At 30.3% G+C, this 61334-nt stretch overlaps 3 protein-coding genes and 1 pseudogene across 3 annotated transcripts; 3 read left to right on the top strand and 1 right to left on the bottom strand.

The window, feature by feature from the left end:
• The first annotated feature begins 9361 nt into the window (after positions 1-9361).
• On the top strand, positions 9362-11375 carry LOC137833077 (probable amino acid permease 7; annotated as a pseudogene).
• A 7616-nt stretch (positions 11376-18991) lies between these two features.
• Positions 18992-23081, top strand: LOC137831404 (probable amino acid permease 7). Its single transcript, XM_068639073.1, has 7 exons — positions 18992-19309; positions 19673-19909; positions 21157-21250; positions 21442-21656; positions 21767-21900; positions 22002-22229; positions 22356-23081. Exons 1-7 carry the CDS (start codon positions 19225-19227, stop codon positions 22755-22757), a joined length of 1395 nt encoding a protein of 464 aa, XP_068495174.1. The 5' UTR covers positions 18992-19224; the 3' UTR covers positions 22758-23081.
• Positions 23082-23796: 715 nt separating this feature from the next.
• On the top strand, positions 23797-25371 carry LOC137831406 (transcription factor MYB80). The gene is made up of 3 exons (XM_068639075.1): positions 23797-24335; positions 24425-24554; positions 24657-25371. Exons 1-3 carry the CDS (start codon positions 23921-23923, stop codon positions 25369-25371), a joined length of 1260 nt encoding a protein of 419 aa, XP_068495176.1. The 5' UTR covers positions 23797-23920.
• Positions 25372-25395: 24 nt separating this feature from the next.
• LOC137831405 (proteasome activator subunit 4) lies at positions 25396-42667 on the bottom strand. The gene is made up of 35 exons (XM_068639074.1): positions 42276-42667; positions 41198-41300; positions 40991-41103; positions 40506-40628; positions 40155-40256; positions 39904-40069; positions 38432-38548; positions 38263-38330; positions 38057-38158; positions 37773-37989; positions 37259-37495; positions 37049-37176; positions 36814-36931; positions 36508-36726; positions 36273-36428; positions 36062-36138; positions 35748-35953; positions 35274-35487; positions 35108-35187; positions 34895-35012; positions 34634-34804; positions 32564-32732; positions 32439-32482; positions 32304-32346; positions 32074-32225; positions 31777-31871; positions 30739-31637; positions 29049-29318; positions 28876-28971; positions 28046-28224; positions 27701-27782; positions 27196-27320; positions 26516-26611; positions 25722-25875; positions 25396-25621 (listed from the first exon to the last, which is right to left on the bottom strand). The coding sequence occupies exons 1-35, from the start codon at positions 42434-42436 to the stop codon at positions 25580-25582; spliced, it is 5442 nt and encodes a 1813-aa protein (XP_068495175.1). The 5' UTR covers positions 42437-42667; the 3' UTR covers positions 25396-25579.
• Between the last annotated feature and the right edge of the window lie 18667 nt (positions 42668-61334).

A 61334-nucleotide genomic window follows, 5' to 3' on the forward strand; every position in this document is an offset into this window, starting at 1 on the left:
AGGACTCTTTTGATAACATCTTTGCAATCAAGGCCATACTCCGGCGTTTTGAACTTGCCTCAGGTTTGAAAGTCAACTTTCATAAATCAAAGTTGGCAGGAATTAGTGTGGATAGTTATGCCATGAGTATTTATGCGAAGACATTAAATTTAATATCATGAGCCTTCCCTTCCAATATCTGGGGGTACAAGTGGGAGGAAACCCGAGGAAGAAATAGTTTTGGGAGCCGGTAATAAGGAAAATTGAAGCTAGACTTAGTTCATGGAAAGGGAGATTCCTCTCCATGACGGGTCAGATTTGTCTGCTAAAATCAGTGTTCACTGCCATACCCTTGTTCTACCTTTCTATCTTCAAAGCCCCTGTAACAGTGTGCAACAGAATTAGGAGTATTCAAAGAAAATTTCTTTGGGAGTGGGGAAGACAAAATAAATCGATTTCTTGGGTTAGTTGGGACAAAGTGTGTAAGCCCCTACAGGAAGGAGGTTTGGGAGTAAAGGAGATTATGAGTTTTAACTAAGCTCTTTTGGTTAAATGGAAATGGCGGCTTATGAATGGAGAGGGAGGAAAATGGAAAGAAGTTATTGTATCTAAATATGGTATAACACTAGACACAAGTCGGGTTAAGTTGAAGTACTAATCATGGTGGTGGAGGGATCTAGCTAAGATATGTGGCGATGGGAATGAAGAAGGATGGTTCCAAAAGGCTTTTGAGTGGAAAGTAGGCAACGAGATCATAGTGCGGTTCTGGGAGGACGTGTGGTTACAAACCATTACTCTAAAAACATTGTACCCCAGACTCTACTCTTTGTCTTGCGATAAAGGTAAGACGGTGGGGGAGGTAGGAAGATGGGAAGAGGATAGATGGCGGTGGGGTTTGAATTGGAGAAGGGATATGTTTGAATGGGAGTCTAATTTGGAGTCAGAGCTGCTACCAATACTGAGTATGACTATGTGCAAGGAAGCCCAGGACCATCTTATTTGGAGAGGGGACCCAAAAGGTATGTTTACGGTTAAATCAACATATTCTATTATGACCAACCATGTTGATACAAGGGGATGTGTGTTTAGTAGTTTATGGCAAGCAAAAGCCAAGCCTAAAGTACTTACCACCGCTTGGAGAATCCTTCTGGACAAAGTTTCAACTAGAGCTAATATCATAAGAAGGGGAGTGATTGTGAATTCAACTATGTGTCAGTTATGTAATCTAGCTGAAGAAACTTCTCTACATCTCTTCATTGATTGTGTATTCGCACAACGTGTCTGGTCAAGATGCTACCGTTGGATTGGTGTTTTGGGGGCCCAAAACAAGGGTATTCAGAATCACATGATGAACTTCTCACTACAAGGAAATCTTAATTTAGCTGCAAACAAATGTTGAAGGCCATAAGTGGACACTAAATAGTGTCCATTAAACCTTCATTATTAAAATAAATTAAATAAGGTGTGAGGAAAGCGTGAGTTATTCTCACGTAAACTTTAAAAAATAATAATAATAATAATAATAATGGTTGCGTTGCTGAAATGACAGCTACTAAAATTATAAAAATAATTAAAATTTAAATATTTGAAGGTTAAGCCCACACTAAAAGTTTTAAAATTAAATTTAAATAATATGAAGGTTAAGCCCAAGCAAATTACACACAAATAATTAATTTTTATTTTTGCTTTACTTTAATCCCTTCTTTTATTTTTCTTCTTTCATTTTTCAATTTTGAAACAATTCTCTCCACGCAATACTCACTTCACTCCACTTTTCCTCAGCATCAACAACATTCTCACATCTTCCCTCCATTCGAATCTCTTTCTCTCTGTTGAGCATTCAAGCATTGCGACCGGAGTACGACCGTGTTCTTGATTGTGTCCTAACACCGTAAGTTTCACATTTTCTTTCGTTTTCAATCCATCTCGACCTCTACAGTAGCTAATTCGTGTTTCGCTATCAGTGAAAGAAGGAGGCTCAAGGCTCTTTGTGGCGGATTGGGATTGCGGAGGAACAAGCCTCGCGGCCACGCTTTCGGCGTTGGCGAACCCTCGTTTTTGCTGCCGCAACAGAGTTGTGCCTCTTGCTGCCTTGCGAGGAAACGTTCCAATCTCGCGACGTTTGTGCCTGGAGCTTTTCTCGACAAGTCTTGTTTCCGCCTATCTAACAGTAAACTCCATCGTTCTACTGTGAGTATTCTCGCTTCTATCTGATAATCTTGATTTTTTTCTTTTAGTTTTTTTCCTTTTTTTTGTGGTGTTTGTTGGTAATATAAGAACTGAGCCGTTTATATCTCTGGCCTTTAAGATTTTTAAAACTCTACTTATTATCTAAATAAAAATTAGACTAGAGAAGTGTCTCTTGTATCCGATATTGGGCGTAGTTTATGTTTGTGTTGATGGATTTTCTTCTGTCAAGCAGGTCCAGATGAGCCACATGCAGCAAGTACAACCTGGCCCGATGGTATTGCTGAGAAACAAGATTCAAGTGTATATGATAATGAACTAGAGCGGATAGAGAGGTTTCTGAGTTCTGAACTTCCATCTCACCCTAAGTTGCATCGTGGTCAACTGAAGAATGGATTACGTTATCTGATTTTGCCAAATAAAGTTCCACCAAAAATGCACATTTAATCATTTTTATGAATTCCTTTTAAAACATTGATATAGTTTTTTAATATAACCGATACAGTCAAATATGATATAGTTTTATGTATTCTCTGTTAAACATTGTTGTTTTGCACTTGTTGTCAACTGCTTAGTATCAATTTATTCAATTTTAGGTGATACAACAAAAATTTCTTCCAGGTGATAGCTTACATAAAGAAAAGAGTAGTATCATAATTCATGTGGTATGTGAGTGACTCACCGTATTTAGCGATGGTGTGGACAACGTAAGGCAATACACGAGGTGCAATGTCATTAGAGTGAGGAGCCATGAGTTTGGATTTGGCTTCCTTAATCATTTTAATCATATCTCTAATGTCTCCAACCAAGGGACAGTAGGAATTCCCTTGGATACCCTGTTCCTTGAGACGCCTCTCTATCCTCTTAGGTCTCAACCACATCCAGTTGAGTGCATTCCAAAACCACCATATCAGCACCGTAGCAATCAAAGTAACGATACCACATGTTAGTCTACCTTGGCTTATTCGTTTAAAGAAGTCGAATGTAAATCTTGAGTTTGATTGGCTCTGTTATAATATCTAGCCTTGTATAAGATATGCAATCATGCTTAGAACTAGAATGGTTCATTTGACTGAGTTTGTTTTCTGTGTGTTATAAGGTTAAACAATTTATCCTCAATGTAAATCTCCAATTTCATCTTATTTCCCCTAATTTGCTCAAATTTCTATATGCATGTTATGGAAACCTTCTCCTTTTAACTGGAAAGCATATTACTGCTTTGAAGTTTGAAGCTTATGAATGCATTTGCAATGTACCCTACCACTTGATTATTACCACATCTGGATTTGATATAGTTAGTTTTTTTACGATGTGATGGTGATGTACATGACTCAAATCCTAGAAATCCACATGTGTGGTCCGAGCTGCATATGTTTACCCTCTCCAAACTCCATTTGGTGGGAGCTTCATGCAATGAGCCACCCTTCTAAAGTTTTCTAATTTGTGTATCATTCTTTTGGTTTGTTAAAGTGATGCTTCTTGTCAGGGTTTTGGCTTGTTATCAGGGATGCTTGTTAGATTAAGAATTGACAACACAACTGGTGGATTTTTTAATTTGTAGGGAGATGGGATCATGAGAGCTTTACCCCTTCTTAAATATGTGTTTCCCTACCAACCTAGCCATTGGTTATAGTCTAATAATAGGCACATGACCAATAGGGAAGATGGTCCATTGATGCCTGAGAAGATAGATCATGGTTGAGACAGTAGCTGGTGAATGGTTCTATAAATATGATATTACTGTTGTAGTCTAATTCCCCTCTGATGAGTATTGTCTGAATTCCTATTTAAATCTAATGAGATCCTACTACTTGTTGATTATATACTCCAATTCTCTATTATCTTTGTACCTTTATTTCTATTAGCTGAGTAGATGAGTCTGTATGAGTTCTGTAGTTATAATCTAACACCTATTTGGCTTTATTGCACAGTTTTGAGTGATCCAATAAAAAGGATAGAATATGACATAAATGGGATGCGATACGAATATGATTACAATATGACATAAATGTTTGTTTTCTTAAAGCAGAAATTGTGTTTTGAAAGAATGTTTTATTTACAAAGAATAACTCTTTCATCTTTTTATGTAGGATTATCTTAATCGTTACATGGGCTTATCTTGACTTGCAATGGCCTTGGCATAAAGCATTCGATATGGTAAACAAAGCCAACATCACAGATAGCCTTCCAGTGCATCTGGGACAATTTTTTTCAAGTACCTGGCACTGCATGCCATGCGTAGAGAACCAGCCGTTGGGTGTATAACTTTCTATAATAAAAATATTTATTATAGAACAAAGTTTCTTAAATGTATTAAAATGATAGTTTTTTCATTGCATATGTTTTGATAAAACATAACTAGTAAGCAGCGCAAATGGAAGGCATTTCAATAAAGCCTAAACCTAAGAAGAAGAATAATGAAATCACTAAGATAACCAAGCTAACTAATTAATGCCCATCTTCCGGTGCTTAAACACTTTTTATTCATCAATATAATAATTTATTCATTACTTTTGTTTTTTTAGTTTTTAACTTATCAATTCATTGATTTTTTTTAATGCTATTGCAAAAAAAAAAAAAAAATTAAAATTTAATATTTAAAATCCAAACTTTTATTTAAAAGTGAAGTTCAATAGCTGCCAAAAATAGTGCATACAAAAAAAAATTGTGTCCACATATCCAAGGTTAAGCCCATTCTAATTTCATTTTCACTTTACCAAGGTTAGGCCCTCGCTTTATTCTAATTTTATTATCCCACTATCCAAGGCTAAGTCCACGCTTTATTTTTAATTTTATTCTCCCCTTATCCAAGGCTAAGTCCACGCTAATTTTATTGTCCCCTAGCTAAGCCTAAGTCCTCACTTTCTGTCCAAGGCTAAGCCCCCGCTTAAGTTAACATTTGTAATTTTTTGTGTTGGCAACTTGTAGGCAAAACTCACGCAAGCCAACTTATTGCGATGCCACGCACCCGACAATTTTTTTTGCGACAAGGATATTAGCTTCAAAGTTGTGTGAAAGCAAAGCCCACGTTAATTGCATCTTTGCGTGGGCTTTTTGTGATTAGTGTCCGCCTTTGGCCCTTTCTAATAAAAGTTTTTTTTTTGTAGTGTCTACTTAATTCACCTCTCTAATAAACAAAATCAGGTGTGGCTTGGCTTGTGGGCGACAATTGTTAGTTGTATCTGGGATCAGAGAAACTTGGTAGTTTTTAAGGAAGGGATCCCTGATGATGATGATGAGATTTTTCAGAACGCTCAACTACAGTCATGGTTATGGTTAAAACACAAGGTAGCTGGTTACTCCTATGCTTTCTCTGACTGACTTTTGAACCCTAACCATTGCCTTCTAGAAGTGGTTTGAGTGTGCTGATTCCTGGGCAGTGAATGTATCCTCTCACGGAGTACTTGGAAATGGTCTGGCTATTTGATGTGGTTTCTGTCAAGGGAGTTACTGTAGAAGTAGAGATGAGAATATTAGGGAAGTAGGCTTGATGTTAGCTGAAGTTGTACGCTGACATTTAAATTCTAGATGAAAAACTGCAGTAGTGTGTTATGCAGTTGGAAACAGATTGTGAGGAGAGGTTAGCAGGGTGTTAGGAAATAAGTATAAGGTTGTTGGAGAAAGGTGAAAAGTGGAGATGGTACAAGGTTTTGGAGCTAGTAAGAGGGGCTGTAATGGTAGACGATCAATGTGTCATTCTTGGCTGCTGAATTAGTGTGGAGCAGGGGCTTCTTCCATAGAGTTTTTTTAATCAGAGCAAGCATTACCCACATAAGCATTCCCAAGTGCTAAAACCTGGTAAACTTTATAAGTACTGATTGTTGCATAGTGCTTCTGAAAGCCAGACAGTTTGGCAATCTCAATAGGCCGATGCATCCAGCTTTTCTGGTTTTTTGCTGGTTTTTTTATTGGTTTTTCTGCTGGTTTTAGTACTGTTTTCCTGTTTATGCTTCCCTTAGACTGGTTTTGGTTCTAATAGGTTTTATATATCCTGGAAATTGCTTAAGGGAGGTTAGTTTAGTTTGTTGTTAAACACATGAGGTTGTAACCCTCTAGTTTTTGTATACGGATTGGGATACCCCTGAAGTATCCCTGGAATTTATTTTATTCATTGCTGAGAAAAAAAATTAAATTTGAAATAAATGAGAAAAAAAGACTGAAACGGAAAAAATAACAAAAAGAAAAAAAAACCTAAAAAAGAAATGTAAATAACAAAAACTTAGTTTGTTTTTTCATTCTTATTAATCTAGAGGTATAAATTCTGATTGTTTAATTGTTAATGCTTCTTATTTTAATTTTTTTTACTTTGTTTTTTATTTTTGTACAAGTGGGGTGGTAAAGAAAGAAGATGTTATTGTTGTGGAAAAAAAGAAAAAGATTATTATTATTATTTTTTAATTTGTCATTGTAATTTCTCTTCTTATTCTTTTTATTTTATTTTCATTATTATTATTATTATTATTATTTTATATTAGTAAAAAATCAAGTCTTGAGATAATAAAATAGATGTTTTAATATAATTATATTTATTGTATTATAAATTTAAATTTATTTAATATAATTTAAATATTAAAATATTTATAGAAGTATATTTATAAATACTAAAAATTCAGAAAGGTTACTTTAAATATTATAAGTTGTTAATATTATAGTGGAAACAATTGTCTTTAACTTTATATATTTATAATTAATTATTTCTATTCAATGAAAAGAGATAGTATGTTGATATTTTGACACAGATTAAAAAATATATTTTATTATTGTTATCTTTGTTTGAATTTGGAAAGAAATAAATTATTTCTGTTATATATCTATATAAGTCTGTAACACCATTTTAGTGGATACAATTAATTATTGATTTTACTTGTATTAATGTAATTTATTTTTTATAAAATTAGTAAATTTAAAATTTAATTTTATTAGTATTAATGGTCAAATTACATACTTTTTTTTTCTTAAAAATTTAGAGAATTTAGATCCAATAAAGTACTTAGAAATAATCTAAATAAAGATAAACTAATATTTAAAATAAAATAAAATATTATTGTTCGTATAAATTTTTCTTTGTAATTGATTTTAAGAATGATATTATAGTTTTGTTTTAAAAACTGCATAAGATCCTGCAAAACAAAATTATATAAATAAACTGTTTCTCCTAATGAAAATCTATAGCTCAGCAAACAACTCCTTCCTTTCCTTCTTTTTGTTTTTTCTTCTTCCACTTTCATTATATCTTTTTGTTACTTTTTTATTTATTTCACATTCTAATTCAAATTTTTTTATGAAAATAAATACACAATTCATTTTATTTTTTTTAATCTTGATAAGAATACACAAGTAAGAAAATAAGTTTGTAATTTTTTAAAATGAAAATAATAATTTGTAGTTTTTTAAAATGAAAATAATAAATAAAATTTGTAATTTTTTAAAATTTAAAAAAATTATAAATAATATGACTTGAATATATTAGTGAGAAATAAGATTTGATATAAATTAAAAACGTAGTAAAAAATATTAAGTATATATAATATGTTTCAATATCTAAACAACCAAAATATTTTTGATATTTTAAGATAAGTCAAGTGAATATAAGTAACAAAGAGTCTGTTATTCTGTTACATATTTCTTTTATAAAGGAATGAAAGTTTAAGATTTTGCTCTTTCTCCAAATTCAACCTATTTTTCTACCAGGCAGACTTATTTCTTGATTGATGAAAAACATATTTACAACTTTTCTCGCACCAAATATTGCCATTGTTACACATACTTACATGCATCGTCAGACCTTGATATCTAGTTCAGTGAATTACAGGTATTTCTCTTATAATGTTATTTTTGGGTCGTTTTTAATTCACTCTTTGTTTGTAATAATTCAATTTCATGCAATTCTGGTTTTAATTTGCCCTTTGCATTATCTGTGTTTTTATTCTTTTAATTAAAAAAAAGAATATTTTATTTTATTCTTTTAATTAATACGTGTAACTTTTTTTTATTTAAAAAGCTCACTCAAAATAATTTAATCTGCATAATTATTATAGAAAATTTAATTTTTTAAGTATTGGTGTAGAAAATACTATTGTCTATGAAATTTTATAATATGTAAATTTTATTGAATCATGATTTTTATTTTTTATAAATTTATTTTATTAAAACAAAGTTTGAAAGAAGTAGATTGGTCAACAAACAAAAACATAAAACAAAATAAAACTTGGATTTTTTAATTTTTAGTATATCTTTAAAATATATTCAAATTTAATATCTTTAAAATATATTCAAATTTAATATCTTTAAAATATATTCAATATTGTTTTTTTTAACAAAAATTTGTTCCTATTTTATCCTGATGGGTAGTTACTTTAATTCTTTTAATTCTTTATTTAATAATATGATTTTAATATATTAGTGAGAAATAAGATTTGATATAAATTAAAAAACTTAGTAAAAAATATATATCATATTATAAGCAACAAGCTTGTGTTACAAATTCTGTTACAAATTCCTTTTATAAATGAATGAATCATTGATTTTGATCCTGTCATCAATTTTTACAGGAACCTTATGGAGTGCTGTGGCTCACATCATAACTGCTGTTATTGGATCTGGTGTTCTATCTCTTGCATGGAGCACTGCCCAGTTGGGATGGATTGGAGGGCCAGTTGCATTGCTTTGCTTTGCAATCATCACGTATGTTTCTTCATCCCTCCTTTCTGATTGTTATAGAAACCCTGATCCTGTCACTGGGAAAAGAAACCACTCATACAGGGATGCTGTTAGAGTCAATCTTGGTAGTGAACTCTCTTTTATTATCTTATGAAATCACTGTTTTTAGGCCATTTATCATTTTCATTATAACTTACCATCATTGCATTTTTGTATTGCTTCAGGTAAAAGAAGGACATGGTTTGCTGGTTTCCTTCAAATTTTGACCTTGTATGGGACTAGTTGTGCTTATGTACTTACTACAGCAAACTGTTTAAGGTACTTCTCTTATTAAATGAGGAAATCACTCCTTATACTACAGAGAATGTGCTAATTTTTAGTTTTTGATAAGTCATTTAAACACTTTTCCTAAGCATTTCATCATCTATCTTGTAATATCCAAGTGGCTGTCATAATGAAACTTGTTTATTCTACTATGCAGGGCAATTCTGAAAGCAAATTGTTATCACAAGGAAGGGCATCAAGCTCCTTGTACTTACGGGGGTGACATTTATATGGTGATGTTTGGAGCTGTTCAAGTTGTAATGTCATTCATACCAGACCTCCATAACATGTTATGGGTCTCAGTTTTCGCTGCAATCATGTCCTTTACATACTCTTTCATTGGACTAGGACTTGGTATGGCAAAAGTTATAGGTAATTTCTCTTCCATGCATTTATTCTTAACATTTAGCTTATTTTTCAATTTCAAGCTTTCTGATGATTAAAGCAGCAAGATGAAGAAATAAAAGTAATATTATTCCAAAACTCTTGTCAAGTTGTAACATTGTTCAAAGTCTATATCGTTTGTATCATATGTTTTAGTATCATATATCTGTGCTAAACGGTTGCCACGAATTACATGTCCTATTTTTGGTATATTTGTTTTTTTGTATAATTTTTTCAGAAAAATTGTGGTTGCAACACATGGCAAAACTATTATGATATTAAACAAAGATCATAAGGAGAAAATTTTGTACTTGCAGGAAATGGAAGATTTATGGGGAGCATAACAGGAATACCTGCTACTAACACTGCTAACAAGATGTGTTAGTCTTCCAAGCACTTGGTGACATTGCTTTTGCTTATCCATATGCCTTGCTCCTTCTTGAGATACAGGTAACTTAATATTTTCATCTTCACATTCGATTATAATGCAGAAAATAAACAAATTTTGTATCTAAAACATTGATTTTTTTGAACAAAGGACACCCTGAAGTCTAGTCCACCAGAAAATCAAACCATGAAAAAGGCTTCCATGGTTGCAATCATCGTGACAACATTCTTCTACCTATCTTGTGGATGCTTTGAATATGGAGCTTTTGGAAATGATACACTAGGGAACATCTTGACAGGGTTTGGATTTTATGAGCCTTATTGGCTTGTTGTTTTTGCTAATGCTTGTAAATGAAGAATAATGCAAGCATTAGCAAAGGCAACAAGCCAATAAGGCTCATAAAACCCAAACCCTGTCAAGATGTTCCCTGGTGTATCATTTCCAAAAGCTCCATATCCAAAGCATCCACAAGATAGGTAGAAGAATGTTGTCACGATGATTGCAACCATGGAAGCCTTTTTCATGGTTTGATTTTCTGGTGGACTAGACTTCAGGGTGTCCTTTGTTCAAAAAAATCAATGTTTTAGATACAAAATTTGTTTATTTTCTGAATGTGAAGATGAAAATATTAAGTTACCTGTATCTCAAGAAGGAGCAAGGCATATGGATAAGCAAAAGCAATGTCACCAAGTGCTTGGAAGACTAACCACACCAAGTGCTTGGCAGAGAAGTGCTACAAGTGGTAAACACTAGTCTTAGTTTTCTTTACAACTGATAAAGATCTAAGCAAGAAAACCAAGCAAATATATTATAATGAAGTAACTTAGCTACATGGAGCATCCAATGCTCAAAGCCATTTCATGGAACACCAGTTGGCACTTGCACATACAACTCTTTGATTCACAATCTCTCATTTCATCACTTTATATAAGAATGTTCCTTTTCTTATAATTTATTTATTTATTTTCCTTATGGGTTATTTATCATGTCTTTATTGTCTTTTACTGTCTTTACATGTTACCTAACCATAGAAATTTTATGATCTTTCATCAGATGTACAGTCAACCAATATATAATGCTGCTGATAGATGGTGCTCAAGAAAATTCCAAGATAGTCATTTTGCAAACAAGACTTATATAGTAAAATTGCCATTAATCCCTGGTTATGAGCTGAACCTTTTCAGGTTGTGTTTTAGAACAGTTTATGTGATTTCAACCACTGGGATTGCTATTTTGTTTCCTTACTTCAACCAAGTTCTGGGAGTTTTGGGAGCCATAAACTTCTGGCCATTGGCTATATATTTTCCAGTGGAAATCTACTTGCAACAGAGGCAAATTGGAGCTTGGACCAAACAATGGATTCTTCTTAGAATGTTCAGCTTTGTTTGCTTTCTTGTGACAGTTATGGGTCTAGTGGGATCAATTCAAGGAATCATTAGTCAGAAACTTTAGAAAGGACTCAATTTGCTTTAGTTTTTATTGATTGATTGTAAATATTTCATGTGATTCAATTAATGAATATTTTATTTCTTCATTAGAATAAGTATTTCCAAACTTATCAACTATGCTTCTTAAAAAAAAGTGTAAATGTGCATAAATCAAATTGACCAATTTCAATAACATTGTATTCCAACAAGAAGTGCCATGACCAATTATATTTTGATCTTGACTGTCCATAATAATAAGAAGTTATATAATTTAAATTAATAAGAAAATATTATTAATCTATACTTATATAAGAATTTTCCATTTTTTTTATACAAATTCGATATTATTTAATCCTTATATTAATCTTTTATTTTATTATTTTATTTTGATTATTTTGTTATTTTATAATTATTTAAATTTAAAATTAAAAAAAGTTAATATTAAATTTGAAAGAAATTGAGAGACGGTATGTAGCAGAAAAGAAAAAAAATAAAAAATAGATATTTTTTTCTAATTTGTTCTTCTTTTTATTTTTATATTAATAACAAATCATGTCTTGAAATAATGAAATAAATGATTTAATATAATTATTCATTGTATTATAAATTTAAATTTATTCAATATGTTTTTTAATGTAATTTAATTCTTAAAATATTTATAAAAGTATCACTACAAGAAAATAATGAAATAGAAATCAATTTTTAAAAACTAAAATAATTAGTTGCAATAATAACTAAATTAGAAATATTTTAAAAACTAAAAATTTATGTGTATTCTTATTATATTCATATTTATTAAAATATCCTCTAACTTATATATAAATGATAAAAAAAATTGTAGATACACGCTTGTATTCTTCCTAATTTAAAATAATTTAAATACACATTAATATATTTAGATGATAATGTTATATATTTGACTACTAATCAGTCATAACTATTGCTATAGATGAGCTTAATTGTATATTCATAGTTATCTAAATTTTGCTTATATCATGTTGCGTGTCATAGTGAAATTCTCTAATTGAAATTTCAATTTTTTTTTGTATGGTTCCTAGCACTAGATGCTACTGAAAAATCTCCTTCCAAGTTCCAAAACTCATGATTATGAACTACTATAATTGAAAAACTCAAGAAAAAACAAACTTCAAACAACCCTTTACATGAAAAATGTTTTCTCAGTGGTAATCATAAGTTATGCAAAATTCTGGTCTGTGAAGGCAAATGCTACATAGTTGAAGATAAAAGAAAGTAAAAAATTAGACTCATATTTTACAAAAACGTGAATTCAAAATTTCACCATTATTATCAAATATTTGAATCTTGAAACATGATATGATTTATGGAGTTCTTACAACCAATCATGCATAACGCATTTCGTGTCATAGTGAAACATTTGCCACAAGGAAAATAAATGATTGATTTGAAGGTGTAAACCAGAAAGTGCCAAAGAATGTTTATTTAAAAATTCGAATGATATGAGAAAGATGACAAGTGTCACGTGGTTGAGTGTGAGAGGCAAAGATGAAAAAAACAATTTGGTGAGAAAGTTGGAAACCAATTATTATGGTACACATTTGTAGATAATGATGCCACCAAAACATGCTTCTACATATTTCCACAATAGTACAGAACAAACACAGATTATATTGCAGATAAATAATACAAGAATCAAAATCATCAAGAATTAAAAGGGGACTAAATTTACAATTTAGTTTAATTTAAACAAATAAACATAATTTTATCTGTCTATGGAATAAATTAAACTTAGAATAAAAAAAATGTCGTTGTGTTAACCATTCGAGTTAGCTTGCCTAATTTTTTTTAAAGTAGAAGGAAGAAAAAAATTAGTTGGGATTAACTGATTATATTAGAATGTATTCAACAAATAAAATAATGATAAATAATTATATTTAAAATTTTAGACAAAACCAAAAAAATTAAAGATTCATAAAAGAATTACTTTTCAAATGCTCATATAAGAACCCTTTGAACACCTTAAAAAAATTTGAAGTATCCTAAAATTTATATTTTTGTTTTATAAATATTAGTAATTTTTTTAAAAAAAACTTAGAATTTAAATTTTAATAGTCTTATGTTTGGATAGACCGGAATACTATGTTGTTTTTTTAATTGAACATTTTTTTTATAATTTTTATGTAGTTGTAAACAAGAATTTATTTTGTTACAAAAGTAAAAAAAAATAATGATAATAAACTAATATAACAAATTATCTGTTATATCAATTTATCTTATTATTAACTATTTTTATTTTTTAGTAAAATAAAAAAATACATCTTTTAGTGGCTCAATTCCCTATCTAGCACCATTTACATCTTTATTTCCCTAGCACCTTTTTGTTTTTATTTCCCTATCTAGCACCCTTTTGTTTTTATTTCTCTCTTTTATTTTTTATTTCCCTATCTAACACCATTTTAAAAATAAATAAATAAATAATAAATTATTATTTTTTTAATAATTTTAATTTTGAATGCATTAAAAAATAAATATTTTTAATGTTTAAAATAATTAGAAATATAATTAATGAATAAATAAATGAATTTTTACAAAATAAAAATAAAAAAGTAATAAATTAAAAATGTTTAGTTTAAAATTATTTTTTAAAAAATGAAAAAAATTAAAAATTAAACTATACAACAACATAAAAGTTGAATCTATAAACATAAAATAGTATTTATTTTTATTATTATTGATGATATAATCATGTTAATTTCAAGTAAAAAATACAGGACCACGAAAACTTTATAAAAAAAAAGTAAAAAATACAGGACATAATTATTAAAAAACCAAAGTCAATTAGTATTAATTAATAGTGAACACATAAATAATATTGAAGTGTCTACCCTAAATACAAAATTCTAAAAAAAAAACTAATGCAAATGCTACACTTAATGCATTAAAAAATAAATATTTTTAATGTTTAAAATAATTAGAAATATAATTAATGAATAAATAAATGAGTTTTACAAAATAAAAACAAAAAAGTAATAAATTAAAAATGTTTAGTTTAAAATTTATTTTTTTTTAAATGAAGAAAATAAAAAATTAAACTCTACAACAACATAAAAGTTGAATCTATAAACATACATTAGTATTTATTTTTATTATTATTGATGATGTAATCATGTTAATTTCAAGTAAAAAATACAGGACATATTTATAAAAAAAAAAACAAAGTCAATTAGTATTAATTAATAGTGGACACATAAATAATATTGAAGTGTTTACCTAAATGCAAAATTCTAAAAAATACTAATACAAGTGTTACACTTAATGCTTAAAAATGAGAAGAAAAAATGCAAAAAATAAATAAGTCTATAAAATAAAAACAACAACAATAAAATAAAAACAAAAACCATAAATAAATAAAGATTGCAGAAAAAATAATAATAACTAAAAACATAAAAGGTATAAAATAAAGGAAAAACAAAATAAGATAAAGACAAAAGATATAAAAAAAATCAAATAAATCAAAACAAGATAAATATAAGAGATATAAGACGATACTAAATAAGTATATGTTGATCATAAAAAGGAAAATAAATGAGAGATGATCATTCATTCAATATGTTTCTAGTTATTATTATTTTTTCTGCCATTCTTTATTTATTTATATTTATGTTTTTATTCATTAATTATATTTCTAACTATTTTAAATACTAAAAATATATTTTTTTAATGCATTCAAAATTAAAATTATAAAAAAAATTACTGGATTGTGCAATTCTCGTCATTAATTATGTTTCATTTTGCATAAACTATTTAATGTACCACTGAAGAAAATATCAAATGAATGATCATCTTTTATTTATTTTCCTTTTTATGATCAACCTATACTTATTTAATATCACCTTATATCTCTTATCTTTATCTTGTTTGAATTTTTTTTATATATTTTATCTTTATCTTATTTTGTTTTGCCTTTATTTTATATCTTTTATGTTTTTAGTTGTTATTTTTTTTCTGTCATTCTTTATTTATATCTATTTTTTGTTTTTATTTTATTGTTGCTGTTTTTATTTTCTATACTTATTTTTTTGTCTCATTTTTAAGCATTAAGTGTAACATTTGTATTAGTTTTTTTTTAGAATTTTGCATTTAGGTAAACACTTCAATATTATTTATGTGTCCACTATTAATTAATACTAATTGACTTTGGCTTTTTTTATAAATATGTCCTGTATTTTTTACTTGAAATTAACATGATTACATCATCAATAATAATAAAAATAAATACTAATTTATGTTTATAGATTCAACTTTTATGTTGTTGTAGAGTTTAATTATTTATTTTCTTCATTTAAAAAAAAAAAATTTAAACTAAACATTTTTAATTTATTACTTTTTTATTTTTATTTTGTAAAAACTCATTTATTTATTCATTAATTATATTTCTAATTATTTTAAACATTAAAAATATTTATTTTTTAATGCATTCAAAATTAAAATTATTAAAAAAATAATAATTTATTATTTATTTATTTATTTTTAAAATGGTGCTAGATAGGGAAATAAAAAATAAAAGAGTGCTAGATAGGGAAATAAAAACAAAAGGGTGCTAGATAGGGAAATAAGAACAAAAGGGTGCTAGATAGGGAAATAAAGATGTAAATGGTGCTAGATAGGGAATTGAGTCCCCTTTTGTTTACCTTTTTAATAATAAGATTCATTCTTTATTTAATAATAACATTTATTCTTTACGTAATAATAATATTCATTCTTTCTTCAATATACAAGTCTCTATTTTTGTATTCTCTTTCTTTCTTTTTAACATGGTATTAAGAACTAGATAGTTTCTATGATGGTTTTCACTTATCTTTTTCCACCATATACTTTAAACAAGTTTTGCATCTTTTTTCCCTCACAATCTTTCAATCTTTAAAAAAATTTCAATATCACAATCTTTCTCAAACTAGATAATGACAACTTTTTTATCTTTCAAGAAGTGTTAGTCACAATTAGAGGCCTCAAGCTTACTAAGTTCTTAAATGATCACGATATACCTTTAAAATTTATTAGTATAGAATATGCTCTCAATAATGTAATCAATCAAGATTATCTCAACTACGAGCAACAAGATCAACTCATCATGGCTTGACTCCTTGCACCCATGACCATGTTCATTCTCACATAAATGGTAGGCTTTACTTCTTCATTCCAATTTGGAGAAAGTTGTGTGTCTACAATGTTTCTCTCAAACAAAAGTAAATGTCAAGAAACTTAAGATCCAATTGCACACACCAAAGAAAGATCGAATTATCAATACTTATCTTCTTAATATTAAGAAGATAGTCGAAACTTTGACTACTATTGGCTCTCACATTTTTGCTGATGATCATGTGGAAGCAATCTTGGATGGATTAATAGATGAATATGACAATTGAAGAAATTGAAGCATTATTGTTATCCTAAGAAGAATGATTATACAAATACAAATTTGTTGAGCAAAGTCATCCACAAACTCATCTTGTTTGCATTTTAAATGGATTTTTCTACAGCCAAAAGTGATCCTTCTCTTTTTACAAGGTTTGATATTCATTTTTATAAATGTAGATAACATAATCATAACTGATAGCTTTTGACATGCAATTACTTCTTTTATTTCATCTTTGAATAACCTATTTGCTTTAAAAGATCTTGATTCCTTACATTAATTTTTTTTTTTTTTGCATAAAGGTTGTCTGTACTAATGATGCTAGCCTCCATCTATCTCAAAATAAATACATCAGAGAAATTCTTCGTATGTTGGAGATCCCACATCGACTAGAGATTAGAGCCTTTCATTGTATATAAGTGGGTGCAAACCTCAACCCTATGAGCCGGTTTTATGGGGTTGAGTTAGGCTTAAAGTCCACTTCGTAACATGGTATCAGAGCCATTTCGAGCTTATCCTAGCGAGTGTTTGTGTTGGGCCTATCGTGCCACCCGCTATCGGGCCGCTATCGGACCACCCAAAATATATAGTCCCACGCACGAGTTGGCAGTCTCGGCGTGAGGGGGGTGTGTTGGAGATCCCACATCGACTAGAGATTAGAGCCTTTCATTGTATATAAGTGGGTGCAAACATCAACCCTATGAGCCGGTTTTATGGGGTTGAGTTAGGCTTAAAGTCCACTTCGTAACACAAATATGCATGAAGCAAAACCCATCTTACACGATCACATCTCTATGCCTAACTCAGGATGGCTCCATGACTTTTCAAGATCTGACTCTTTCTACACATCACGAGCTCTCATATTCTATTAACAAGATACTAGTACATGCATGCACCACAAGAACACCATTAAAAAGTTGTTAAACATTTTCTCAATTATCTTATTGGTATTATTCATCATCATCGCCTTCTTAAACTTTCATCCATATCTTCCATTATTGAATTCGGAAATGCTAACTAGGGATATGACCTATATATGATCATAAATCAACATGTTATTGTGTATATGTTTGATCAAATATGATTTCTTGGTGTTCACATAAACAACAAGTTGTTTCTTAAAATAACATATAAGTTAAGTATCAAAATATAGCAATTGTACTTTAAAAAATAGCATGAATATCATCTCTACTTCAAGAGCTTTGTGTTCAAACTAACACTCTAATCTTATACTTCGACAATCTTAATATTATTCTTGTTGTCAATCCGGTTATACAATCTCAATTTAAACATGTTAAACTTAATCTTCATTTTATTTGTGATCATGTACAACAACTAACAAAATTAATTCATATATCAAAAGTTTTCAAGTTGTCCACAATTTTCTCTTTCTTGTTTCCTTATTCAATAAATAATAAATTGATATAACAATTTTTCTTTTTATATTCTCTTATTTTTCTTTCTATAATAACACTCAATTTTTATTCACTAATAATCAATATCACAAATTTATGATTTTTTTTATTTATTAGCCTCCACAATGTATCCAATTTTTAATCATTGCATCAAACAGAATTTAAAAAGTTTTAAAATGGTAGGTACACTAATAGAAAAGCATTAACCATTATAACAAAAATTTAAAAAGTATTTAATATTTGAAGTAAAAGTCGGGACACAAAAGGGAAAAAAAGTGTTGTTTATTAATAAATTTAAACAAATCCCACTTTGGTTAGTATTTAAACGTGTAACTTTAGTTCTTATAACAATTAATAGCCTTTTTTCATAATTAGAAAATTTAGGATGTATTATTAATCATCAAAACTTTGGTTAGTATTAATGTCATTAGTGTCCAAATAAGAAGTAACTAAGTTTGTTTATTATTTATATAGCCAATTTTATAAATAAAAATTTAATTTTAAATAATTAATAAATATGCAAATTAAATTCTGAGAGAAAGTAAAACAACAAATGTACATGGTTTTAAGCCATAAATTTATTATAGTTTTAGATTTAATTTGTCATTATTATGTGGGTAGGAAAAACTCTTTCGTTAGTTTGATGATCCCAAGCTCTACAAAATAATAATAATAATAATGAACAATAATAATAATAAGAAGAAGAACCTGATTTGATGAATGATGGTCGTGGTTACCGAAAATAAAGGCGAAAAACCTCAAAAATGTGTATTGAAAAAAGAAAAAAAAAGAGTCACTCTCACTATATAAGACGTTATTTGGACACTTTCACAAGTCATTCAGAATTTGGATTTGTATGTGGCAAAACAGAGTTTCATGTCACTCATCTCACTCACCCACAAACCAATCACACCAAATCTAGATTCAAAGATCGCTTCTTTTGCGAAAGAAAACTCCTTTTTCTACTGATTCTTTCAGTTTTCCGATGAACTATCACCACTGACACTCAAAAACAGGAAACCACTTCCGTCCTGTCATTGGGTTTAGGCCATCTCTTCAAGAGCCATGAAAGATCAAGAAGGTTCAGGAACTGACAGCACCCCTCTGTTGGAGACTCAGTATGCAGACTGTCATCATGTTGAAAGAACAGGTTTCTCCTTTTCTTCTTCTCTCATCTTAATCATCATTTTTCTTCTCAAAGACAACTTTTTTTATTTGAATCATACTTCTGCATTGTTATTGATTATCATTAGTAATCATATCACCTATTTTTATTAGAGAATCTGAATCTGTTACAAGAGGGTGATTGTTAACCATCTTGTATTGTATAAAGATAGTCATTCATCCATTAGAAATTGACAAATTTACTGATTTTTATATTGAGATTAGTATCTAGAAATAATGACTTCTGATTGCTTGATTGATTGTTTGTGTAAACTATGATGGGAAATTGAATTGAATTGTGGATGATGAATGTGAGAGTGATGTGATGCTGTGAATGATGATGGAACAGGAACCGTTTGGACTGCAGTGGCACACATAGTGACAGGAGTGATAGGGTCAGGAGTGTTGTCATTGGCATGGAGCATTGCACAACTTGGATGGGTTGGAGGGCCTGTCACAATCATTTTCTTTGCCTGCATCACTCTCCTCTCCTCTTTCCTTCTCAGCAACACCTACCGTTCTCCAGACCCTGAACATGGCCCTCAAAGGAGCTCCTCATACCTTGATGCTGTTAACCTCCATAAGGGTAATCTTCAAGACTTTGTTTTTACCATTTTTTTCTTTTCAGTGTTGTTTGTGCTGGTGTTTGTTGTTATCTATTTATGATGACACGTGATGGGAGTAAAACCTGGAGGCAATCACGGGGTCAAAAGATTTGTTCTGTTGTTACTTTGCAACAGATGGAAATTGGTATTTGATGTGTGTGTGAAGTAGTTGAGTTGTGTCACGGAAACTACATCTTTTCATTTTGTTGTGTGCAGATTCAGATCACAACTTCCTTCTGAATGCTTCTACATCTTTCTCATTACACTTTCTTCACAAGCCACACTGAACCACATAAATAACAAGAGAGAGTGAGAATCTTTAAATAAATAATTGAGTCTGATGAATAATTTGTCCAGACTTCTCTCAGCTGTGTTTCAACCGAGAAATTTAATAAATTTGGAATGTTTGAGATTTAAATTGCTTTTTTTTTATCTAATTTCAATAAAAATGTTTTTATGTGATTTTTTTAAAATGATTTGTTTGAGTAAATTCATTTAAGTTTAATACGAGAATTTAATTTTTATTAAGTATAAAAACAAATTTAAATATATGTCAAGCACAAAAAGAGAGAAGTCACATGTAAAAGTAGATATGATTTTTTAATAATAAAAAAAGTATGAAAATTTTAAATTCATTTTTTTTCGAATTTTTTAAAATTTTAGTTTATTTTTTATTTTTACCATATATTTTACTTCATAATATAGGCAAGTCCATGTTGGTAGGGTGATTTGTTAAGGTTATACTTTATTATATTTATTTTTCTATAAAAAAAATTACCTTTTCAACCGTCAATTGTAAATACTAAGTTTTTTGTTGGAGCACTTGTTTATGCCAGTTAAAAAGTATGTGAATTATATACAATTAACCTTCGCTAATTTTATATTGAGAAAGATCACCACTTTTACTATTTAGTGTTAACATGGTGTTTATGATAAACAAGAAGTCTGGTGTGAAAGACATCATGATGGTGATGATGAAAGAAGTGGCAGATGGGCCATGGTGAATATTGGTACTGGAGCTATTGTAGGTTATATACTCTATAATTAGTGAAATTTCTCCTCTTGGCTTCTTTTCTTTCATAGCATTAAGGCTTAACATGCATTTGTCTCATATTATCAAGTGGTAATGAGTAATCTAGTTGGTTTGATATCAATTTTGATCAAATATGGTAGCAAGTGTAGAACATTCTCTTGACCTGTTTCTTTACATTGGATGGTTACATTACAGGAGAAGGGAATAGTCGTTTCTGTGGTGTTTTTGTGAACATAAGCTTGTATGGTTTTGGAATTGCTTATGTCATTACTGCTGCTATCAGCATGAGGTGTGTTCACTAACTTATCAATGATTTTCTCTCGTTTTGTATTTCCTTTTCCTTGATTTCTGCTACTTGTTGCAACCAACATTTCTCATATGCACTCCACCATGAAAACATGAGGGTGTTCCCAGAATATCAGTATACCAATATTGATAAATAGCAACTTCATTAATTTGGACTGTTCTGTGTGACTGCAGAGCAATCCAAATATCAAACTGTTACTATGACAAAGACGATGAAACAAAATGTGGATTTGCGGGTCCATATTTCATGCTTATTTTTGGGGCTATCCAAGTTGTTCTGTCACAGACACCCAACTTCCACAATATTCAGTGGTTGTCAATTGTAGCAGCAATTACGTCCTTTTTTTATGCTTTCATAGGAATGTGGCTTTCTGCTGGACAAATCAGGGGTATGTTCATCAGTATCTGATTATTGGTGTCTCTCCTTAGACACAGCATGAAGTTGTTTGAAAGTGTATAATTCTATTTTGTTTTGACTTTCTGGCAATCATTTGATCAGAAAATGGATATGCTGAGGGTTCCATTCATGGAATCCCTACTTCCAGTGGAATGGATAAAGTATGGCTGGTTGCTCAAGCGCTTGGTGACATAGCATTCTCCTATCCATTCTCAGTGATTCTCATAGAAATACAGGTATCTATCTCTAAGATAATCAGAAAATGTAACTTTACCACAGCTTTTTGGGAAAGCTTTAACAATTATAAGGTTAATATAACTTGTTACAATTCTTGAAGGATACTTTGAAGTCGCCTCCACCAGAAAACCAAACCATGAAGAAGGCCTCAACAATATCTGTCATTGTCACAACATTTTTCTACCTCTCTTGTGGGTGTTTAGGATATGCAGCCTTTGGTAATGATACACCAGGAAACCTTTTAACAGGGTTTACATCTAATGCACAGCATTGGCTTGTAGACTTTGCCAATGCTTGTATAGTGATTCACCTGGTTGGTGCATATCAGGTATATATGCAATGTTATAGATATCTTGATCAAATTTTATTATAGTGTATATGCTATCCTTGCACTCTCCACCATTTCTCTTGCTGATCAATGTGCCATGTGTTGTTTTATCTTGTTCTGGTGCAGGTGTATAGCCAGCCACTTTTTGCCAATGTTGAGAATTGGCTCCGTTTCAAGTTCCCGGACAGTGAATTTGTGAATCACGTATACTTCTTGAAGCTCCCTTTGCTGCCAGCTTTCCAACTAAATTTTCTCAGACTTTCTTTCAGAACTGCATATGTTGCATCAACAACTGTGATTGCAATGCTCTTTCCCTACTTCAATCAGATTTTGGGAGTTTTGGCTGGAATAATCTATTATCCATTATCTATATATTTTCCCGTGGAAATGTACTTGAGTCAGAGCAATATTGAACCATGGTCAGCTAAGTGGGTCATGCTTAGGGGTTTTAGCATCGGTGGCTTTGTACTGGGACTCTTCACTCTCGTTGGATCCATTGAAGGGATAGTATCTGCAAAACTAAGCTGAAGAGCTTTAAGATCTCTCTTCCGGAATTGGAAGTTGAACGAGAAATTAGATTGTGGTTGCATATTTTTGTGTTGAAAATCAACATTAATCATGGGCACTAGGCGCCCTCCCCCCAGCATAAAGAATTCAGCATGGAAGATTGATGAATTCAAGGTTCTGCTGTTCTTCCTGTTAAGACGTAGTGATAAAAAAGTGTAATTGAGTGGCAGAAGTTTAAAATTGCATTTGTTTCTTGAGACACTAGTTAGTTACATCTGTAATATTTAGTTAAGACGCAATTTTTTTGTCATGGAATAAGAAAGTTGAGCAGGTCCGGTTTTTGAAGCAGATTTTGTCACGCCTTCATTTCACTGCATGCTTCAGGCTCTGTACCTGGAACTGCGTTTTACTTTTCAGTCTTGAAATTAATTTACACAAGTTTTTTTTAAATGAAATAATATATATATATATGAAAAGATTATTTCAAACTAATTTATACATAATTTAAGTTACATAAAAGAATTTTATTTTATTTTGTAAAATTCTTTGGAAGAAGTTCCTTTTAAGATCCTAATGATCCATGCTCTTATGCTGTCAAGGGTTTTCACCAAAAAATAGTAGCAGAATATATGTGCATACAAACTGGTTCTTGCTTTAAAAATTGTTAATACGTGTAATGTATAAGGGACAAGTAATATACTATAGAAATTTTAGTAAGTCCACGTATACACAAAAATAGTAAAATTAACGTCTCAGTTATCCAAACTACGTCTGTGGTTATCGCAGAAGTATTGTGAAAAGGAAGAAAAATATTTATGGAGTGTGGGATCCATGGAGGGTCTGTTTTGGTAAGCATAGTAACAAGGAAGATTAATGAAGAAGAATTTGATGGAAGAGTGAAACGCCGCACGTGGAGCTTGACATAAGTAACGTTGGATAGGATCTATGCGTGCCACTCTTCCTCTGAAGAAAGATGAGGAGGTTTTGTGTGATCAAAGCATAAACCTACCCAACATATGCATTAAGCACACAAACTATGAGCAAAGCAGTCAACAGGGAAAGAGAAAGAGAAAGAGAGAGATGTTGACCAAGCATCTTGTGGGTGAGCTACCTACCTTCCCCTCACACGCTCAATGGCGTTGAAATTCTTTAACAAAATCATGCGCCTTTGATGCCTTTATGCCATGCAATTCCAATTGGCACCCCCTTATATATTAAGAATAAGAAGCCTACCAGAAAAACAGAAAAAAAAAAGATACAAACAAAAACCAACTCAAAGAAATATTCCACGTCTTCCCTTTTGGCCTCAAAGAATTGAAAGACGGGTAGAGAGAATTCACAAGTTGTGGCGAAAGAAAGAAAAGATAATTCTTATACTCGAGAGTGACCTCAATTATTCTAGTTCTGACAAACCTCAAAATAGGAATTTGTTTCCTAAGAAATTGAAAAGGAAAAATAATAGAGACATGGGGCGTATTCCATGCTGTGAGAAGGACAACGTGAAAAGAGGACAGTGGACACCTGAGGAAGATCACAAACTCTCCTCCTACATTGCACAACATGGCACTCGCAACTGGCGTCTCATTCCCAAGAATGCCGGTTAGTCCCTCTTCACTCTGTTTATATTCATATCACTGTCAGCAACAACAAATACAAAGCATTTATCTTTCATTTTGGTCACGAAATAGGCCTCCAGAGATGTGGAAAGAGCTGCAGGCTAAGGTGGACTAACTACCTTCGTCCTGATCTCAAACACGGCCAGTTCTCGGATTCGGAAGAGCAAACGATTGTTAAGCTTCATTCAGTTTTTGGTAACAGGTGCATTGAGCGTTATCCTACATTTAAGTTACTGTCGATAGCGTACTTGATTGATTATCTTTATCTAATTGTTCCATAAATGCTTCTTAAATGGATGTTCAGATGGTCACTGATAGCTGCCCAGCTGCCAGGACGCACAGACAATGACGTCAAAAACCACTGGAACACCAAGCTGAAGAAGAAACTGTCAGGCATGGGTATAGACCCTGTAACCCACAAGCCATTTTCCCATCTCATGGCTGAAATTGCTACGACATTGGCACCCCCACAGGCAGCTCACTTAGCTGAAGCAGCCCTTGGCTGTTTCAAAGACGAGGTGCTCCACCTTCTTACCAAGAAGCCAATTAACTTCCAGGGCCACCATTCCGCTGCATCACTGGGGAATAGCTTCACTGATTACATTAATTGTAAGCCAGATGAAAAGGACGCAACTGTTGAGAAGATCAAGTTTGACCTATCCAAGGCCATGCAACAAGAACCTGAAATGATGCCCTCAAATAAACCTTGGGACACCACTGCAACTACATCTGCGAGTTTTGCGATGCCATATAGTGTTTTCCCTACAATATCTGGTTATGAATTCTCTCCAGCATCTTTCAGCAATAAAGGGGATGCATCTCCATGGAGCCAAAGTGTATGCACTGGAAGCACATGCACAGCCATGGATCAGCAGAGCCAATTGCATGAAAAACTCGAAGAGGAAAATGGTGATGATTCTGAGGCTACGAAGGAAATTAGAAATCTATCCAATATATTCAACTCAGATTGTGTCGTGTGGGATCTACCGGCTGATGACTTAATTAACCCCATGGTTTAAAAAAAATTACAGAGCAGAAGAAAGTTAGAAGCTCAACTTGAGACTAGATTAAGGAATAAATTTCTTAAAAAGAATATCAATGGTACAAAATGTAGATAAGAACTATTTTTACAACTATGAATACAGTCAATACACCAAAAATAAAAAAACATACTTTCCTAACTATTATTTTCAGTACTCTCTCCCAATAGCATCTTTGTATTTTTAATCAAGCAAAATACGATGACGAAGACGATGTGTCAGCCAGTATCTGTGAATATGGAGAGAAAATTAGCAAAAAAAATAAAGAAACAAAAAAACAAAAGTAATAATCAAAAATTTTAAACCACATAATTTCTAGAGATAACTACCTCAAGTTGCTCTTCAGTAAATAATTCTTTCTGAACATTCCATGTATCAGCATGGGTCCGCCGGAACTCTGCAACTGCTTTAGTAACAGTAGATTTGATAGGGGATGGCTCCCCGCTAAAGCGGGCCAGTAGTGTAACATGATCAGGCAACCAACTGAAAGAAAGTAGTTAATGCTGTCAGATACAAGTAGAGGAATCAATAGACGCCTTCCTTTGTCCCCAAAACAAAAATAAATTCATGTCTGTTACCCTTACAAATCTAGAGTGTAGAGCTGAACACAAGTGCTTATAGCTCAAAATATACAAGTAAAATTTGTTTCTCATTTCGCAAAAATATTTTGGAAACGTCTCTTGTTCACTGAACTTCAGATAAATTCAATTTTACCATCAATTGGAAAAAGTAAGATTTTATATTAGATTATGACCGTAAGACTACCACTTAAGTCATTTATACTTGTAACAGTATAGGAGCATCATATATTTTTGAGGTTTGATATTGCTCCTTTTTATATACTCACAAATGAACTCAAATTTCCTTGTCACGCAGAAATTGAAGACAACAGTACCAAAATATTGCATAAGCCAGGGATTTCACAATATGAACAAATAAACTTTTGTTTTAAGAAAAAATCAACCAAAAAAATATTAACCTACAACTGCATCAAAAGTATTATCCCAGTAGTATTGACGTAATGTTAATTTTTTACAGTATCTCGTTAAGTTTACTTCACTGAATCATTAGAAGCATTCGAAATTACCAATACAAATCATATGCCATGGATGACTGGACAAACCTGGGCATGTCATATGGAGCGGATAATACAGAAGCAACCAAAGCTAGTACAGCACCATGAACAGAGGCTATTGTTGAACCACCAGAACGTGCATTTCTGTATTAGAAAAAATGTCCCCACTTTAACAAACTTGGCATGTTAGAGCTAATAAAAAAAAAAGAATTTGCTAGATGACAAACAACAAAAGTGTTCGTAAGTCTATCTTGTAATAACTGTGCCCTTCGTGCCTACATGTTAGATAAGGAAACTAATAGGAACTTAATTTATTAAGGAATTAATAAGGAAAATTCCATAGAAGAGAGCTTTGATTAAAAAGGAAAAATGCAGTACATAGAAAACTACGACTAAAATAATAGATATCCGATCAGAAAACCTTCTCTTCCCAAAGGCAAGAGCCACTCAAAACTACCCAACTGCAAAGCCAACCTCTCATTTCCCTGCACGTCCCTAGTATCCCCCATACAGCCTTTAAATTAAACACAGTGCTTCCCAGACTTATTGTTATCAAGTTTGTCATAGCAGCCTAAAATTAAACTACAAATACGACATCCACAAGACCATGCACAATTGATGATGATGTTATTAAATTCAAAGAAATGAAACAGAATGTAGGCTTGCTTTGAGATCCATTTCTGTACAAAAGTAACTAAATTTCCGAGGAACAAGAGGCAAAGAATAACCTTGACTTTCTTCTTTTATATACAACATTTGCTTCCCTATATGCGCTATCACGGAAATCTGTAGCCAGGTCTTCATCTCCGCCCTTCATTAAGCCTGCTAAAACGGCCGCAGCATGCTCTCTTACCTGGTGAAAAGATTAACACGGAATGTAAATGACCTCCCTAAAATATACATTGATATGGATTGTCTGCACAAGGAAAACTGTTATTGGGAACTACAAAATAATCATTTTAAAGTATAACATGCTTTCCTCTACAGCCAAATCACAAGCTTCCATGTAGTGCAATCTGGGTCCTATACACAACCCTGTTTTTAAAGGCACGAGAGGTACCTTACTACTAAAAAATGTAGTGTCGACTAAGGTGAAAAGAGTACAATGATGGGCATGTTCTATAAAGTACAAACATCCCAAGCCAAATTACCCAAATTTCTTATTTTTAAATTTAAAAGAGAAAAAAAAGTATTTTGCATTTCTATTCAAATAACTTCTAAGAAAGAACTTGCCTCAATTTGATTGTCTACTAGTAACTTCTCAACAGTTCCCCAAATTTCTTGCTTTTTTGAACTTGAGAGAATGAAAGTGTGCCTGTTAAAAAGGGAAAAAAACTTTTTTTGCTTCAGAACAGACAAAAGTGTGAAATCACCTTAAATAAACGAGAATATATATATATATATATATATATATATCAGTGAGAATCTCTGTGAAGTACAAGTTGCAGATATTTAAGAACATGGATACCAATACAATAACTGCTAAGCAAATATTATCTCATGAAGCTAGATACATGTAATGAATAAGGCATTTGAAGTATGGTATGCCAAAGCAAACCTGACAAAATATCATTATACCTGTACATGAATGTACGCAGATATGTCAACGTAGCAGATCTAGTCCGCCAGTTGGAGTCATTGGCAGCAGAGAGAATCACAGATACAGCTTTCTGAAGGTGAGGTTCCCAAACGATCATCCATTTAAGCAATTCAAATGCTGCCTTGGCTAATGTCGACAAATCCTTATTTGATGTTTCCTTCAAAAGAAAATAAAATTATTCAGAAGCATGATAACTAATACCTACCCTACTTGAACAATCATAGAACCAAATAGAACAGAATATGAAAAAGATACTTTTTACACTTTTATTTAATACAGATGCTCTACAGGTAAAAGAATGTGAAAAGTATCGCCTTCATTAAGTCTTCCAATAATAAGTTATGAGAAATTGACACTTCTATGTCTGTTTTAATGATCACTAAACTTAAGTAATCAATTGAAATACACCTCAATTGAAATGTCCTCAGACGAAAGGAATCACAAGTATTCATTCGTAGCCTCAAATATTAAGAGTTTGAGAGATTTCAGGAACATATATTCTAGATTTAACTATAAGCTTTATGGGCAATCTTGTTACTGTTTAAAACATCGGCAGAACCAGAACATTGGAAAACCAGGTCAATATATCAACCTAAAATTAATTCCTGGACAATGATAGATGCCCAAAAATTTGAGTTACTAAAGAATCAAGTGCAAAAAACTCGAGAAGATTAAAAGCATGCGCAATAAACCAAACAAATTGTGAAAAAGAAGAATAAATCAATGAAAATCACATGATAAGAAATCGGATAAGTTGCAGTCAAACAAGTAAAAGTTCAAACAATTAAAGTCAATATATAGATTGAACCTGCAAGCAAATCACAGGATACAGAAGCCCCACAAGCACGTCAAGTAGATATGATGATCTCCCGGACTTCAATGATGAGATGATGAAGTAGAGTAGCTACAGATATTTGGAATAGTAAATAATTAGCAAATAATCTGAAGTAAAAACAAAATATAAACTGTCATTATTGGTACCGTTTCCATCCATTTCATATCATCTTGTGAATCACCATCTACATGCCCATTTTGAGAACTTCCGTCTACAGGATTCACTACTTTATCTGACTGTGTAGCAATCTGAATGTTCACAACTGCTTCAGCTGCTCGCTCTGTAAGAAACTGAACCCAGCTTTCATCTTTCATCAAACTATCAACATTGTCACTTCTCTCATCCTGATGACTCGAATGGTATAGCCTAATGTTAGAGCACAATACAGAAAGGGTAACCCCTAGAGCCTCCCTCACCTGTTGTATAGACAAATTGAAATAGGTCAGAATCACAAACAAATAATAAACTTGTTTCAACTTGTATATTCATATTACTTAACCCAAAAAAACTTCCACCATCCATCATTTATTTACACCACTACGACATTATCCCAATGTAAACGATGGATGTGTTGAGAAGAAATGGAGATCATATGTGTTCATATACAACCAAACCACACATAAGTTAAGAAATTGAGTATTTTGACAAATTTCTTCCAAAGATTTTCCCTTTTTTGTCTAAAAGACCTTACACACACACACACACACACACACACACACATATATATATATATATATTAGAGATAAACAAAAAACACAATTTATACTAGTAAACTCTTAAGGATACTTGCTAGTATATGCCTAAACAATCAACCAATTCAAGTGATTAAATACGCCTGCAAAATCACTTATCCCTTAGTCCCCTTTCTTCACATAAATTCTAAAGAATGTAATCCATTAGCTAATAACAAAATGTGGAAAAAAAAAATCGAAGGAAACAAAGAAAAGGTTGCAAAAAGTTAAAACACTACATCCAAACAGCAGAGCTCCAAGGTAAGATGAAGACAAAAATTGTAAGGATAACCAAGAAGGATAATGTGCTTCACTAAAGCATATAAATGAATCTACAAAAGGAAATGAAATTAATTTGATACAATTGCATAATAAAAACATTGGTTCAGTTCAATAATATTGAGCGGTTATACCCAATTAATTAGAAACGAGAGCTTTGACTTTTAATACAACACAATCTTTCGAAAACATGCTTATTGAAAACAGTGTATTTTCAAACTTAAACATCATTACATTAATTTGTCCATGGAATTGATCACATCAATCAGTCATAATGGTACAAGTGCAGCCTAAGGTGCAGTAGTATTTTAACCATTTGAATGACTATCTAATATGAATTTTAAACCTAATTTTTTTTCTTGATTAGGAAAATTCATTCAGATAGTTTGTTAGTATATCAATCAAACCATACCAAATTATTATCCTGAATCTAGGTCAACTATCCAGTTTGTCAAATCCTATAAGATCTGGACACAAGGCATACAAATAAGTTCAGTATGAATTAACTCTTAACAATCAAGGTAATATATCAATTGACAAGTGCGCCACTTTGAACAAAGCATGGAGGGCAAGAATTCGGTTTACAGTTTTATACCTCTGACAACAAATTGCAAATATAGTCAGTGTTGAGGCTAGTTGTATTTGAAATGGATAATGTTTAAAGTGACACTGTATATTATAGATAAAAATATTTTAATCATTATGAATTTCAAGCATAATCAGTCCATGGTTTTGTAGTTTCATTTCCTGACACTAATTGGAGCATAGGAAGGAAAATATTCAATTCATGACTGATTGAACATATGATATCAGAGGGAACACTTACTTGGGCTGATGAGTGACACATATTTCCAAGAACTTCCTTCAGAAGTGTATTGTGGAGCTGGATTTCAGATACCGGCATTTTCTGTGGGGATATTTCTATAAGTGCAGCTGCCAGAAAAGTATATCGCTTGGCTGTTACAGTGGTAGCTACTGTTGGGGGTAAAGATGTCATCAAAGAATCCAGAATTTTCTGTCTCAAAAGAGGAACCCTTGTTCCATACTTTCCTTTACCAGTAACTGCATACCGTATGCAAGATGCCCACTCTGAAACTGATTCAACAGATTGGGTTAAAATGATATTCTTCAACTGAGGCATCAGCCAACTCTCCCATGTTCCTGATAAACCATCAATATCAGAATGTAGCACACCCGCCAATGCTTCAGCAGCTACACATTGCTTAGACCTCTCCTTAGCAGTTGTAAAGTCATCTACTGCACCTCTAAGAGCCATTACAACAGGCATGCCACATTCTTGTACTAGTCGTTTAAAAATACGTGCAAAACTTGAGTAGAATGTATCACTTCCTAAAAATGAAATCCAACTTGGTGTACGTGGCCATGAAGCCGAAAATTCAAAATAAAAACGTGTTATGGATTTGTCTGCTAAGCTTTGGAAACTTGAATCTCCCTGACTTCCTCTGGAAGCAGTTTCAGTATCAGATATTATATGAACATGAGAAAGACTAGTCAGTGTCTCGGTGAAGAAACCCTCTTCCTGGAAAGTTTGAGTTAAAGTTCCTTCAAGCGATGATTTTACATGCTCTTGCAAATCCTCAAGTTCATCTGATTTCACATCAAGAGACGACTTATATGGTGATTCCTTTAATAGTGTATTCAAAGCTGAAATTGCAAGTATCCTTGTCTGAGGAAGTTGACTTTTCAAATTCTTCAGAAAGTGTCCTATATGAGTAACAGCATGATTAAAATAAGCACATTGAACAAAATCAGAGCAGTAATACTGACTTGAGAGTGTGCAAAAGGAAAGTTCAATAAAATAAAATACACAAAGATCTAAAAGCAAACAAGAAGCTATACAAACCAGCAGTTTCACTCAGAATTTTAGATGATGAATTTGGATGGTTTTGAGATGCCAAAGCCAGAAGAAGCAGAACTCTGTTAGCCATCAAATTATACCTGAAAAAGGAAACTATTAAATCAATGTTTTAAATATGAAAGAATCTACAAACACAAAGTTTAAACTTGTTAAAAAATTGTTAGGCATCATGTAAACTAAAATAAATAAGAAATAGCAGAGACAGAATCCAAATATGCATGAGCAACTCATCTATCATCATTGGAGTCAAATGATTTTCAAGCTAAATGATTCAACACTCACCTCCAATGCAAGCCAGTAGAATCAAAACTCATTGAACAAATCTGAGAAACCAAATCTGAAAACCCCAGTCTACCAGTATGATTTTCTTTGTCTGAGATCCTGAAGAAGCTTCTAGATATTCCAGAAAATTGAATGTTGTACTTCACAAAAAGCTGTTGAAACCAGGGAAACGTTGAATCATATATAGCACATAATGAAACTGTAATAATTCAATGTGGGATATGTTTTACCTCATTAATTGCTTTCTGAGCTTTCAAGGATTCATGATGAGAACTTCAAAAAGGAAACCAGGAAAGTATTATTCTGTAAAGCTACACAAAACAACAAAATTCACCCAAAGCATTAAACAGAGAAAATGGGATTACCTTGAAAGAATTGCCAAGATAAATGAAGAAAATGACTTTGGATCCTGAAATCAAAGAAAATAATGAGACATAAAAGAATTAAATATCCAGAAAAACAATTTTAAGACATCATCCTTGAAAATCACCGTTGTCAGATGCTTGAGAACTGTTTGTGAGGCAAGGACTGAACAAGAACCCAACACTGCATATTCCTTGGCATTGAGATCCTGCAAGTTATTCGTAAGAGTGATAACACATTTTGAAATCAAAGATGGCCATCTCTTAATCAGCTTCACTAAAGATTTTCCTGCAAGCCTGGATCATATCAGAAATTTCAATCAGCCGTAGAAAAGTACTGTGGCAGCATTAAGAAAGCATGTAAGATAATTGAATGAGATACTGTTTAAGTTATAGAATTTTACTATTGCACTTTGTTTGGTATAGGTAAAATATGTGAGATATTGAGAGGAGAACGAAAATATAGGGCAGGTTAAAATTCAAGCTGTTTTGTTGAGATAGATTAGTAAGGAGAGAAATTAGAAGTGGCAGGTCCCACTTGAAAACATTCGGAAACAAGTCATGACAATAAGTCGGGAAACTAATCTTAGAGAATTTTCTAAGATAAGATAAAACATTTTCATGTATTCCCATCAGCTAATATCCACAAGAAAGAGAATCAATATAAACATTTACAAACCAATTTGAAGAAATAGAAGCATATTGAAAGACAGTTTGAATTTTACATTGATACCATCACCCATATTTTTTCTGTGTTCTACTTCTGAAAGATAACTAGTTTCATTAGAGAAAATGAATAGATATCCACCTAAGAAATCACTAGATAGATGATTCTCATTAGTGGTTTTCAGCTATATAAATTAGTTCGTTTGCCAGGCTGAATAAATCAAGGATCGACATTACAGGCAAAGCAAAAGTCTTGGTTAAACATGAATGAAGCATCATGCTTTTGAGTATAATTTGAGGAATAAAACATAGTTGTCAGTTCTGGTTAGTGGCAGGTACCAGACAAGAAAATGCCATGGCAGGAGAAAGGAAAGCAGGCTGGCTGCTATTTTAAATATTATAAACAATTTATGCCACATATAAATACTCAAATTAAAAAATGTATATAAAACATTAAATAAACTCATGAAAATAATAATCCAAGTTTTACATATTCAATCACTATCAATCTAGGAGAAATAACTAATAAAGAACATAGGAATGAAGCCAAACAATGAGAGATGAAGGCAAATTAATTGGAGTTATAAAAAAATACATTAGACAAAACTTAAGATAAAACATAAGGCGGTTGAACATAACCCGAGGAATAATAGACCTGTAATATGTAAGTGAAGAAAAACAAAACACCAGAAAAAGCAGAGTGAAGTGTAAACACAGACTGATAAGAGTGAGATCTAACAAAACAAAGAGGAGCATATTCCCATGAATGGCTGGTCGGGTTGGCAAGACACAAACAACAGTGAGCAGCAGGTCAGACAACAGAGATCAAAACTAAGGCAAAAAAATTTCAACGAATGACTGAGGAAGAAGAGTTTTGAAACATAACCTTTCTTAAGGAAAAATACATTAGAAAATTGGGAAAAGCCCATCTCAGTGTTCACTCCAAAAAAAAGACTAAACAACATTTCAAGGGTAAAAATATGGGTTTCAAAAGCCCATCATTACGGTGACACTGTAGTGTGAGAAAAGCTGTTAGTTGAGCTAGGGTTGCGACCATGATAACTGCTACTGAATTCTATGAAAGGAAATTTGACATTAGAATCAATACATGGCGTGAAGATTAAACTTCGGCAGTGACAGGTGATCCTCTTAATTTCCTTTGTCTTTTCCTTCCTACTTATTATAAACAATTGTACACAATTTTAAAGTATTTTCCATGTTAGATCATTAATGATGCAAAACTCCAAATGGACTCAAAGGCCTGTCTTTTTGAACTAATTTCATTCTGTTATTCTTTCCTCCTTCAAAAGAACTCAGGATTCTTTGTTTGTTCATTTAATATGGCTAATCTAACAACTGAGATTAAGCATGAGGATTGATATGCATACATGCATACATACTTGTGTGTATATATATATACATATATACACACACATATATATATAGATACATATATAAAATCAAGTGCTAATGCAAAAAAATAGAACATATAAAACATTTATGTTTCAGTTAGCCAAGGGTTTCTCACTTACAGGCGAACAGTTTCATAGCTATGCAGCGAGAGATTCAGCAAATCATCCATCAAAATAGTCACATGTTCAGATGGGAAAAAATTCCCACCTGTACGGTAAAGATGATAGGATGCTTGTGAAGACCTCCAGGTACTGTGCATAAATGCCTTATCGATAAGTGCCCACCTTGGTCTGGATAGACAACAAGCATCAGAAATTTATTAAAAATTGGTCTTGGGAAACTGTTCCTGCAATCAAGAAATATGAGTTGTCTACCAATACCTTTTTTTTCCTCTAGAATGGGATGATACAATGAAATTAATGGGGGGTTCTATTATGGCAGCAGATTCTAATTTCCAAGCCTGCCTATGACTAGACCACTCATCAAACTCCAAACTTCCTGTGTAAAAATGGGAATAAAACAAAATTAGCCAGTGCATATACAAACAATACAGTGTAATATTTGAAAATTTATGCAGACATAGAAGTGGATACCATAGTTTCCTAAAGCATCAATGATGCGAATAATCAGTATCAACAGGATGCTGTCATCTGATTTTTTCTCCAGGACATATCTATTAAGCAAAAAAAAATTATCAGGATTTGTGAACAGCAACATAAGTTTAAGAAACAATGCACAGCAGCATAGAATGATCCTTACTTGCAGGCTACATGTATAATATCAGCAGCTTTTTCCCTCAGAGCAGTACTACCAACAGTACAACCTGTTGCCCCAGCAATTAAAAACAGATGGTTTGAATCTTCCTTCAATCCATTTCTAGAGTCTGGAACAAAGTCAGGCAAACATGAAAAAAGTCCTTGCAACGCTGATTCAATACGTAGAAGAGTCACTTTCAAATGCTCTTTCTCATCCCCTGCATGACAAATTACATTCAATATTTAACAGTTAAAAATTTGCATTAGCCTAGTAAGAACTTCCTTCATGGAACACTACCATCCAAATATGTCTGCATCATGATCAACAAATTGTTATACCAGAAAGCAGTGGGAGAAACTTCATTTCAAGAAATAAAAATTCATAATCAATACTAGATTTTAACCATCTCAAAAGGGAACTCAAATAATTTATCTAGCTAAGGATGACAGGGTAAACCATAAACTTCTTGAGACAAACCTTGATCTGCATGGATTTTAGTCTGGCATATTTTCAACAGATCATCCAAAGCTGACTGGAAGTGAATGTCTATAAGCTCATTTGCAAATTGAATTTCTTCATCACAAGGAATATGCCACTTTGGAATAAAATTTTCCTCAGTGGAAAAACCTTTTGTGCTAATCCATTCCTCAAGAGCAACAGCATCAGGGTGACTAAGAACACACCTACAAAATAAAAAATTTAATGTTTGAATTTCCATAGAAATATATAAAACCACAGAATCAGGGCAGAAAAAACTAAATAAACATAGTCAAACACTTATATATGCATACCTATACTGATCAATTGGATAGTAATGAATCTGACTTCCAAGAAGAGACCGAAGAAGATGATCAGCAGCCCCATTAACCTGTCATCAGAAGTAAAAATCAAATTTAGATTTGGAACCAACGGAAACTCCACTATTAACCACAAAAATTCATATTTATCTGTAACATAATCAACCTATTTGAAGAAAAAATATAAACATGGAAAGAAAAAGACCTTCCAAGATGGTGAGTCAAAAGCCAAGAAGACAGCTTCTTTGAATTGATCCTTGTAACGAAGGAGTGCTGGACCTCCATATGTGATGCAAACTGACAATATCTTAAGTTGATAGTCAATTGCAGCCTCAAGAGCTGGTGAAATTGTTGACCTAACCTGAAAAAAAGTCTCAGCTTTCAAGAAAATCCAGAAGCAACATAGCAGTAGAAGATAATCACAGGACCAAGAAAGGTACCTTTGATGAAGCAGAAGCATCAAAAACTCCTCCTCCTCCAAATCCAGTGCGTGGTGTTCCTTTCAAAGAAGATATCACAGACAGTAATATTGGCTCAACAAGTTGACTAACTGCTTCTTCTGGGTTTGAGTGAACACAGGCACAACAGAGCAGTCCAACCTCTGCAGCGGCACCAGGAAGAATATTTGTCCTCACAAACTTAGAAATTTTCTTCAGAGCCTATTGACATATCAGTCAAGTGCAAGACGATATATTAGCCGAGAAATTGAAGTAACTATTAAGTATTTTAAACTCATAAAGTAATACCTGATTATACAGTGAATTGGAAAGCCTCCCAAACAGAATTTCAAGCACACAGAAGTAGTATGGACCATCATCAACTAGGAAAGTTCCTGCTGCTGCTGATGACTGCAGACCTTCATTTCTAATGTACCAGAAACCAGTTACCCAATTATAAAGCATAATAACATAAATCCAGTTAAAAAGTATGTTTTCAAACAAAGTAGCATGCAACAGAGGGGACCTTAGCACTGTTACTCACATAACACTGCTGGGTTCCAAGTGTTGAAGTAAGGAAAACAGACGGCATAAGAACTCATCTAGCCACTCTGAAAAGCGGACCATAGGCATAAATGATAGGTCATCAATTTTATCATCCAATAAAGCCAACTGCATTTACAAGGTATATATGGTTAAGACTCACCAATATAAGAAGCTATTTATTCAATATGTCAAAAAGCTGAAAGCTTACATTTGAAAATATGGAACCAATTAATTGCATGGTAGCCAAGGTTTTCGGAGGGTCATTAGCATCCATGCCAAGTAATGCATTAGATAATGAAACCCCCACAAGATCAACGAATGTTTCATCACCACCACCAAGATCAACTGGTTTCGTGGAGCAAGCTGATACAGATGTATAAAATAGTGAACGCCCAACAAATGCCACTGACATAACTGCAATTTTCAACTGGTGGGTGGCAGTCATCTGACTAGGCAAAATGAATTTGGTCAGAAAAACAAAGTAATCTTATCATATATAGCAATTATAGATTGACATGAACATATCATACCATGTGGACAGGCTAAAAGAATTTGATCAAGAAGAGAAACTAATCTAATCAAATATATCATTTATACATTGACAAGAATATATCATGACCTTGAGAGACATTCTATCAAGAAAAAATATTATGCTTTCAATATGCTATTGATTCCACATAGCTAGTAAAATTTAACAAAAACATTCATGAAGCAGTACTAACCGTCTCAAGGGCCATACGGAACCGAGATGCCACAAATGGCAGAACTAATGAGGGTTCTACGTAGGACAGTATAGAAGTTGCTGCAGCAACTGTCTCAGAGAGATGCTCATTCTTGCTGTATTGACCACGGTCGATTAACTTAAGCACTGAATTAACAAAGAAAACCCTCTCTGATTCCCCAAGATGCTGTTCAGTGGGTCTTCTATTATTTGTGTCCCTGTCATACCAAACCACTTCAGTTGCAGAAAACAGACACTAGATGACAAATTATAATTGATTCTTACAACTGTTCATTCTGTAGACGCTTTTGAAATTGAAACACCAAATGAAACAAAAGTCGCTCCAGTGAGTAGGTCCATCGACCTCCGTTTGAGGGATGATAATATCTACAGGAATAAATGGCAGCAAAAAAATTAAGTAAATAACTGAATTGAAGAGAAAGCAAGCTTAGTTAAGCAAAGTATTTGGAGCAATAAGTGAGTAAACAAACTGTTCCAAAATGTTGATCAATTTTTCAAAGTGCTGTTGTGATGGACTACCAGGCTTTAGTAAATATACCTGCAGTTGCAATTAAAAAAAATTACTAAACTAAAATTAAAAAATCAGAACATGCTTCCAATCTTAGAATATCACAGAAGTAATAAAGCATTTTTGCTTACTATTGATTTGGAGATAGCCTTTGCAGGTGTAGAAGTTTTATTAGAGAACAAGAACCTAGTGTTTCTTGGGACATCTAGTGAAAAGGGGTATGAACCACTTCCATTTGCAACAGGTACCTATGATTTACAAGAATGGAATGAGGGATAGATCCAAATGACTAAACAAAGTGTGAATCTCATAAGGAAACGTGTGCAGATATAGATCAGTTAGGAATAGGTAATAAAATTTACACAAAAACACAGCAGGGAAAAACAAGGGTGTATGAATAGATCAACTAATCACAATGGTGTAACCAAAGGATGCACTATTTGCTTCATACAAGAATTTGAAAATGCATCAGCTAGCTTCGTTAGCACAGTAAGTACTTCACAACAAGAGCTAAAAGTTACACTTCAATGAGCGTGTGTGCCTTCTGTGATGCTGCTTGGGCATTTGATGTGGATGATAGACGGCCAAACCTAGAAGCCTGTCTCTTTCTAGGACAGAATCTAATCTCCTGGTGCTCTAAGAAGTAGACTCATGTTGCTTGCTCAAGTGCTAAAGCATAATACAGAACCTTAGCCTTGGAAGCTACTAAAGTCATTTTGGTTCTTCGTGATTTCTAGGTTCCTACCAGAACCCGTATTATCTACTGAGACAATCCGAGTAGTGTGGCTCCAAGTCACAGTTATGTGCTTCACTCTTGGACTGAGCACACATAGTCAGATATTTTCTTTGCCCAGGAGAAGGTACTGATAAATCTCTCATTCTTGACCATGTTCCTGCTTAAGAACAAGTTGCTGACATTCTCACCTGGCCTCTTCCCAAGAGGCTCAGTTCTAGAATCTAAGAGACAAACTCAATAGTTCTCGGCTGCTCATAGCTTTCACCCTAAGTTTGTAGAGGGGGAGACAATATATGTGATTGTATATTAGCTTATGTATTTTAGTTTCTGTTGCAAGCAATACCAGATGTAGTTAGTTATGCCAGCAGCAGTTTATTATCCTAGCTATCAATTATGTTAGGGTCTGTTTGGTCAAACTTCTCCATAAAGACTACTAGAAGAGAAAAATAAGAAGAAAAAAATTAAATAAATTTCCCATAAGTTAAAATTAGTTAATGCACAGGTAAAAAAAATATACATTTAGAGAAGTCATACGAGAGAGTTTCTAAAAATTATGCATTAGGTGGGGGAACCTCAAGGCTTTAAGTACCATATCAAGTAGTTTATTCTACTCGACGTGGAACTCCTAACAAAATCTAAGTAGCAATAACAAACAAGGTTATCGATATTAATTTAAAAAAAGAAAGAGGACAGGAATAAAAACAAGATTTAAGCTTCAGAGAGATAAACTGTATCTATTTCCTAATCATTTTCAATTAATACACGCCTGGAGCTAAAATATTTAATAGAAGTGTAAATAAAACCAACCTTGCCAGAAGAATGCAAAAATATCTTATCAAACATTCCCAGAAGAATTTACACACTCACCTCAAACATATTCAAGTATCTAGCAAAAAGCAAAGGCAAGAAGCAGTCCCAGTCAACATTGTGGTAATTTTTTACAACACGAGCTATAACATCTGCCCATTGATTGTTCCAGAATTGGCAATTTGGTATAGATTCCCACAAGTCTATACACTCTGTTATCCAATCACTGCCAACACAATTATAAAATTTTATTCAATAGGAAGTCATGTCATATATCATCAAAAAAAATCTAAGAATTTTATGCTTCTTACTGGGTAAAAAAGGCCTGATTATCAAGATTTGTTGGGAGAAAGAGTCTTGCAAAGCCTGAACCTTCAAAGGATGAATTATGCCATGGGTTTTGCAATAAAGATCTACAAATTACCCAATGACCCAAAGAGAAAGGAATTAAGAAGAAGACAAATTAAATAAACTCAAATTGGGAAAAGAGTATAATTCCTAAAGCAGGTTCAGCATGATTCCACTCAATGGAAGTATTGATCCACAGGAAATTCACGTTAATTCAGCTCATCCTCAATACCAATAAAAAGTTCAAAACGAAATAAAAGACAAGCTCTCAGTAATAATTCAAGATTATGAGGAAACATCACCAAAGCACTCACTTAAACTCAGACCATATCTCTAAGGCAGAACCTGATGGGAAGAATCTCCGGCAGGACTGGACAAGGGAAGTTATAGTTTCAAAGTGTCGTTGTCTTATTCTCCAACCTTCTGGACCTGTACTTCTGCAGCGAGAATATAATTCAAAATCCCCTACCAACAATTTTGTAATCTCATATGCAGAAAAAAAATAAACTGTTAAATATGTTCAATTCTGTATTTTGATTCAGTAAGAGACAAGAGATTATTACGTTCAAAAGTAACTGGAAAATAAAATACAACACTGAATACATAGACAAACTTAAGCTTATAGCAAAGTTAACTTGTGGATTTACTGCAATGTCAAGCATTAAATCGTTGGGATTAGTCTTCATTTCTTTTATTTTTCCTTTGTTTTCATTGAGCTACCGAAGAATCACAAATTAAGTACAGAATAATTTTAAACCAGTTAAGGCTGAAGCAGAAACAGTACCGATATAAAACTCACCTAGAAAAATGTGTGCTAATCAGTGTATCATACAGGGGCCTCCATTCAACTGTCAGTGTAATCTTTTTCCTATATTTGTTGAGTAATCTGACTACTAAATTTCCCCATCTAACCTAATAAAAGAAAAATGACAAAATCATTTGAGAGCAAGCAGAGATACAAAAAAGAAACACTCCGTGTCTCATCCAAGACAAAATGCAGCAGCACCTGAGCATAAAGCTTATTATGGGCCGCATGAAATATCTCAAGGCCCATCTGAGCAAGGTTGCGAACATCCTCCAAAGAAACATCACTTTTTGCCTTTATGAAACTGCACAACAAACATAAAAGTTAGATTCAACCTAGCAACAAGCTCTGTCTGAATACAAGCTGAGAGGGAAATTATAACGCCGTTTTGGAAGCACAACAGAGCCATTACTTATAGCCAAGGTGATTTCACGAACGTGATTTCAAATCAAGCACAACAATTAAGGTTTTTTTTGGAATGACAACAACAGCAATTATGGCTGAAACAACTGCATTTGTCCAAAAATTCCTACAATCTCAAGGTTTGTGATGAAACTATGAATGCTTAGTCCTTTTCAGTGCTAGTAAGGCATAAAATAACTTCACAACAAACAGCGGAAGAAATTACTTAATCTTGTTCGGAATAACTTATTTAGAAGAAGAAAAAAAATCATCATTTCCCAGTAATTAAGCAGAATCAAACATGCAAAACCAATTATAAACTAAGTCAACCCAGCACTTTGCGAAACTATCCTTCCGTTGACATAAATTGCAAAACTGCTCACAAAACTACGAGTCTCACACTCCTAATAAGCCTTTAAGTAACTTCTTCCCAACCTTCTATCACAAATTCAATGTCATTTCCTAGTAATTAAGAAGAATGAAACATGCAAAACCAATTATAAACAAAGTCAACCCATCATTCCCCGAAGCTATTCTTCAATTCACATAATCTGCAAAACCGCTCACAAAACCGTGAATCTCACACTCCTCAGCGTTTAAGTAACTCCTCCGAAGCCTCCGATCACAAATTGAACAGCATTTCCTCACGGCGCAAACACGAAAAAATCTCGCACCACAGCACTAGCTAGAGTAAAAACTATAAAACAGAAAAAATCAATCGAGGCGATATTCCAGAATCTTCTCAATTAAGCCGTACGGCGGAGAAATACAGCGAAAGCGAAAGCAAAAACAGACAAAATGAAAACGGAAACGAAAAATTAAGGATGAATTAGGGAAAAGGAAGAGGCGGAGATTGGAAATGAGAGTTGAAACTGACAGGTCGAGGACGGAGATGAATTTGAGAGTGGAGAAGACGGATTCGGGATCGTCAGGTCGGAAGGAGGACTTGACGGCAGCGATGACGCGAGTGAAGGAGTCGCGCTCGGCGGCAGTCTGAGCGGCGACCGGCGGCGGAAGCCATGCATTGTAGAGATGCATTTTGGTTTCAGTTTTGGTGAAATGCTAAAAACGAAGATACAGAGAGTTTGGTGGTGGTGTTTGTGTGGGAATGCGTGCATATATATAGGATTGAAGATTGAGAGCAACTTTGTGAACAAGAAAAAGGTGAATTGTTGAGTCGAGTCAGAGAGAAGATAGAGAGAGAGTGTGTGTGTGTGTGTAAAGAGTTATTATTATTGGAGCAAGAGGAGACTTAATTAGGGGGTTTGCATTTTCAGATTGACTTTACTTCATTTCATTAGTTCAGATTCAAGGTGCGGAATTACTTTAAACCTTTTTTCATTTTTCTTTTCTCTTTTTCTCTGTCACTTCTGTTCTGCTCATGCCAACCTTGTAAGATTCGAACATTAGTAAATTCCAATATGATAAGTTTATGCAACGCTCTGACATATTTGTTTAAATATCCTACTCTTTTTTTATTTCTATCACTTCAATTTATTCAAAAATTATATTATTATTATTTTAAAATAGAAATCCCGTACTTAATTATTTGACCAACTATATCGTAAATTACAGTATGTAATTAAAATAGAAAGTTATTTACTTACCCTTGATTTATAATATGTTTTGTGATTTTAGTGTAATTTTGTCTTAATACGAGAACAAATATGTATAAATAATTTTATTAGATTTATCTTGTATAAATTTAGTTATGCGCATGTAGTGATAAAAATTTGAGATTACTTTTAATTAAATTTTTATTGAGTATTTAAAATATTTTTTATTTTTTTTAGATTTATTTTAACTCGTTCATCAACTTATTCTTAAATATGGAAGGAATAAATTGATTAGGAAGTTAGAAGATATTAGAAAAAAAAATTGCTTAATGAATTGGTAAGATAAGAGTAAAAAAATATTATAACATTTGAAAAAAATCAATTATCAGGGTACCTAAATAAATAAATAAAACAATTTAAATACTTAATAAAATAAAATTTGTTAACAAAATTTCAATTCTACAAATTTGAATTTATGAGGTAGAAAAAAATTATTCATTTATTAGATGTATTTTGTTGTGTTGTAAACAATATTTTGTTATTTCAAGTTCATGTTTTATTCTTTCAACTTTAATCTATTTAGTTTAAATTAAAAATCAAATGGTAGATACTTAGATTAAAAAAAGTAAAAAAAAAATAACATTTTAAATATTCAATACAATAAAATTATTTAAGAAAGACCAAATTTAAAATATTGAAAAATGAATCCTAAGAGATGTCGCTATCATATTTTTAAGAAAATGTAATTTAAAGATGTGAAAACAAATAAATGAAATAGAGAATTTGTATTAAAATGTAAAATTTAATACCATCAATAGACTTCAATCTTGATCTTCAGTAAAGTATTTATTAATATAATTGCTTAATATTTATAGGATAAATACTTTTTATTAAGTTTTTTTATGTTGAAGTATTTATCTTTTTTGTACTACTTAAATTTAAGTATCGTTTGGGATATGTACGTTATTTTTCCAAGATCACGTTGCTGCACTGGTCAAAATCCTTATATCATGCAGATCATAGAATAATATCGATTCAAGATTATTTATCATTTGAATAAAAACATACTAATTTGATTACTCTAGTAAATATTCTATATAATTTGAGTAAAAAATATTCTATGCAATTTATGATAATAATTGTTTGAAGATAACTCTGCAGAACGTATTAAAACTGAAATTAATTTTGCTTCATTTTAACCAGGTGAATTCGTATGTAATTTAAAGATAATTAATCTGTTTTTAAAAGTGTTATTGTACTATTTAACGAGGAAAAGGTAACTGAAGGAAATTTAGGTTGAGACCTAATTGTGATTTGACATTCTACACTTGTGTATATGATTTGAACACTCCAAACTTTATATTTATTTTGGAAGTATGACATAATAAAGGCTTCTTGTTGAAGAAGAAAAGAACTCTTTCACCTAAAATTTGTTAATTAAAAATATTTATATTTATAAAATAGGTAAAAAAAAATTAAGAAATAAGACTTGTAGTTCACTAGTGAATACGATGATTAAAATTGACAACTCGTATTAGTATAATGGGTTAATTTATTTTTATTCTTTATCTATTTATTTAGTTATGACGAATGAATTGTCAGAGTAGAGAAACGAACCAATATAAATTGATAAATTTAAAAAGTTGATTTGTTTCATCTAAATGGATGACAAATTGACTAGAGGTTGCAAAGTGAGGCTAACCAACCTGTGATTCGCTTAAAAAAACATGGAGCAGACGGTCTTTTCCAACCCGCTTATCTGTTTAAGTCCGTAAAGTATAACCAACAGTCCGCGCAGGCCAAGTGCGGGACAAACTGGCCTGCATGACCGCATAACTTAAAAATGTAGAACTTTTTTCTACACCCCTATATTTTATTAATGCAGACTCATATTTCACATTTCGAAATTTTTAATATCATCTTACTACGTATGTCTTATGAGAATAATATTATGAGACAATTTATCTAATGCATCTAAATAAAAATAATAATTAAATTTATTCACAATTTTTATTTAAAAACTATTTTTATTAATTTTAATATAAAAAAATATTTCTTATGCGGACTGGCCCACAGACCAATTCTTATGCGGGACAAGTTAAAAAAATCAACTCATATTTTACACGAAACGAGTCAACCTAACTGAACCAAATGCGAAACGGAATAACCCGATCATCCCTCCCTAGGTTTAGGTTGACATACCATCAACAATGAGCCCCACTTTGTTATCTTTATGAAAAATATAGGCATTAAAAAGTGGGGCAGTGGGGTCCTGACCTTTATTGGTAGAATAATGAAGAGGGGCAGAAGGAGTTCCTTTCTTTCTCAACATTTTTGATGAATTCACTTTACAGAGGATCTTACGTTGGATACCTGCGTTCCAAGTCTTAACCTAAGTTAGATACTCTCATATGCTCTCCTAAACAGACACATATATTAACAATATTCTCATGCATCTTACTTATAATCATAAACACAAAATTCGAATATACTCCTCCTTCTTCGTCAACCATTTTCATTCAACAGTGTTATTCTCTCTCCGATCTCCACCACCGTTATCCCTTTTTATTTTTTTATTTTTCATCTACGCTTTTAGTTTCTATACTTTTAAGAAACTCTAATTTTAATCTAATTAATAACTCTTATGGATTGCACTATTTAAGATTTGGAGATTAAAATAATAGAAAAAGTAGACCACCAAAATTGCACTATTACACACTTTTTTTTTATTAAAACAAAACAAAACAAAAATTTACCCTGAACTCCTAATAGAGTAAATTACAAATGTTATCTTTTTGGGTTTTCTTAAATTTCACCAAGATTTTAAAAATTGAACATAAATTTTTAAAAATTACATTTAAAAGCACGGGGTTTAAATTTAATTTTGAAAAAATATTGAGGTAGATTATTATTCATACGTGACCTTGTCATGGTACTTTTTCTCATCTACTATATTTGGCTAGGAAAAAGAATTATTATAAGTTATACCAGTGAAAATACATACCTTTAAGATGCATATGTTATTTTTCTTTTTATGAAAATGAAAATATAATTACAAATTATAACAATTATTAAAGTAAAATATTAGAAGAATTTATATTGAAATGATGAAAAAATATAAAGGGTTAGAAAATGTTTATAGAAAAAAAGAGTTTAAAGAAAATATTTATTGTTAATGATTTAGTACTTTTTATTATATTAATTTATCATAATATAATAACAATATATAATAGATTCCCATTTTGATATGCTTTGTTTCTTGAGCAAAGTCAAAGTCTGGGATTGAACTTCGTTGGTGGAAAAAAGAAAAAGTGACTGGAAGGGAAAACTCTACTAAAAGTGGTTAGCAGGTTCCATTAAACGTGCTATGTGCATTTTTTTTCTTTTTGAAAGGCACGTACTTGGTTATTATTAATGTAACTGTCATTATTATTAGAAAAAAAATTATAAAGTAGTCTAATTTTTAAATTTATTATAGAAATGGACAGATATTTTAAAAATTATTTAGATTCAGAATTTTATTGGAAAAGTCGTGTTATTTTATATAATTTTATGTAAAAGTGGAAACTGATATGATTTTAATATTAAAATAAGAATGATATGATTTTGGTACAACTTTAATTAAGTTTTTTTTAATTGAAGTCGTGATACAATTTTAATATAATTTATTTTAATTAAAGTCGTATCTTCCAAGATGAATTGATTATATATTATTTTATTATTTATATTAAATTAATGTATACATATTTTATTTAAAATATTAATATTAATTATTTATATTAATAATATATAATTATTATGTAATTATAAAAAGAAAGATTAATAGATAATTTTGTTAAAATTATTTTGATAATAAAATATATTTAAAAAGTTATTATAAAGATTGTGATTAAGAATAACATAGAAATTATAGAAATTAAGTTGTTAGTTTTATAGATTTATATAATAATATTTGTTGTTCGTTATTTTGGGTGACAGTTGAATAAAATGAAGCTATAAATAGATACAATAAAAATAGAGAAATTAATAATGGGAACTGGAAGTGAATTTATTATTAACCTTTTTCCTATATTTTTCTGCTAGTTGTTTTTACTGTCACATTTGCTTATATGATATGAATATATTTTTGTTTTATATAGAATTGGCTCATTCATTTTATTTTGGATATGTTGAGTATTTGGTCTTTCTAATTGGTGTCATCGCATCAGGGATCAAGTATTAAATTTGATCGTGTAAGTAGATCAATAATTTTCATTTAGAACTAAATGAAAATGGACCTCATAAGTCTGATAAGTATTGTGGAGGACTTTGTACTGGACAACAAATGTTATTAGTTGTAAATGACAAAATAAACAAACAACAATTACATGAAGATCTTCAAACTTTCTACAATCATACCACCGTTAAATTAATTTAACTATTTATAACGTAGATTGGTGTCCAAGTTGGGAAGTGTTGTTCATTTGTTCTTAGTAAACACTACAATAAATAATATAAAATATATACGGATATAAAAAATATTAAATTATTCATATTAATCTATAAAATTTGTCGGTAATTGAACGAATCAATAATCGTCTGTGAACACCAAAATACTGATTGATAAAAGAATTTCGATAAATTCAAAAATATTAATATAATTATAGTAATTGAGGTAATAATAATAATAAATATAACTATGAAAATAATAATAATAGTGATATATTTATTTATATGAATATATAAAAAATGAAATATTAATTTAATAAATTAATTTATACTAGTAAAGATAATAAATGATTATTATTATTATTATTATTATATAATTATAATATTGATATAATATTAATATATACTAAAATAAAAATATTAATATAATATTTTTTAATAATAATTGTAATGATAATAATAATGAAAATAATAATAAAGTACCCATATAGGCAAAGAGGGCTTAGATAGTATCTGAAATTGTTTTACAATTGCTGACATGTCAGTGATCTCTTGTTCTCGAGAGTCCTTCCGCAAATGCTTATGCTCGGTTGGGGGTGAGGAAGTAAAGTCAAGTATCTATGTGTTATGTGTCAGTAGAAGTCTGACATGGTTTGAGAAATTGTATGAGACTTGATGAATTATGTTTATTAATTTGAAATTGAAATTATATAGAAATATTTATATAGCTAGCTTACCATGTCTTTGTTTGTGTTTGTTTCTTTATTTGTAATGATCGTGTTTTACATGGGAACATATGGGATTGCAGGTCATAAAGCTCCTCAATGAACAACGGAAGGATAAGATAGTTTTCATTTGAATGCTTTTTTTTTGTTTTGAAACCTTTTGGTGTATATATTAAAATTCATATGAAAAGGGATATCTTTTTGAGATAGTTGTACATATTCATATGTTAATTACATATTGCTTGTTTTACTTTTATTTTATTATATATGGGTAAAAAATAGGGATGTTACCGGTTGAACATCAGTTATTCACTCGTGATCCCTAATTTGTAGGGAGATATGTTGGTATATAAGTCATTTATTATGTGCCTTGAGGTCTTGTTTGACTCGGTCGATCGATCACCAGGTCTTGAGACTGTCTTGTCTGATACAATAATAATTTTCATAATATAATAATCTTATTTTGTATTAATATTATAAAAACAAAAAATATTATTTAATAAATTGATGTAATAATAATGATAATAATACTAAAAATATAATTGATAATAATGTTAATAATTTCCTTATTATTAATAGTAATTTATTTATAATAAAAATCTTAATAATAATAATAATAATTTTAATATTAGTTATAATTACAACAATAGTAATATTAAAAGAATACTTTGTTTACATATGTATACATACTACTATACAAATTGGTAGCGACAGAATAAAAAAACATTTGAAAAGGAATACTAACGACGTTGGATTCTGTCTTTATTAAATCTGAATATGATCCTTTAAAGTTGAGGGGGTGAATGCGGTGTTGCTGCGTCAGTTTTCGTCTACATAACCTTCTTCTGTTTTTTATTCAATCCAAAAAAGTACCTTTTTTGGTCTAAAATGTAAACTGTGTGGTCATGTCTAAAAAAAAGAGTCAAAATTATAACACTTTTAATAAAAAAAAATTAAAATGGTTCCAAATGCTTTGTGTAATTGATGTGCTGGTTAAGATAACACTGAGTCAATAATGGTATAAAAGTGTGTAGAAGGGATTAATTCACTTTGAATAACAAGACTGAAATAAGTTACTAAAGTTACCAAGTTTGTGCTTGGTTTACTTAAAGAAAAAACACAGGTGTTTGGAAATTTTTATTTAATTCACATTAAATTTAAAGAAAAAATACAGGATTTTTGTCACATGTCTTACATGAACGAACGACCATTGTAGCACCTGTTGTAGTATCTAGAAGTATTTTGATATTAGAGATCTGAGGTCATTATGAAAGGTACTTAATTGTGCAATATTTCAAACTCATGATTTGATTTTAGCATTTTATCAACATTACTTTGAATCTCTCATATTTCACAGAAGACTTCATTTGATCCTTGTCTGGAGGAGGAAGTATCAGACTTTGCTTTTATGTAGTGAGATAGTGAAAAAAATCTTTGTAAAGTGTTTTTCTCTACAACTTTCCAACTAGTGAGACTCTGATTTGGATGTGATATGAGTCATTCCTAAGTTTTTCCTACCAATGAGAAAGGAAACAAATGCATATAACAATTTCAATATCACCTTATTGAAAGTTCATTGTTCCCACCACCCTTTCTTATAATATAGACAAACGTGTATATGGATCCTCATGATCCATTGTTGTAAATTGATGGGTACTAACCAGACTGAGGAGTGCAGGGTTCATCTCCAACCTTAATGGTAATAGGTTTTGCAATACTAGAAAAATACTTTGGTCCCTGCTGCATAGCATAATCTCCAAGTGTTCTTCTAGGTTGTTGTGGTTGATCTCCAGCCATAGTGCTTTCTTGAAAAATTTCAATGGGAAGTGGAGAAGTGGTTGATGATTTTTCTCCTTGTTTTTTTTTTCTTTTCTTAACTTTGTTATTCCTAGTTGCCTTTTAAATCTCTAATTCAAATTGCAATTGGTCTTTGAAAACAAACATGTCATTTTAATATCATATAAGACAATTCACTCAAGGATTAACACAAGGAACAAGGAGTAACTAGCAATAGAAAAAATTGAAAACAAATTTAAAAATAAAATAAAATTAAAATTAAAAACAATAAATAATAAACAATTGAAATATTCACAATATTTAGAAATTCGTACTCTAGAATTAAAATTGTTCCTCAACAACGGCGTAAAAAACTTGATGACTATTTTATGCAAGTGTACCAAGTCATAAGTAATAATTTGTCACTAATGACGAATATCAAATCCATAAGGAACAGTTATACAATCGTCAAGTATAATATTCACTAAATATAAGAAAATGTGTAAAAGTTTGTTGGAAAGGTTGTTTGTATGGTGAATTTGCAAGAAATTAAATAAAGCAAAGTAAAAGATTTGCATGAGCCAATTGGGAAAATTAGAATTGGGGTTCATCTTTCTCACTCATCTTTATTTCTCAAAACAATATAATATTCAACCTTGATTGATATTTATGCACATATAAAAATTATTCATATTGATTTATTGCATACAAAGTTATTAAGAGAGTCTCCTAAGTATCGATTCCTCGCATATTTATAAAAACTTCTTATTATTATGAACAAATGTTAACATTTCAAATCTATTCATAACATTCAAATATGTTAAGCATCAAAATTATGAATAGTTCAAGCTTTGAGAATAAAATAATAATACAAATAATCAATCAAGAATTGAATATTATAGATAAATCTTACCTCAATACATAAGAGTTTGAACAGATTACTCTGAATCTCAAAGGGAAAAATTAGCCACTCATGTTGGCATTACAAGCATGGAAAAAAGGAAAAGAAGATCCATGATGTTTCTCATTGACGACTGCCTCCTCTAGGGTTTTCTATCTATCTATTCTCCCAATGATGTTTAGGGTTAGGTCTCATGCCTTCTATTTAACCTAGTTGGGAATAGGCTAAGTGACATCTCACTTAAGCGAGTTATACTTGCTTAAGCGAGTTTGGCGAGAAAAAAACCCAACTACACTGAGTGAACTTGATTAAGCAAGCCTTGGGCGAGTCTTGAGTGAGTTTTGACGAGTTTTCAATGTTCAAATTTTGTCTTTTCACCTTGTCTTTAATTTGTTCATTCTCTTTTAGTCATTTTATCTCCATTTTCTCCTAAAATGTTGAAATTAACACAAATTTGGGAATAAATCGTTCACATTCATCTTATAATCCAAAAATATGCAAAAAATATTCAAATTCTTAAATTAGGGGTTGAATTATAATTAATTTATCAACTAAAATCTATATGTGTCTATCTTTTTGTATAAAATATTACTAAATTATGACTTATCACTAGATGTAATTTAATTTTTCATTTTTTTCAAAATAGAGTCAACCATGTAGTAAAAAAAGACAATCCAACTCAATATTTGATTCATGCACAAAATTTAAAATCATTCATGTAATGTCTAGTTACGATAAATGAGCTTATCGAATCCCATTCATATAAATTCCAAAATCCCACTCATTTAAATTCCCAAGGTCCAACCTTTTACATTTAATTTAAATTTTCACTCCCTTTGAGAATTTATTTTTGAAGCCAAAGGAATGTCAATCAAACAAAATAATGAGTTTATGGATACCTCTTTTGATATTCGACTCAAGGAAAAAAATGGAAAGTTCCTTATCTAGGTTAATTTATACACCAATAAAAAATAATAATAAAGATAAGGTCAAACAAAATAACTAGGTCAAGGATACCTCACTCATAAAAAAGAACATAATAGTTTACATATAATAATTATCTCCTTCCTTAAAGTATTTATCCACGGCTACTTTTTTCTACTTTGATCTATTGTTTCTCTTGTAATAATGTCTATAGTCATATTACAATCATGTTTTTATTTATAATGTAACTTGTAATTATTACACTTCTCTCAATTTGAATTGTATTTTTTGTATCCTTGTTTCAATTGAATTAAGATTTCAATGGTTAGTTTGTAAAAGATAAATCTTCTAGGTGATTGGTAATAAGACCATTCAGTAAATTACACCTTGCAGGTTTTTAATGGAGTAAGAGAAATTAAGTTTATGAACAATAAATTTTGTTTTTATCCTAATAAATTAATAATGTAAGAAAAAATCTTAATTATATTTAATCAGGTGATTCTTTAATTAGTTTTTATTATATTAATCTATGATAATTAGATATAATAACTTATATGGTTCAAAATGATGACTCTTTACATATTTTTTTGTTAAACAGATCTTCTTTTATTTAATTTACTTGTCAAATGGTATCTTTAATCTACTAAGTTAGACTTAATTTAAAAAAAAAACTTATCATGTGTTAGCTTATTCTCAAATAAGTATTAAATCATAAAATGTTAAATACTTTATTATAAAATATAAATTTATAACTTTATAAGTTACACCAAGTCTACTTCAAATCATCCTCATCAATTTAATTTAACCTTAGTAAATCAAATTAAATTATTAGATACAAAAGTAATTAGCTCCATGACCTCACATCTTGTACACCTCAAAGCAAGATCCAAAAGTTAGGCAAAGTTAGAAAAGTGCTAGCTTACTCATAAGGAACTTCAAATATATTAGTTTGCATGCACCAAGAATCTCATGTCAATATCATTGAATTTTGAGTTAAAAGCTATGGTGGACTTTTCCTTCAATTTTTACTAAATGTAATTAAAATTTTTGTGGCACTCTCTTTAAACTTGAACCGTGTATATCAGGTACACTCTCTTTACCCTCAAATAGCTGCTTCCATTCCAATTACCGTAAATCGAAACCTCATTCATTCACCCTTCAAATAATCACGTGGTGTAATCGAAAAGCACATAAGAGAATATTTTGTTTACATATGGCACACATACTACTATACAAATTTGTAGCGACAGAATAAAAGAACATTTGAAAACGAATACCAACGTTGGATTCTGTCTTTATTAGATCTGAATATGATCCTTTAAAGTTGAAGGTGGTGAATGCGATGTTGCTGCGTCAGTTTTCGTCTACATAACCTTCTTCTGTTTTTTATTCAATCCAAAAAAGTACCTTTTTTGGTCTGAAATGTAAACTGTGTGGTCATGTCGAAAAAAAGAAGTCAAAATGATTAACCCTTATAATAAAGAAAAATTAAAATGGTTCCAAATGCTTTGCATAATTAATGTGCTGGTTAAGATAACACTGAGTCAATAATGTTGGTATAAAAGGGAATAATTCACTTTGAATAACAAGACTGAAATAGGTTACTAACTTAGTGCTTGGTTTACTTAAAGAAAAAACACAGGTGTTCGGATGTTTTTAGTTTAGTTCATATTAAGTTTAATTACGTTAAACTTATGTTATACATTTATCGAAAAATAAAAACCCACATTCAAAGTGGGTGCTTCTCAAACTTTATTCAAATACTAATTCTAATTGCATGCTTTTTATATATGTTTTGTTAGTTGATAATATGATATATAAAAAGTGAGATTGATTATATATGATCTTGATATACACTTTTATACATATGATCTCGCTGAGAAAAAAAAATTATGATTAATATAGGTATAATATATGTTTTTTTTAGTGATCCTTTCAGAATAATATTATTTAATTATATTATTTTTCATTTATTTATTTATTTATTTATTTATTTTCTTTAACTCTCTTCATACATTTTCTTAGTTTTTCTTAAATTGGATGTTTTAAAGTTTTATTATTTATTATTTATTTATAGTTTACTTATTTTCATTGAATTAATTTTTTTTCTATCCAACAATACATAAAGTAACATTTAGGTAGAGAATTATGTTTTACTTTTATTAATATTGTTTTTTTAAAAAAAACATTTTCAGAATTATATATATATATATATATATAAAGTTTTTAAAATTATTTAAAAGTAAAAATACATTAATTTTTTTTATATATACCTTAAAAATAATAAATTCAAATGTTAAAATAAAATAAAAAAAACAAAGTTTTTTTTAAAAAGTAAAAACACGTTTAATTTTGTTATTTTTCTTACCACATGTAAAATGTATTGATTGTTGAATTTTTTTCGTTGATTTTTATAACTAATACTTTAAAAGCCATGTTATTAATTTTTTTTATCAATTAATAATATGGAATTTGAAAAAAACTAATTAATTATTTAAAATAAAAATTAATTTATTAATTAAATTTATTATAAATTATATAAAACTTTGCATATTTTATATCATAATTAATAAATTTTGTTTCAAATTTTTTAACTTTTAACTAATAAAATTTATCTGACTAACCATTTTCAGTGATGTTTTTCATTTACAAAAATTAAACTCAGATTTTACTTAAGAAGACGAAAAGAATTATTGAAATTGAATTACATGTTTAACCTCTCTTATGAAAATTTACATTCTTATTTATGGGAGAAGAAAAAAAAGTTAAATTCATCTTCAATTGTTTCAATGAATTTTCAAACAAACACAAATTATTATTTACTGATTTAATCACATAAGGCATCTAGTTAATAATTTTTTTTTATTAGATCACACTTATGATAAATATTTATTGAGTTTTGTAAATAATGAATATATCTATACTAGAAATAGGACTACTGATGAAATATAATATTTTGTCTCTTTCATAAAACTGAAATATATATAATCTTATTTAAAAAATATGAATTTAATAAAATAGTTAACAATTATTAGGTTTTTCGATTTAGAAAAGATGGAGTAATTCGGTACGAATAAGTAATGAGCATTTTATATCAAACTATTATTTTCAATCCAGTATTTCAAAGAATAAATATATGAGTTTTTTTTATATATTATTTTTTTTACCTATTATCTCACACTTAAATAATCACTAAAAGAAGTTAAATTTACAAATTTTTAACTATAGATTTATATCCACAAATAAGTAAGTATATTTAATGTTACCTAATTCGTTAGGAAATTTAGCATTATTTAGTAACCATACGTGATCTCTTTCTTATAAACTAATAAAAAATTATTTTTATTATATTTTTTCTATCTACAAAATTAAAATATGAGGTGTAATTTTAAAGAGCAGACGCGTAGAACACATAATAAATAACTTTACAGTACTGTATTATGTATTAAATAAATGTTGTGGAATCATGGAATAAAAAATAGAGCTATAAATAAGCACCAACCAAATCAATACAAAAAGGAAAAATATGCCAGGTATCTAATCATTTACAAAAATGTGTATTTAATTATAAATAACCAACACCTCAACATTTTGGCATCCATCTCTAAAAGTTTGATAGCTTAAAAAAATCATGACACCTTTATTTAATTAAAAAAAACACTAACACAGTATCACCTTGACTAATGATAAAAAAGAATATAAAACTTTTTTAGCAAAAGAGAATTGCCTTTCATCAACAAAATTTTAAAACATTGTACAGAATCCAATAACCTTTTTTTTTAAAAAAAAGAGATAAGGTTTACACTATATTATAATTTGAAATATTAAATTATTTTTGTAACGTATTTCATATAAAAAATGATATTAAATATGATATTACGTATTTGGAATAGTAGTCTGATATTAATGCAGTAGACTCAACATTCTTTTGTTAGAATAAGTTATAATATCTTATTATAAATTTAACATACACCATTGCAGGTAACACTAAATATTTGAAAAACACGAATCTAAATACTTATAATATGTTCATGAATAATATAATAAGTAGGATAAATTTTACTATAATAAACTTAGTATTATATTAAAAAATATTTATATCTAATTCAATATTACATAATTAACTTATAATATAATATGATATTTGCATCTCTTAATATATTATTACTTTATTATATTTTTAAATTATATAAAATCGTTTACAAATGTTATAAAGTTTATTGTGATAAAAAAAAATATAGTAAATGGGTATTTGTTATCATTACTGAATTTCTCAAGCCTATTCATGCTTGTTAAGTGGTTTTATGGAGGTATATTGAAAATATTTGGTTAATGGATGTTTTAATTGTGTAGGAATTATCTTGTAGAATAAGGAGCGTAGCAAACACAATTATGAAATCTGTTAACTCGTATATGAGATTATATATTTATGAGTGGTTCGATAAATAAATGATCTGATAAGTCTAACAAACTCTCACTATGATAAATTCTAAATGACTTTGATATCATATTAAAAAATAAACATATTTAAATTTAACTAAACTTTATAAAATCAACTCATTTGAGCTTAAATTATATACTAGTAAATGTTCTTAAACCTAATCAATGTAAGATCAACATTGTATTTTCCTTTCAACCTAAATTATTTTACATTTAAAGTGGTGGAAGGAACCATAATGAAAATGTATATGTCGCGAATCTCTATGAGTTTTGTGTGAGTAAACTAGTTGAAAAGACTTGAAGGTTGGGAGGTAGTGTATGAACTTTTTCTTCTACACATTTGAATATAGGAAGACGGTTGGTGTAGGTATACTATGGGATGCCTCCATTAACAAATTTGCATGACTTTAGTAGGAAAAGTGAAGGCCGATGATGTTCCCTGAATTTACGTAAATTAATGTGCGACATAGATTTAAAGAGGAGGAAGATGTTCCAATGAGCACCCAAAAGAATTATAAAAGAAAAGTGGTGAAGAACCCATGCAGTAGCATTAACATAAACGTATGTGTTTTTTCCTTTTTTATGATGGAACAAAATAAAGGAGCATGAATAGGCATGCAGAGGGAGCACACTCAAATATCTATATTCTTCTGCAATTTCATCTCATGCTAGATAGTGCTTTCATTTCAACGAATGGACAAGGATTAAAGGGCTATTCGATAGGTCAATCAGATGCTTACTTGATAAAACAAATATGTGGTTTTTGTTATCATCAAATAAATTATTATCTGTGTACGTTCTTTTTTATGTTTATGATAATTAATAATTAAATTTTCACTAAGTGCTTCACAAAAACACACAATTATTGTTGCAGTTCCATTATTCTTGTGGCTATAGCTACTATTAACTCATTTTTATGCTTTCCAGCTTTAGCTAACTCAAGTTACTTAGTTTTACACACTCCTAATTGGTAAACACTCGATGTTGGGTTTGGTTGTATTTTTTTGTGCTCTTTTAAGTCTACGAGTAATCTCTCCTTGTCATATAAAATAAAATAAAAATACCTGCTACTAAAATCAATCGTTAAAATTTAAAAATTGGTCATTAAATTGTTTTATGACAAAATAACGATAAAAAATAGATAGAAGCAAAAGCTATAGTCCCATAACACTTAACGAGTATTTTTTTCATTGGTCACAAAACTACGTTTTGAAAAATCGATTTCTAAAGGGTTAAAATTAATAATTAAAATAAAATATTGTTTAATAACTAATTCGAGATTATTATTATTAATATTGTTATTATTATTATTATTATTTATTAATATTAAGTTTATTCATATCAATCAAAACTAAAATGTTATAAATATACATACAATCAATAACCACTCCAATACACCAATTATAATCATAATAATAAAATAACTGTAATTAAAATAATAAAATAATTTATTATTAATAATAAAATAATTATAATTTAATCGTTAATTTGTAAAAATTTAACAATCAAAATAAAATTCGTCACTAATTTATATATCATATATTTGTATTTAACGACTGAAATCAAATTCATCACTAATTTGTAATGATTGAATGATAAAAATAAAAAAGATAATTAATTAGTAGTGTTTTAACGACCAAAACTAAATTGATGATTAATTTATAATAATTTATTTGTATTTAGCAATGAAAACATAATCCATCTTAATTTATAGTAATTTATTTATATTTAACGAATGAAACCAAATTTATCATTAATTTATAAAATTTTAACGATCAAAATCAATTTATACTAATTTAGTGTTCGAACCCAATCAATTATTATTTCAATTATATTTTATAACTAACATTATGTTGGTCCTTAAAATTGATTTTACTCTTTTATAGTCTTTTTATTATAGTGCACTAGTTTTACCTTCATCGTATGATATATTTTAAAAAATGAATTAATAATAATTTAATTTTATAAAATTAATTTATAAGAAAAAATATTTTTATTTATATATTATAATTTTGTTATAGGTATAGTTTTCTAAAAAGACTTCAACTTAAATATTTAACTGTTTAATCGGAATTTTTTCGGTACAATAATTTGTTGGTTGAGTTCTTTAATTAAGATGGAATTGTTAGAAATAAATAAAATAATTATATATACATGAATTCATTTCATTATAATATATACATAAACTAAAACATATCTTCATTTCATTATGCATACATTTATCATATATAATAATATTCAAAATATGTTAGATTTTTACAAAACAATAATAAATAGATAACATTCTTTACGTTCCTCTTTGTTATGTGGTCCTTCAATATTCTTATAAACTTATAATGCCACTTACTCCAACGTTTCATAAAACTATATATAGCATACTAGTTAAAAATTATGCAAACTAAAAATTTGTTTATTATGTAAATAAAATGTACCTGCATGGATATTGGGGGACCGAGTAATGTTGATCCACGTAGATACTGGATACTGGTTTCGCTTCTGGATGTTCTATTCTTCAAGTCTCCTTCTCTCTTCGTGTACCTCGGTCGGCCGATAGGGGTACATGTGATTGCACTCCGACGTTCAAGTCAACGATGGTGCTTAGTGAGAATTCTTTGGGTTATCTAAAAACGTACCTTTTCCCCCTTTCTCAAGTCCCTTTAGTAGGTTGACTTGGGCCTTGGTCCTCTGGGCCAAGTAACTGATGGTTAGAGGTGTGCTTAGTGGTCTCCGGGTCGTGCTTGATAGCCTCCTAAAATCCAGGGAGTGTTCCAGAGAGCGTGTGCTTGGTGGTCTCCTGAAATCCAGGGAGTGTTCCAGAGAGCGTGTTTGACTTATTCAGCGGAAACTATAATTGCTCGTTCCACGTGTAACTCCTTTCTTTATTCAACTAAGTTATTTGTCGTCAACCTTTCGGTCGTATGGTGTCGACCGGTACATAAAAAATATTGGTAAGGATATTTTAATACATTTTCTATTATAAAATATTAAAATATTTTTGTGTAACAAAAAATACATTTAACTCAATTTTTTTTATTGTTCTATATTAAACCCTCTTATCTAAATTTAGAAAAAAATGGTGTACACACTTTTCTAGCAAAAATAGAAAATATTTACTTATAAATATCATTATCCACAACTCATAACATAAAATATCTTAAACTAAATAAGAGAACCATCCAATATTCACACCATTTAAATTCAACAGAACGCAATAATATTTTTTAATGTTATAATTTTAAACAACTAACAACTTATAAATGAATATAATTGATATAATTAACTACTATTTATCATAACGTCGGATAATAATTATCATCACACTATTGAATTTTATTTTAAAATATTTTTTATCAAATTTGTTTGATTATGTGAATTTATGGATTTTACGAATCACGTACATGATGTAATAGCTTTAAAAACAAAAGTTCCACACTTTTCTTTTCTTTTCTCACTCCATATTCTTTTCTCTTTTTTTTTTAAGTTTCTTTTCCAATCTTAATTTATTTTAGAATCTAATTGCACCACGCTGTAGATGAGGAGTTAAGAAACATTTATACTGATCAAATTTTCAAATAGGGTAAGTTCATTTTTGTTCTAAAGATTCTTTGTTTTATGTTTTTATTTAGGATTTAGTCATCAATCTTAGTATGGTGAGTTGAGAAGAATAATCCCCTCAATGAATTCTACTATATGCTGAATTTTTGTTTTGTTTGAATAACTTGCATTAGACCCTTAAACCTTGAAGCTTATCCAGACTAAGAGGATAAAGTTCTAGAAGTTGTTTGGAAAGCAAACAATTAAGGTAAGAAAAGTTAACTTTAACTTTCAATAGTATCCTAGGCTAGAAAATCTGAATGTGGTCCCACGTTTTAATTTCTCTTGCAGGAATGTTAATTGATAAAATTGTTTGATTTTATGTTGTGTGAACATGTATAAATATTATATTTTGATAATTTGAAAGTTAAATATTGTTTTTTGATGTTGAAAAAGTTTTTGAACGGTTTGAAATTTTAAATATTATGTGATTGAATGATATGTATTATATATGAATGATGAAAATTGTATGAAATTGATGCATACATTTGGATAATATATGAGTCGTGGTTTAATGACATTAAGTATAAAAAACATATGTTTAACAAAGATCATCTAGTTTCATTGATAATCTAAGTCATATAGACTAAGATATCAGATGGTGAGAAGCTGAGAAAGAATCCATACACACTGAATTTCGCTGTAGACACTCAATATTGGATGTTATCGTCCATTTTATGTTGATTAAAATTCACACACTAAAAGAATGAAAAAAATGGAAACCAATCATTTAATGTTGACTGTTGTATGGAACACTAACAGCATCGGTCTAACGAATAAAAACAAATAAAAATTATTATTTAGATTAGGTTAGATGGACGCTAACATTCCTAAAAAAATATAAAATAAAAATTTTGCGTAAGTCTAACACACTACACATTAATAGCGATTAAAATAATAAATATGTATACATAAAGTGGGTCTAGTCCACTAAAGAATAAAACTTAAATTTGAAATAATTAAGTGGACGCTAATTTTAGTGGATTTTTTTTTTACAAAAGTCTAACCCACAGGTTAAAAAACAATTATTACATTGAAAGGGTCGCGTGGTAAAAGACTGTTTATAATCAACATTTATATTGACTGTCCAATTCTCCATATTCAACATTCAAACATTTACTTTTTATATAAGTTATGTCTATAATCCATCTCAATTTTTTTTTTTAAATTTTTTATTATTTTAGTACTAAACCAAAATTTGTAAAAAACAGAATAAATCTAATATAATTTTTTATTGGTATTTATTCTCAATAATTTTATAGTTTATATTAAACTGCTCATGCTTAATAATGCAAAGGGAATTATCGATAAAGTAATGAAATTCGTTGATGTTTTTGGCATTGTCATAACAGTTCCACCCATTTTACCGACGAGATAGTCATATCATTACAAGTTTTGACTAAAGAGAAAAATGAAGTTTTGACAATCACTTTTTCTTTTATAAACAACTATTTGAGAACACTTTTAAATAACAAAATATTAAATTAAGATACATAATTAAAATAAAAAATTAAATTATTCAATAAAAAATTAATAAAAGAGTTGTGGATAGTTACATAAAATAACATGGTTGTCTATATATATAACATTTG

The sequence above is a fragment of the Phaseolus vulgaris genome, chromosome 6 (assembly GCF_000499845.2).
Source record: "Phaseolus vulgaris cultivar G19833 chromosome 6, P. vulgaris v2.0, whole genome shotgun sequence".
Taxonomy (NCBI): domain Eukaryota; kingdom Viridiplantae; phylum Streptophyta; class Magnoliopsida; order Fabales; family Fabaceae; genus Phaseolus; species Phaseolus vulgaris.

Bases quoted from the DNA above. Each gene is read 5' to 3' on its own strand.
- LOC137831404 (XM_068639073.1), top strand. From the start codon at position 19,225: ATGAAAGATCAAGAAGGTTCAGGAACTGACAGCACCCCTCTGTTGGAG. The intron at 19,910-21,156 runs GTAATCTTCAAG...GTTACATTACAG, and splicing joins TGCTGTTAACCTCCATAAGG to GAGAAGGGAATAGTCGTTTC. The intron at 21,657-21,766 runs GTATGTTCATCA...TCATTTGATCAG, and splicing joins TTCTGCTGGACAAATCAGGG to AAAATGGATATGCTGAGGGT.
- LOC137831406 (XM_068639075.1), top strand. From the start codon at position 23,921: ATGCAATTCCAATTGGCACCCCCTTATATATTAAGAATAAGAAGCCTA. The intron at 24,336-24,424 runs GTTAGTCCCTCT...GTCACGAAATAG, and splicing joins TCTCATTCCCAAGAATGCCG to GCCTCCAGAGATGTGGAAAG. The intron at 24,555-24,656 runs GTGCATTGAGCG...ATGGATGTTCAG, and splicing joins CATTCAGTTTTTGGTAACAG to ATGGTCACTGATAGCTGCCC.
- LOC137831405 (XM_068639074.1), bottom strand. From the start codon at position 42,436: ATGCATCTCTACAATGCATGGCTTCCGCCGCCGGTCGCCGCTCAGACT. The intron at 41,104-41,197 runs GTGCTGCTGCAT...TTCTTTTATTAG, and splicing joins ATAATAAGCTTTATGCTCAG to GTTAGATGGGGAAATTTAGT. The intron at 35,188-35,273 runs GTAAGGATCATT...TTTGCTTAATAG, and splicing joins ATTATACATGTAGCCTGCAA to ATATGTCCTGGAGAAAAAAT.